This window comes from Mustela nivalis (genome assembly GCF_964662115.1).
Source record: "Mustela nivalis genome assembly, chromosome: 14".
Taxonomy (NCBI): Eukaryota; Metazoa; Chordata; class Mammalia; order Carnivora; family Mustelidae; genus Mustela; species Mustela nivalis.
The window spans coordinates 9,439,277-9,500,224 of NC_139033.1; the positions used below are offsets into that span (position 1 = coordinate 9,439,277).

Here is a 60,948-nt window from a genome sequence, read left to right on the forward strand (position 1 = left end):
TGGGAAAGGCAGATAGAAGTTGATATATATGAACCGACGAATCGGAGGTTTCTAGTCAGCTGGACGGTGAGAGGGCGATGCCCAGTAGAGCAGCCCGCTGTCGGGATCTGGTACCAAAGAGGGTGATTTGGGGCAAGGGAGGGGGACATTTTTTGATTCCACTTACCAGCTACGTGTTTACTGTGTACCCATCTAACTCCTGGTCTCAGGAGAGTACTGCTTCAGTTAAGGTTCCATCTACATTTAAGGAAATGAGTCATTCAAAACCCAATATCAAATAAAGCCTAGTTGTATGTGGTACGTGGTGATGGCAAATAAGAGTCATTATGACGCTCCTATGCAAGGGACGGAGGTTAGAGAATATCCAATTAATGTCACTATAGCCACAGATGATAGAAGTCCCAGTCGAGGCTCGAAATTAATGACCCTAGATGAGAGGAAGCTGAAAGAGAAGTCACCACAAACCTGTGCGAATTTATCACCTCTCCCCCTCCACGACAGATCAGACCTGATAGAGCAAAGTGCTTTCCCGTTTGGGACATGCCATTCTTAAGACAGTTCTGGAGATGGGCAGCGCCTAGAAAAGTGCCTGGTTCACGGCTGGTGTCCCCTAGAGGATTGTGGAGGCTGGGAAGGAGGAGGCGGGAGAGGGGGAAACCAGGAGGGAAGGGAAGGAAAGGTCGAGAACCAGGGTTCACCAATGCTGACATGATGACTCTGTGCCAGCGCAGTTCGAAGCAGTCTGCGTAGATCATCTCATGCAAGGTTGGCGACAGCCCCATGAAGCTGGCCTTCTCATCGGTCCTCGTTCACCCATCAGGACACGGAGCTCAGAGAGGTGGGTCAGCCTGCCTCAGGTCACCCGGGCAGGAGGCAGTGGAGCTAGGCATCTTTACTGCAGTAGCGTTTGATAACCTCAGAGCCTGGAACAGAGAGAGGTTAGGCAGCCAGGCCAAGGTCATGCGGACGTTTAACGACTTGGAATCCAGGCAGTCTGGATCCAGAACTTCAGCGCTTGAACACCAGCCGCACTGCCTTATACAAGAGATGCACAGTGGGAAGATGGAAAAAACAGAGACCCAGCACGTGTCCGTCCTGAGGGGACTAGCCCAGTGCAGGACTGAACTCAGGTAACAGGACCCCCTGCTCCGTATTCTTGTCATCACAGGTGGCTATGTCTATGTGACCCATTAGCACCGGAAAAGGGTCTCTTCATGGACAGAGTCCTGTCAAGCACATAGTAGGTGCTCAGTTCACGGCCTCCCCCAGCAAGACTCTGCTCCTTCCAGGCTCAGCTCCTTAGCCTGCTGGTCTCCCCCAATTGCCCCTTGTGCCTCCCCCTGCTCTGGGGGCCTCAGGAAGCCCCAGCCGGAAGCCCCAAGCTCAGGCTTCCCAGCAGAGTTGCAGAAGCGAGACAATCGCATTAGGTCCCCGGGGCGGATTTGGCAGCCTCGTCACGCCTTTGAAAGACAAGGATTGGCCGTTGGACAGCGGGAGCGGCCGGAGCTGGTTCCTGTTCAAAGCTCCTTCCTCCAGCCGCATTAAAGATGGATTATCATTCAGGGGGTTAGAGAAGGGTGAGTGAAGCCAGCCCTCTTCCCAGATAAGACGGCCACGCAGGTGGGAACTCGCTGGTCAAGGGGCAGCCAGGGTCCTGGACAACCGCGGGGGCCGCAGTAACAGCGGTGAAGACACCTGCCGGCCGGAGCGCTATCAGGTACCAGGTTCTGTGCTAAATGCTTTCCGTCATCATCTCGTTTTATCTCTCCCAGACCCAACAGGAAGCCGAGACACAGAGCCATGAGCTAACGAACCCAGACAATGCAGCTAGTGAATGGGCTGAGCCCAGATTCTGAGTCAGGTCTGACACACCTCTTGCTTCTCCCTTGCCTGTCCCCCAAAGTAATGAGTTAAGTATTTGTACAATTCGTTAAGTCCCTGGCTTCCCTGCTGCTTCACGAGTTCAAGGCCACTGTCCACACCTGTTCATCTCTTTTACTCCCGTTAGGACTCCAGAGTCGAGCAGAGCGCCTGGCATAGAGTGCGGGCACGATGCATATTTGCTGCATCGAGTCTGGAAGGAAAAAAAATGGGGAACAGAGGGAGGGCGGAGGGAGGGAAGAAGAGCAAGGGGAAAGAATAAACTAGAAGGAGGGGAGATACTAAGCAAAGGTCCGGAGGCTTGAAATGCGGGCACAAGCCTCAGGGCTGTGCTTACCCAGTCCTGGGCCCAGAGAGCAGGGACCCCCACTCCAGCCCTCACGCTGTGCCTCCCCAGCCACGGGACCTTAGACACATCAGTTTATTTGTTAAAGGTGGTCCTCAGTTTCCCCATTTCCCTGCCGCTGGGGGCTGCTCTGAGGATCACCTGGGAACAGGGGCTGTTCACACCCTGGCTAATCTGATGAGAGCATTAGGCCCCTCCGTCAAAGCCAATAGAACAAAAGGACAGTTCCCTCCAGCTTGGAGATGAGAAAGCCGATAGGGAGGGTGTTACGAATCTGAGTTCGGGAATTTGCTTGGTCTCTAGGTCTGTCTCCAGTCTTTAGTTTGGGGATCATGGTATGAACATCTACCTTACAGTGTCTAGTAATGATTAAATGAGATACGGTTTGCAGTGAGCTCAGGGCGGTCCCTGGCCGTGGTCAGCCATAACTATACAGTAGCTGCTCTCTGCAATGTTATTACATTCTAGAAAAGTCTGCCTGACAGCCATGTCAGGGACTGTGGAGGGAGCGAGGGGTTTCTGGAGAAGGTGGGGTTTGGAGGAACAATTGAGTGAGTTTGATTTTGAGGGAATGTCTTAAATACAAGCATTGAAGTCAGAAGGGAAAACGAAATTTAAGGGGAGCAGAAGAATGCCTTTTTTAGGGTCTCCTGAGCAGAAACGATGTTACACATTTATACTTCATGTAGTAGTTTTTCTTAATTTTGGAGGAGACTATACACCACCCATGTGTATCAGCTACCAAGGACCACATCATGCCGTGTAACAAACAATCATAAAACCTTAACAGTGGCGGTCAGTGGCCAGGGAGCTCTGCTGACCTTGACTGGGCTCATTCAGGCATGGCCTTCACTCCCCAAGCTGGCTGACTAGTGTGGCTCAGCCCTGCTCCATGTGGCTCTCATCGTCCGACAGGCAAGCTTGGGCAAGTCCTCATAGCGATACAAAAGGGCACCATCAGAGTGAGCCCAGTTGCACATGTGACTTTTCAGGTCTCTACTCATGTCATATTTTCTATCCTCCCATTAGCCAAAGCCATCTGGACGGATGAACCCAGAATCAGAGAGGCTGAGGACTGCAAACTCACACGGCAGAAGGTGCAAATGGGGAAACAGATGAATTTTGTGATCTACAGAGTTGGACATTCAGCAAGTACAAAATGTAGATACTAAAAACCTCCCTCTGCTTCTAACTCATGGCCACCCCAGCTGTGGGGCTCTTCTACAGCTGTCCAGACATGTTCTATGATTTTTCCAACATTGTAATAATTTCTATGTCTCAGTGGCCCCTAACCCATTCCTTCCTATCCTTGTAAATTCAGCACCTGCCAGCAGTGTCGAGGCTGGGATGTCTTGTCCCTTCAGTCCTAATTCCCGCTCTGTCACCTGCTGGCAGTGTGACCGTGGCCCATCATTTCCACTCACTGAGTCTCACTCTCCTCATCCATGAAACGGGCATAATAGTGTGTCCCTTGCAGGGGGTAACACAAAGTTTACACAGCGTCCCCGGACATGGCAGCTTCTAAATAAATGCCTTGTCATTATCATTGTGGCTCTTATTAACTCAGGAAGGCACGGACTGAGACACTGGTTTCAAGGCTTCTTGGATTCCCAGTGGGAAAGGGCTTTCCTTCCCACGGCTGGGCCCTGGGGGCCAGCTGACCATCTGCCAGGAGGGATTGCTGTTTAACAAGCTCTTGTAATCTTTGCTGTGATCACAACTCCCTTTCCAGTCTGGGCTCTCCTCTGGGGGCCTGCAGCCTCTTAGGCTAAGCCTCCTCCGCCGAGCTATGAATATCTGAGCGCCTGACCCCGCATTTCAATGTACCCAGCCTGTCCCTGGGCTCACGCGTGCTTCCCGGAGATCTGCCCCAGGAAGGCTGTTGCACGCTCTCCGCGTCCTTCCCGAAACCCCCACGTCCCCAGCACTAGAAATGCCTAATCATTCAGGTCTTCCGCTCAACAAGCCTTTCCTGAACACCCACCTCTATGGCAGCCCCTGCCCCAGCCCTAAGATGCTTGTCAGTGATGTCTGACTGCTGCTTCTGAATCTGCAAGACCTTGTCAGGACTTCTTAAGAAAAAGGTTCAAATGCTCAGCCAAAAACCAGGGTGCTTAGACTCAGTTTATGGTTAAACCATCAGTTGGTTCCCAGGAGTCCCACAGTCCTATCTCAGGGAAGCTTAGGCAACCTTCTTCCACAAATGACTGATGGAGAAGGCTCTCAGGTCGAGCCTGGAAAGCATGAGGAGGCAAGGATGGGGTAGGAGCTGAGGAGCCCAGCTAAGATGGGGCTGCACAGGAGAAGTCTCGGCCCAGCCTGGGGCTCTGGAACGCAAAGAGCACTGCAGAGTGGATCCGACCCACCTCAAGGCAAAGGAACAGGGCTTTAATACTGGACACAAGTCAGTCATTGACTACAGGCCACCTCGGGGTGCTTGGGGAGGTCATATAACTCCCAAGGTAGCCCCTGGAAGCAGATGCGATCCCCCAAGGGCAGCCCTGCAGGGAAAGTCGCAGGAGTGAATGCCTACTAGTAGCCCCTGCCACCCCAGGGGGAGGTGGGCACTCTGTGTCCCAAAAGAATGCCCATGGAAATGGGCCGGCACCTTCTCTACTCTCAGCATCTCCTCTGGATGCAAGCATTATCGTTGATGGCTGTCCCTGAGCTGGAGGGAGGTGGCTGAAGGTGAAGGTTTGGCATCAGATCAAACCCAGTTTCTAATGCTGCCTCCACTGCTCACGAACTGTGTGACGTTGGGAAAGCCACTCTGCCTCTCTGGGCTTCAATCTCTTTACAAGAAATGGAGGGAATATTCATCTCGGAGAGGTGATGTGAGGACTCACCGTCTGGCCAGTGCCTGATTCCTCTTAAACACTCGATCATGATTTGCCAAGGGCAGAGTGTGGATTTGAACCCACAATTCCTTGGATCCTAGCCCAGTGCTTAGTAATATCCAGAAAACTCAGCAGAAAAACCTCACAACATCTCTGATTCTCTGTTTTCTCAGCCGCAAAGTGAGCTGATAGCGCTCCTGCCCATTTCTCTAGGACTTTTAGAAGGTGTAAATGCCAGTTTACAAAATAATCAGCTTTTCAAAGCTGGAAGAGGCGGCAATGAGCTGACTTTCTGCCTCTTTTATTTGGAGCCATTTTGCAGATGAGTAAACTGAAGCTCCAGGCAGTCAAACAATGTCCCTGGGGTCCTACAGCCTGCTCAGAGCTAAGACGGGAACTTAGCTTCCCTAGCCCCGGGCTCCAGAGTCCTCTTCAGAGCAGGTGCACACCCTCCACCCCCCACCCCCACCATGATCCTGGGCAAGCATAGTCTCTTCTGGCCTCTGCTCCCCACATCTAGAAATCAAAAGGGCACACTAGATACTCCCCACACCCTCCTTGATTTTGAACATGTTTTGTCTCCAGGCGCACTGGGTGGTCCAAAAGCCCAACACACAGTAACCTCCCTTCATCGGCAGCTGACAAGAGTGGGGGGTGGTGGCGGGGAGGGAGCCAGTGCGTCCATTTTATGGGTGAGGAGACTGAGGCCTGTGAGGGCTTGCCTGCAAGTGAAAAGGACCCCCTGGGCCCACACACCTGCAGTGCCACTGGGAGGGCTGAGGAAGACCAGGGAAAGAGAAAGAGGGAATCCAAGAATTGTATTTCCCCACACAATCACATTTACCTTAATCCCTCAGCTCACAGCTTGATCATTGGAAACTTCCCACAGATTCGCCACTCGATTCATTACCAGACGAAAGTAGTCCTACCTCAAAAACTGGTGTCGGCAGGAAGCTGCAGGGTCGGGGGTGACCGCGGGAGGTGAGGCTCCTTCATCACGGCTGTGAGGACAAGGGCTGTGGGACAAGACAAAGGGGCAATTACAGAGAGGCCCATGGGGGTGAGGGACACGGGGGTATCCCCACCCCATCCTATGGGCTAGAAGGCCCGGCTGTCCCAGTGTGTGCCTGTGAGGACACAGGGCCTCGACCCCGCAGATCCTGAGGTGATCTGGGGCCTGGCAGGACGGGGAGGAGGCTGAAAGATGTGGTGGAGCCGGAAGACCTGCATCCCCTGGGGGCTCTGATGTCTTACTGGGCAGAAGGCACAATCCCCTTCCTGAGAACACACTCTTACTTTGAGTGATGGCCCCACCTCGGTGCCCTTGGGTGGGAAGGCCGCCTCCTTCCAGCTCGGTGGTGGGCATGCTATTGGCGCTGCCAGTCCCCAGCTGCCACCAGCACTGTCCCGGCTCAGGGGACTGCCCTCCGCCGACAGGAGCTGACTCCTGGTGGTCATGAGTCCACCCCACTCGGGGCAGCTGATGGCATCTGACACGGGCGTGTGGAAGCCCGGCCACCTTCCTCAGGGACAAACAATGTCAGGGTGCAATTTATGCCCCAGAGGCCCCGTGGGATCAGAACACTGCCTCAGTCCCTGCCCCTCCTTCTCTGCACCCCACTTCCCAGTCGCCCTGGAACACCGGACTGAGGTCAGTGGCTCAGAGGCCAGGCCCGACACAGGTGGCGAAGGAGCTCTGTCTCAGGAGCACAGGGTGGCTTGGCCGGTGTGGCCAGAAACCTATTGCGGCTGAAGCCCTGCCTAGTGGCGGGGGTAGGGGACAGACCTGGGGGAGGTCAGAGCCTCATCTTGGGTCGCAAAGCCCTCCACCAGAACATATTACCTGTCGTCTGGGAAGAAGCAAGGGGGGAGAGGGGGGTGCAGTGGGACAGGGAGACAAGATGGCTGGCGGGGACACAGGGAGAGGAGTGAACTGGAGAAGCCTCCTTTGTCCGCCAGCAGCACCGCCCATGCTGCCGAGGGGCCAGGCAGGGGCTGCGGGGGCCGAGTCATGGGGCCCCAAGCCATACAGGGCCAGCGGCGCGGTCCTCCACGTCAGGGGCGCTTGGTGTTCCGGCATTGACAGAGGACACCGAGACCTGTCCTCCTTCCAGCTCGGGGCAGCTGTAGGACGCCTGTAAGCTCCAAAGTACACCTGGATGCTATCGGGGGCTGCTGGCTTTAAAGGTCAGCTCCGGACAGAGACACTCTTCTGGGTGGCCTCGTCTCCCAAATATAGATGTTCTGGATTGAAGGAAAAAAAATGCCAAAGGCCATCCTGTTTCTGCCTGCTTCTCAAAAGGTCCTTGGCCCCAAACCTGCATTAGAAAACAGGTGTGGTTCACATTGGCCCACCCCCACCCTCCAGACCAAGAAGCCAAGACCCGCGGGCTCTGCAAACCGGGGGATCATGTTCCTTATCACGTCGTTTCCCAGTCCGGAGACAGCAGGTAAATGGGCTCTTCTCCTCCCTTGTGTGGGTTTGTGATAAGGGCGATGTCAACTCGCGCGTTCCTGCATAAGTGAACTGAACACCTACTACGTGCCAGGCTCGGTGGCTCTGGCAGTGCCCAAGACAGGTCCCCGAGTTTGGCTGGGGCTGGAGGAAGACAAACAGGTAAATACACAGCCCATGTGTGTCCGGAAGCCAGTAACAGGATGAACCATGCAGAGGCCGGGCACTTCTTTAACTTTGGGGACAAGACAGAAAATCTGGGTGCTTAAAGGGACAAGCTGAAGAACCCCACCCGTCAGGATTCCACCAAGGAGGAAGAATCCCTCATTCAGAGGCACGAGGCACTGGGCATACAGGCATGAACAGAACAAAGATCCCTATGGACACGGAGCTCTTGTGGACGCCAAGGACAAACGCCACACAGGTACACTGGGGAGTGTGTGTCCTTAGAAACAGCTGTGGATGTGCAGGAAGGCTCTGCCGGGGCCAGGAAGCACATGGGGCAGGCACCCAGTGGGACAGAAGACAGGGAGGGTCCCCGTTATCACCTGGCAACGAAAGGGGCAAGTTCAACGCGTCAGGGAGGGCCTGAACTTCAGTCAACTCCTCTGGAAAGTGGGGAGAACAGCGGATCCTCGTCCACACAGCTAAAATTAACCTGGTATATGCAGAAGGTGCTCAGAACAGCACTAAGCCCCCTTGTAAGAACAAGTCACTCTAAACTTGCATTCTTACTTAAAATCAAGGCAAGTCAGCTACACCCCGTTCTCAGCCTCCATTTCCGCTGTGGGGGGAGGGGGAGAAATACCATATGAGATAGCAATTCCACTCCCACGTAGACCCAAAGGAATTGAAACAGGTACTCATGTACATATACCCCCAGGATCACGGCGGCACAAAAGGCAGAAACAACGCACGTGTCCATCAGTGGATAAAAGGATAAACAAAATGTGGCGGATCTAGACAACAGATTATTTTTCAGCCTTAAAAAGGAATAAAATGCCAACGCATGCCGTGACATGGGTGAACCTCAAAAACACGAAGCTGTGTGACAGAGGCCAGACGCAAAAAGTCACACAGTGAGTCTATGTATATGGAATGTCCAGAACAGGCAAATCTATGGAGACAGAGAGTAGATTGGTAGTGAAATAGCAAATACTTTGCTACAGTCAGCATGGAGTGTGCCTGTTTCCGTCACCTGCTGTCACGCACCAAACATCTCCTGGTTAAAGGCAGTGGCTTGAAACAATGATCACATTTATTCTGCTCATGAACATGCAGTTTGAGTCGGGTTTGATGAGGTCCAGCGGCTGGGGCTAGAATCATCTGAAGAGTGCTGTCAGAGCCCAGCCCGCCTGCTATTATAGAGCACCATAGATTGGGTGGCTCATAGAGAAATGTATCTCTCGTGGTTCTAGAGGCTAAGAAGTCCAAAATCTGCTAAGAACCACTTCCCGGTTCAGTGACAGCCAACTTCTCCCTGGGTCCTCGCATGGCAGAAGGAGCAACAGAGTTTCCTAGGGTTCCTTTTATAAGGGCACCAATCCCATTTGTGAGGGCTCTACCCTCGTGACCTAGTCGTGACCTAGTCGCCTCCTAGTCGCTCTACCCCCACATACCCTGGGAGTTGTTTTCAATGTGTGACCTTCAAGAGGACACAGAGATTCAAATGGTAGCAAGTGGCTCACTCACCTGTCTGTAGGTTCATGCTGGCTCTTGGCTAGGACTTCAGCTGGGAATGTCAGCCAGAACATCTAGACGGGGCCTCTCCGTGGAGCCTGAGCTTCCTTGCAAAATGGCTCCTGGGTTCTCAGGGTGAGTGTCCAAGAGAAAGAGAGAGTCAGGTGGACCTAGTCTTGGACATCGTGCGGCATCATTTCTGCTTCATCCCATTTGATGAGGTTATCACAACGTCACACAAAGTCCTTAAGGGAAGGAAAATGGACTCCGCCTCTTGACTAGGCTGCAGTGAGGTTCTGGAAGAATGCGTAAGATTTGAAATATGGCTGTGACCGTCTTTTGGAAACGACAGTATGGATACCACAGTATCCGTCAGAGAAGATCCTAGCTGGAGGAGAAGGCAGAGTGTTTTGCAGGTCAGGGGACAGGACTGGGTGGTAATAGGGCACCCTTTGCACCAATTCCCCCTCTTGGATTCCGTCCCCCCAAAAGTCTCCTCTTCCACTTCTTCCTTGGCCACTCCTGGACAGGAGCTTCAGACCCTCCTCTCCTATCACAGGAAGAAGCCAGGATTCTCTGACTCAAAATAACAGATCGAGTTCAGCTCAACCCGGTTCTCCTCTTCTGGCCTGTTTCTGTTTCCTGGGAAAAAGAATAGCGGATATTTTCTCTTTGCAGGGCCGGGGGAAGTGCTGAGTTGTCCAAAGACGCCACCCCCTTCCAGGGGTTCCCCATGAGCTGAGACAGGTCCCAGCAACCGCCAGATGTTTCCACGCTGAAATAAAAGACAGTCAGAAGGTCATCGTCTTAGCAGTGGCAGCTGAGATTTCAGACTTGAACCGTCCTCCAAGCCCTACTTGCCAAGACATAAATACCTAAGCTCCTCTTGGACACACATTAGGTATCTCATTCTGAGGCTCTTTTGGTCACTAATGGAAAAAACACAGCTCAAAATTCCTAAATAATAAAACAGGGGGAGCATGTAGGGAAAAAACCAGAGGAAGTCCGGTGACCCAGAGGGCTGCATCCAGGGCTCAGATATTGCCAAGAATTCATCTCTTCCCATGTCGACGAGACTTCATCCTCAGACAGGCTCCCTCGACAGGGCGGCCCGGGTCCTGCAAGGGTTATAAACCCTCGTATCCTTCCAGTCCGGTCATAATCTCCAGGCAATTGCAACCCAGTTCCGGAGCTGCATCTCCTTGGCCTGGCTCCGGTCACGTGGCTGTCCCTGGCCCAATCAAGGGTCTGGGGATGGAGTGCTCTGATTGGGTAAAGCCTGGGCCACCTGACCAATCCCAGCAGGCAGAAGGGCGAGCTGCGCTGAAATCACGCGGCCTGAGCACCCCGGAGGGGAGAGTTTCCGAAAAGAAGGGCGATTTGCTGTTTGTTTAGGAGCCGTTCATGAATAGCACTCATCAGGCAGGGGATGGACGCTGTCCAGCAGTAAGAGGGGAGCCACAGGTGTGACTCTTGAGTTTTCTACTGGCCATATTCAAGAGAGAGAAAGTAAAAAGAAACAGGTGAAATTAATTTTTTAAAATATATTTTACACAGCCCAGTAGATCTAGGGCTGCGTAAATAAATATAATAAATTTTTAAAAGTATTAATGAGATTTTTTTTGGGGGGGGGAACTAAGCCTTTGAAACCTAGTGTACGGTTTTACTCTTATCACCCATCTCCATTTGGACGCCCCAGTGTCGAGCACTCCAAGGCCACATGTGGTTAGTGGCCGCTGTACTGGGCAGGCCAGCTCCAGAACCTCGCCACTCCAGCTGTGGTCCACCGACCCAGGGAATAGAAATGCAGAGTCTGGGGCTCCAGGGCACCCCTCCTGAGCTGGGGTCTGCACTGAACCCTAGGCTTCCCAGATGATTCTTTTTCACGTGGACTTTGAGACAAACCCACAGTGCCCAAAAGAACTTTCTGCGGCGATGAAAATGTTCCGTGTCAGCTCTGTCCAATGCAGAAGCCATGGCCTTGCAGTGGTTCTTGAGCCCCTGAAACGGAGCTGTGCCACAGGCAACTGAATTTTTCATTTCATTTCATTTTAATTTAATAAGCCAATGGCTACCTCTTGGACGGCACAGACTTGAATCGGTAGAAGTGCTCCGAAATCTTTGCTATTGTAATTAGCATTACCCCGTTACTTGTGCAAGAAGGGGAGGTGAGTAAAATGAAAATGTATTCAGCAACACGGACTCATTGTTTATTCTGGAGTAGGTGTGTAATTGTCCTCATTGGACAAATTTGAAAAGTGAGGTCGGGGACTTGTTCAGAATTACATAGTAAATAATAATGGTCATGCTGGGATGCTTGGGTGGCTCAGTCGGTTAAGCATCTGCCTTTGGCTCAGATCGTGATCTCAGGATCCTGGGATCAAGCCCCACATCGGGCTCCCTGCTCAGTGGAGAGTCTGCTTGTCCCTCTGCCCCCCACCCCACTCATTCTCTGTGTGTGTGTGTGTGTGTGTCTCTCTCTCTCAAATAAATAAATAAAATATTTTAGGGGCGCCTGGGTGGTTGTTGTTAAGCCCCTGCCTTCAGCTCCGGTCATGATCCCAGGGTCCTGGGATCAAGCCCCACATCAGGCTGCCTGCTCGGCGGGGAGCCTGCTTCTCCCTCTCCCACTCCCCCTGTTTGTGTTCCCTCTCTTGCTGTGTCTCTCTCTACCAAATAAATACATAAAAATCTTTTCTAAATAAATAAAATCTTTTTAAAACCATTGAAAATATAAAGTTCATGCTAACATACATCACCCGGCAAGCCCATCTGTGTGTCAGGAACTCTATATATTTGGTTGTTACGTATCATAACTCCCCAATGTGTAACAATACTATGTTACACTTGCCATTTTAACAAAGAGGGTTTGGGAGGCTCGGAGAGGTGAGGCGACTTGTCCAGGATCACACAGCAACTGAGTGGCAGAGTTGGGTGTGGCCCTAGATCTGTCTGTCTCCCCAGGTTTCTCCAAGGCTGTACCCATGTTTACCCCGAGGAGCGGCGAGGCCAGACCCATGCTCAAGGGCTGTGCAGCCTAAGGCAAACAGTGGATACCCTTCAGCCTAGAGATGCTGCTCGGTAGTGGGGGCGGGGGGGTGCGCCACAGTGACCTCCGGAGACCCCCTCGCTGCCCTCCAGTGGGGCCGTGGCAGATGCCAGGCACACACTGCCGCCTGCACGACCCTCCACGGGCTGTCTGGAGCGGAGCTAGGTCAGCCCAGGCTGCAGGCGGCAGGCACCAGGGGACGTGAGCAGCGTCTTGAGTAGCTGCTGCCGGCGGCTGCGGCCGGCGTGGTCCAAGCAAGCCCACGGAAGCCGGCCTTCCGCCTCAGTCTCTGCTGCGTGCTTGTATTTAAAGCCTCGCTCCATTTCCAAGCAAATGTGGGTGCTGTGTGTTTGTTTGCCTAGTGACAGAAGGCGGCCTCCCAGGGAAAGGCGCCCCTCCCTTCCTCCCCCTGCATGCTCACACACCCCGCCCGATGCTGCCTGGCGGGACAAGCCAGATGATTAGAAAGCAGACTGAGGTGTAAAGGCAGCCTCTCCTGCCCTCGCCATCCCCTGAGGAGCTCGTCTCCAGTCAGTGGGAGCCAGCCCAAGATCCAAAATGCTAAAAGGACAGAGGCGTACCGTCCCTGCACGGTCATGGTGGCCCCCCTGGGAACTCAAAGATGATGGGGTCTGCTGCCCTGAATGCAGGTCTGCCTGGACATCTGTGATACAGGGGGGCAAGCATGGGTTTGGAAGTTTGGACTCAGTTCTGTGATGTCCGCATTGCGTGACCTTGGGGATACAAGGGGCTTGACCTTCTGAGCCTCGGTGTCCTCATTTGTACAGTGGGGATATGAAGTCAACTTTGCCTGATGTTCAGAAAGGAATCAGTGAGGGAATATGTGTCACCAGTGGACCACAGCGCTGGTATACAATAGGTCCTTAATAAAAGATAGGAGTCCACACCCTGGAAGGTGAAGCCGCTTCCTCTTTAAGCCTCTGGAACTCACCTCCCGGGAGCAACAAGGTCCTGATCCCAGGGAGAACTTAGTGTTGTGCTTATATTATCTCACTTAATCCTAACCACAACCCTTGGAGCATGATTAATCCCATTTTATAGACCTGAAAACTGAAGCTCCAGAAAGTTAGATCGCCCGCTATGGGTCTTGAAGCTGCTAAGCATTTGAGCTGGGAGAGTAGTCAGGCTTCGGTGGACTCACAGTGCCAACCCAATGCCCTGTGGCAGACCAGAGCCCAGACGTCCAGCTGGGCTGCCGCTGAGCGTCGAGGGTGGTGGCTTTGGGTGACTGAGATGTCTGCCCCTCACAGATGGAAAGCCGGAGGGAGCCGGTACAGACTGTCTCTCACACACTCACCCACAGCTGCCTTCGGCTGCTGCTGCAACGTCCTTGCCCAACTGCTGGGGACGGCCATCACCATGGTAACCGCCGAAGGCCAGCTGGCCTCAGGTGCGAGGAGGCACCGTGGCCACCTTGAGCCCTGGCCCTGGTGCCCTTTGGCCACTTGATGATGTGTCCAGCCTGGCAGCGGCTGGAAGTCACCAACCCTGACAGCTGGGTGGAGAGAGAGACCCCGCAAATGCCCCACTGGCCCCGCCCCCAGCTCCTGCATCCAGGGTCCTTCTTCGGCCCCAAGGATGCCGCTGCCCTGAGGTCTGGGGTCCTTGGCCCGAGAAGGGCTAGAGGCCTCAGCTCTGTGGGCGGGAGCGGCTCGGCAGTCACAGCTCGGTGCTGCAAATATTAATTATCTCCTAACGACTCCCCAGGCAGTCATTATATCTCAGCTGCTGGCAGCTGTTCCTAAAAACCTACCCAAGTCATCTCCGGGCGGAAGGAACCTGCCCCGGTGGCCAGAGGGGTAAGCCGGGCCCTGCGAGCACATGGGGGCAGGAGGGTTCGAGGACTGAAGGGGGGTCTGCTGCCCTCCAGAAGGCTGAGCACTAGGGCGCAGAGAAGGGGGGCTGCCGGGTTCTGGAGCAGGCCGGAGAGACAAAAACTTGGGCTGCAGGGATGCCCAGTCTTTGCTGAACACCATTTGTATTTATGGAGCCCTTTCAAAGTGTTCGGCACTTCCACGCTGGCGCTTGCTGTGGTCCACAGACCCTGCTGCCTCAGCATCATCCCCTGCTGTTTAGAAATGCACAGTCTGGGGGCGCCTGGGTGGCTCAGTCATTAAACATCTGCTTTCAGCTCAGGTCATGATCCCAGGGTCCTGGGATCGAGCCCCGCATGGGGCTCCCTGCTCAACAGGAAGCCTGCTTCCATCTCTCCCACTCCCCCTGCTTCTGTTCCCCCTCTCGCTGTCTCTGTCAGTCAAATAAATAAATAAAATCTTAAAAAAAAAAAAAAGGAAAGAAAAGAAATGCACCATCTATTGAATCAGAAGCATTAAAAAAAAAAAAAAGAAAAGAAATCCCCAGGGGATTCGTGGAGAGGCTGAAGCTTGGGAAGTGTAGTTCGAGGACATGATCCCTTTGAAGAGCCCCCCCCCCCCCACCCCGCAAGGCCCAAAGGAGAGGTACTGTGATGCTCTCCACTGGCCAGAAGGACTAGGGCTCCATGATGCGAATGACTGGCTCAAGGTCACACAGCTAGCAAAGGACAGAGCCTCAACTCGTGCCTCTCTCCGGCAAATCCTCTCAGAGCACCAACCCCACAGCAGCTGCTGTACTCGGTCCCGAGGCAGGGCCATCTTTCTTCCGTTCCCAGGGGCTCAGCATCCCGCCAGCTTTCTGCTGGTACCACGGGGTTGCCGTCAGAACTCAGACCCCGCCGGGACCTCCCAGGTAATGTGCCTTGCCTCACACTGAGGCAAGGCACACATATCTGACCATCGCGATCAGTGGAGAAAGCTGCCCCCTTGAATCCCCTTTTCCAGATAAGGAAATTGGGGCTCGGAAAAGGAAAGGGATGTCCACCAGCCAAGGGGCTTGTCTAAATAAGTAAAGATCAGTTTTGCCTCTTCTTGAACCTCAGCCAAGCAGAAGCACAGAGCATACGCCTTAAAATAATTTTTTATTGAGATACAATTCACATACTATACAAGTCACCCTTTTAAAATATACAACTTGATGGCTTTTACTATATTCACATCTTGTAAAACCCTTACCCCGATCGATTTTAGAATATTTTGTCACTTCAACAAGAAACCCCATAGCCTTCAGCCATCACCCCCCCACACACACCCCATTCCCTCCAGCTCCCGGCAACCCCGAATCTGCTTTCTGTCTCTCTGGGTCTGCCTATTCTGAAAATTTTGTATAAATGGAGTCATGCAACAGGTGACCTCTTGTGTCTGGCTTCTTCCACTCAGTAGCGTAATTCCAAAGCATACCCAGTTGTAGCAGGTGTCAGTACTTCGTTTCTTTTTATGGCTGAATCATATTCCGTTTTGCATGTGGATTTACCCATCCGTCAGTGGGTGAATAAGAATGTGCCTTCTTGGGGCACCGGGGTGGCTCAGTGGGTTAAAGCCTCTGTCTTCCGCTCAGGTCATGATCCCAGGGTCCTGGGATCGAGCCCCAGCGTCCTGTTGTGGGACATTTGGAGCTTCCATTTCGGCACCGTTAGGAGGGAAGCTTCCGTGAAGATTCTCGTGCTTGCCTTTTGCTGACCTTCTTTCCGTTTGCTCTGGGCAAGTATGTCACTGCTGGCCACTAGGGCAATGTGTTCAGCATCTTTAAGACTAAAGAGAGAGAGGGGCGCCTGGGTGGCTCAGTGGGTTAAAGCCTCTGCCTTCGGCTCAGGTCATGATCCCAGGGTCCTGGGATTGAGCCCCACATCCAGCTCTCCGCTCGGCAGGGATTCTGCTCCCCACCCACCCCGCCCCGCCTGCCTCTCTGCCTACTTGTAATCTGTCTCTGTCAAATAAATAAATAAAATCTTTAAAAAAAAAAAAAAAGAGTCAAGAGAGAGAACGGGACTCATAGTTGGATTCCAAACGGTATCTTCTTATAATAGCATCACTTTGTTTTCATTCGTTACCTTTTCTTTATGGCAAATGGATAGTCCATGTACAGGACGGTTCCTCAGTTTCCTCTTTAAAGAATGCATTTAGGGTTTGTTTGTTTGTTTGTTTGTCTGTCTGTGTGTTTCTTAGTCCAAAGCAAGTCTTCAGTAATAACAGTACAGGTAGTGTTCAGACAGAGCAAAAGTTGTGAAGGAGACACCAGATCGATGAGGTCTGGGAGCTGGGAGGAGGCGCCGTGGTCAGACAGGCCTCCCAGCAGGGGAGGGACAAAAGCTGTACCTGGAAGGACAGCCAGAGGTCCGAGAGGATGGGGAGGGACAGGTTCCTTGGCGGGAGAGGTAGCAGGCCAATGGGTGGTCTCCATGCCGGCCAAAGGTCACTGGGTCTACATCCAGGTTCCCCCGCTCCAATGCTGTGTGGCCCCAGGGACAGCACACCAGCTCTCCAGCCCTCAGCCATCCTGTCTGTTAAATGCAGCCACGGGGCTGCACGAGATGCTGCAACCCGGTTCCCAGACCAGAAGCCAGACTACAGATGTGTATTCCTTTGCGGTGCCTTCTAACAGGTCAACCTCACAAATAAGAAGAGGCATTTTTTTTAAAAAATGCAACCAAGCATCTTTCAACAACCTAAAGTTCGGGCAGCAGTGGGCCGCCACGTCAGGGTCCAGCAATTGGGCAGGGCGGAGTTGCAGCTCTTCTCATAGGCCCTGCAGGATGCCCCAGTCCCCACCCCTCCCGACTGCCTCTCTGGTTACTGAAGGACAGAGTAAGTGACACCCACCACTGCATTTCCACTCCTGCTTTTCTTCCGTATACGTGAAAGGGACCTCTTTCTCATACCTGGGTCTCTAACGAAAGTGAAAAACAAAAGCAAGCCAGGCCAAGACACCAGCCGATTTTCCTCACACACAGCCGTCTTAGACCTCTCTCACCAGCAGACCCCCTCGAGGCCTCTGAGTTGGAGACCCCTGACTTTTATGATTTATAGAGTCCCACGAGGTCGGAGAGTCTCCACGTGGTGATGAATCTGGCCACAGGACCCTCTAGTAACTTTTGATGACGGTACAACCATTTCGTGGCAGACAACCAGAACCAAAACCCCAGAAGCAATCATGAACATCAGGTCCTGGGCAAAGCCTGGGGTCTGTCCCGTTCACTAGGTGCGTGACTTTGAACGAGTCACTTCTCCTCTCTGTGCCTCAGTTTCCTCGTGGGAACCAGGCAGTTCCTTGTACGGGCACACTTCTAATTCTCGGGATAGAGCCTCCAAGCGCCAGGCACATAGTAGGCCTTCAGCACCGGCAGATGGTGTCTGCGGTCATTATCGCGTCTCCCAGACCAGCCAGGCCTGCACGGAGACTCCCCGAACGGCCACCCAGGCCTCTGTCTCTTCCATCCCAGAGCAGCTGAGAGGACGTGCCAATAAGTAGCTAGTTAACTAAATAAATGAATGAGGCAGGTCTATGCTGATATAAATCTCTGGAAGAGAACATTTAGACACTCCATATTCGAGCTGGATATCATTTAAATTACCAGACTGCCTCCTCGGCCCGTATCCCCTTATTACCGTGTTTTTAAAGCTCAGAGCTTAATTGCACACCGCCACAGCCTTTGCCCATGGCGCCTGTGGAAATTAGAGGCGGTTGCCTGCCTACTCATTTGCAGCCCATCACCCCCTGGCCAGCGCGCAGCCTGGGGTTGGGGCACTGAGGGACACATGTGTGAGAAGTGGGGTCCAACGGGATGGGGCCAGGAGTGGGCTAAGAAGGGGGCTCCTCGATTGCCTCTGCCTCCATCCTTGCCCCCCAATGGACCATCATCCGTATAGCAGCTGGAGTAATCCTTCAGTATAAATCAGATGATGTCCTCCATCCCTGTTTTGACTCCCAGATCCGGGTTCACTCAAGTGAAAAGCCAACCTCCCCATATAGGCCCTCCCTCAGTGCTCTGTGGGAGCTAAACCCCCACGACCTCTCTGACCTCCACTCCTCACCCCTCCTTGCCTACTCGTCCTAGCTAACGGGCCTCCTCCTTATACCTCCAACAAGTCACTGTGCCTCAGGACATTTGCACCTGCTGTTTGCCCCCACCCAGCATGCACTTCCCCAATACTTTCATAGAGGGCTCTTCTACCTGCTTCAAGTCTCTGCTCCTACAGGCCTTAACTAAAATATATCTCCTCTCCCAGAATGTGTCTGCCCATTCTGCTTTATTTTCCGTCATAAAAATTCGTCATGCATTTGTATTATACTGTAGTTATTTGTCTCTTACACTCTCTTCCGCTAGAATGTCACTCTATGAGGGCAAACGCTTTGGAGAAAAAGCAGGGAGCAAAGCACGGCCTTAGTGATGCCTTAAGGGTAGGAAAGTGACCCAGTGGCCATCGAAAGAATACACACACTGTGATTATTGGGTGACATTCCTAGGTCACCTTTACACACTTGGAATCTTTAAGTTCCCATACCCTGTTCTGCAGAAGTAATGGGAGGGAGCAGGTGGCTTTGGACCATTTGATGGGGAAATTGAGGCTCAGGGATGTGATGGGGCTTTGTGGAGGTCGCACGGTAAATCGAGGGACACATGTCTCCTTCACTCTCTGATGAAAATGTACAATGCTCCTCCCTCTGGGCCTTAGCCCGGGTTGCTCCCCCACCTGGATGCCCTTTACCTAAACCACCCTCTGGAAACCCCTCCCCTTCCTCCAGATTTCTCGTCAAAGTCTCCATAAGGGAACCCTCCCACCCCAAGACTAAGCAGATCTACTTTTTAGAAGCCCTCAGCATCCCTTGTATTTCTTCACAGTGCTGGTCGGAGCTGTAAGTGTAAAACTGTAAGAAGATATTTTTTGTTAACGGGTGAACTCAGGAGCGTCAGCAGAATGCAAATGCGAGCTGCTGGCCTAGACCGGTTTCCTGCAAAGCCAAACCCGAGACAAGGACCAAGGACGGGGAGCCAGTCTTTGCATGGGAGGTGAGCCCAAGAAGCTTATGGGAGGAAGGGAGACAGCAAGGCAGAGAAGAAGGAAAGAATGCAGGGATCATTCATGAACAGGGGACTGCCTCCGGCCACAGGGGCTCTCAGTCCCCACTGGGGATGTCTGGGAGACTGGGTAGAACTCGCCACCAGTGCTGCAAGGAAGCAGGGACCTGGGGCCACTCATGCCCATCCCTCACTGATGAAAAGTTGCTCCTGGGGTCACCAACTTCCTGGCACTTCCAACCTACCCTCTGTGGGAACTGAGTCCACACGGGTGGCCCCTAGAAGCCCTCAGGCAGAGAAAGGCAGGTGGCGGAGGGAGGGTGCTAACACCATGTTTGAGAACCGTCCTCTGAACCACCGACAGTAGGCCTACGGACACGCATGCAACCGACCGTGTCTTCGACAGCTTCTTGCTGTAATTACTATTCCCATATTTGTAAGTCAGTCAGGAAACACTCTACTTATTAATCCTGACCATAAGGTCAGCCCTGAGCTCTGAGTGATGCAGAGAAGCCCAAGACCTTGGTCCTGCTCTTCTGGAACAGAAACTCTGGCTAAGGAATCCAGACGCAGACACCCAGAACAGCCCAGTGAGGCAGGTACATTCCACAATGAGGTGCAGAAGCATAGAGAGGTGAAGTGATTTACCCAATGTCACACAGCTAATAAGTAGCAGTGCTGGGTCTTGAACCCAGGGCCACACCCTTAAGCCTCATCTACGAATCCCTGGTCTGTCTGTGTACCATTAGTGGTAGCTGTTAAATTATGCCTGCCAATGACCCTCCCATCATGTGAGTACAGTCTACATCTACCCCAATCATCCCATTTTACAGGTAAGGAAACTGATGCCCAGAGGACACATGATCACAGGGCAAGTGGGAGCCGGGGCTGGGGTTAGAGATTCAAGTCAGCTGCTTTCCCGTGAGTCAGCCTCAGTGACTAGCCCCTCGTTTAGCCCTTTGGAGGTCGGCAAGTGGAAGAAAGATGGGGAAATGGTGATCACTGCCATTTATTGAGCACCTACTGTTTGCCAGGGCCTTTTGCATAAACCGTCTGTAGTCCTCACATCTACCTGCCCTATGAGATGTTAGTACATTTGTCTCACAAACAAGGAGACTAACATAAGCAGGCTTAGGTTTCTTCCCCAAGCAAAAGGCAGAGCCAGGATTCAAACCCACCTTCATGCACCAGGCAGGGATTCCTTTTAGGACAGCTGTGCTTGATTGCCTCCAGTCAGTGGGGGGCTCCTCACCTTGCAAAGCATACTGGTCCCCTACAGGGCAGCCCTCGCTGTGTTCTCCCTGCCCCTGGCTGGAGGAGGGACCCAATCCTGGAGCCTGGGTCCTACCCTGAATTTTCACAGCCCAACACCTGGCCAGCCTTTGTGGAGGGGAGCATTTGGAGCCAGAGTCTACCTTTGAAAATCCCACGCCTTAGTCCTCCTCTGCCTTTGAAGCACAAAAAAACTCAACCTAATCTCTCAGGGCGGGGATAGGGGGTTGGGGTTGGGGTTGGGGCAGGTGGAGAGACAAGGAAGGAAAGAAGCTGAATCACATAAGAGTAAAGTATGGAGCGGGGTCGCGAGTGGTCAGCTCGCGCTCCAAAAGAAGGAAAGCAGGTATTATTATATTATTACTGCTATTATTATTATCCGCAGGAGCACTGGAGCTTTTTGAGAACGCCAGGGCCCCTCGGCACACTCACAATTGGAAGCCCACCCCCCGGCATCTCCAGCACATTAAGAGGCACCCACATCCCACACGAAAACAATTTTCTGTGAAAAATAATTTGGAAGGCAATTTGCAATTTTGCTTCGGATAGTACGATCAATTTTGAATCTGCAAGTTCCTCTTCTTCTAGCAGAGCTAATCATTTGTTTTCCCTTCAGGTGTCAAGGACTCTTGTTGGAGGAATTGGGAAGGGAAACTGAGGCACCAGGAGACAAATTTAGTGGTAGCTGCGGTGTTGGAACCCCACTCGTCCAACTCTAGTTTCGGCAGTAGAGGTGGCTGGCGGCGAGGGAGCAAGTCCGGTGGGGGTGTTGGCGGGACTGCATCTGGCCGGGGCGGTGGCGGTTGGGGGTGGGGGTACGGAGCCTGGGGAACAGAGGTAACCCCTCGCCCTCTTGCCCCTGCCTGCTTAATTGCTCCCGAGAATGGTTCAGGGCCAAAGCTTCGCAGCGGGTCTTATCTTTGTCTTCACCATTTTTCTTTCTGGGCCATGAAGTTAAAAATCCCTTCTCCGAGCCCCAATGGGGTTTTGTAAATGTGGCCTCCATATCACTATTTAACATGCGCCACTAAAAACTCGATAAATAGCAACCGTCATTTGCAGATTAGCTCTTCACATGACGAAATGATTTATTTAGAAGATGCCTCTCTCTCTCTCTCCTTTCCTTGGCTAAGAACATATTAATCAGAAATTAAGGCAGAGGGAGGACTGGAGGTGGGACTGATGGGGGGTGGCGGGGGGTGTGGAGGGAGGTGAGTGGGAGGGAAGAGGGGCGGGGGGGGGGGCAGGGCTGGGGTGCCGGGGAGGCAGAGGGGACATGGGAGAGAGGGAGGCTAGGATAGAGACAGAGGCAGAGAGTGAGAAGGGACGCAGAGATATGGAGAGGGAGAGAATGAGCAAAGTCAGAGGGAATCAAGAAGTGGGGGAGCAGACAGCCAGCAGGGAACCAGGGAAAGCGGAGGGGAGCTCTGTTAACACGGGAAGAACCCTCAGTCCCCACGGAGCCGGGTCCCCACGGAGCAGGGTCCCCAGGGAGATGCGTCTGAGAGGCTGCTGCTCCCTCCACCCCCGCCCCACTGACCAGGACTGTCTTCCGGGCTCCCATCCCCCCAGCTCCAGCCCTGCTGGCCCTCCCCCCAGCCACAGCCACCAGAATCTTCCCTTCTCGGGGTATCCTGGCCAGCTGTGGCAGGGCTGCCTCGCAGGGGAGAGGGAGAAAGAGCTCTGCTTCTTGCCTGGCATCCCCCTTTCATTATTTCATGCATATACATATATTTATATAAATTTCTATGAAACATAAATATATATGTATAAATCTCTCTCTTTCTCTCTTTTGCAAGCCCACAAGATAACCAGGCCTGGAGCAGGGGCTACAATGATAAGAAGATTAGGGAGGATTGGTTCATTTGTTGTAAGATACTCCAGGAGGGATATTTTGCTCTCAGAAGACCCACCGGAAGGTTATCTAAATAGGCTAGGTCTGAACTCACCAGAGCCGCTCCCCACTGGGACATTAATGGTACAAAGAGCGAAAGACAGGAGGGGCGAAGATGAGTTATAATGATTATTTGATTATCTTGGGCTTTAACAAACCCAGCCAGTTCGTCTGGGTGTGAAAAATTAGCTGTTCTCACAGCGGCAAATTTCACAGCGTTTGGCGTTATATATCTTTTTCTCCGGAGAGGAGGCAGGCGCTGCGCTCTGGCTCTGGGGTGACAAGGAAACCCCAATTTCTCTTGAGTGTGGCCCCCATGACCCCATTCTCTGGACAGGGAGATCACCCAAATAATTCAGGGTCTGTTCGAAGAATGCTCTCTGGTTTAACATCTCCATCATATTTTATATATATATATATATATATATATATATATATATATACACATGCATATATATAAAAATTCTCTATATATGTATGTGAGAGATCTATATATGGATTTTTTAAAGAAAGCAATATATATGTGTACATACAGAGAGAGCAAGAGGAAGAGATTGCTACAGAATGAACTAGAGCACTTGCTTTCTTTAAAAAAAAAAAAATTAAAAAAAAAAAAGGTGACTTGGCTGACGGTCTGGTGGGAAGAGCATTTCTGTCCCGGAGCTGAACTGTGCACTGGGGCAGTTCCCCCCGTTCCGTGGGCCAGACACAGCCACTGAGCCCTCCCCACGTGGAGCCCCTGAATTGAGATGTGAGGTAAATGCAAAACACAGACTGCGTTTTGAAGACTTCATGGGGGGAGGGGAACAGAATGTAAAATCTTACATTCCAACTATTTCTATGTCCGCGGCAGGTTGGAAGCACAGAATCTGGGGTATCTTGGGCTAAGGGAAGCCTATTATTACACGAATGTCACCTGTTCCCTTTTACTTTGTAAAACGCGGGTGCTGGGACATTTGCCTTGATACGCATGACCCTGGTTCTATTTCTGCCAGGGATCAGGGGTTGGGGGGCAGGGAGGGGCGCGGCTGATGCTGCGGAAGACCCCCGTGTCCGTCCTGGCAGCAGTAGGCGCTCAGAGAGCCGCTGCATGCACTTGTTTGGTTAAAAGTGCAGCAATTTAGTGGAATTTGTTCCCGCCTTTGAGGGACAGCCTGGCGCAAAGGTTAGCCAAAGGCCAGCGCGCTGAGGCCTGGACCCGGAGGTGACAGTCCGCGGGCGGAGAGTGGCTCCTCCACGCAGTCCCCACATCCGGAACCGGCTTCAGAGCGCCGGGCCGCCTCCGCAGCCCCCACATGCTCAGTGCCCCGGGCTCTCTGTTCTGCTCAGCCCTCACCCGGGATAGAACATTGGGGGGGGGGTAGGAGGGTTTGGGCAGCTGTACAAAAGAGGGGGGATTATGGGTAAGGTCAGAGGGCTCTGCGGATTAGAGACAGGATGTCTTAAGAGGGCAAGGCTGCCAGGAATGCTTTCCGTTTCCAGGCTGTGCTGTGAGCACTTGAATCGGGTGCCCCCCTTCGTGTAGCCACACAGCAGCCCTGGGGGGTGGGGGTTTGGTCCCCATGTTGCTGCCGAGGACCCTGTGCCAGCTCTGCCCTCAGTCCCTGCCCTTCCCCCTGCACCCTCCTTAGATCATAACATCCATTTTCTGGCCCGGCCCTACCCCCAGCCCTGAAGGTTAAGGTCGTGGCCTCACTGAGAGCCTTTGTTGGGGGCTGGGGGAAGAGAAATGCATCAGAAATCTGGACTGTGCTGTGTTCGCGGGAATGGACTTGGAAGTGGGGTGGCTGTGGGGCTGAGAGCTGCCTCTGCTGTGTGGCCTCGAGCAGTTCCTCTCGCTCTCTGAGCCTCGGTTGTCCCCACCTGCAAAATGGATGATTCCACCGCCTCTTTTTGAGCCCACACACCACGGAGGCTGCGGGCTGGGGTATACAACAGGTGCTCAGAAAAGGCTCAGTCTGACGCATGCGTGGTGGAGAGCCAGTGACCTTCTCAGTGACTGTCGCCCCACCCTCCTTGCTAATCACCTGGGGTTTATTAGGGGAGCGCTGGCCCTGCAGAAAGAATGCATTTGTTGGCAGCCAGGCCGGCCAAGGAGATGTCACTCCAAGTCACTGAGTCGGGTAGGGAGGTCCTCAGGGATCTCCTCCGAGGGACCAGTCATGGGCGGCTGCAGCGCCCTCACCTTCTCCATCCTTCCGTCTGCTCGGAGCCTAGACTCGAGGTGGCAGGCTGGAACCCCGCTTCCGGAGGCCCCAGGAGAGCGGCGGCGCCCCAGCTCCTCCCGAGTCAGGACAGGGATGGGAACGATCTCGGCCAGGCCGTCGGGGAGCTTTCCACGGACAGCACCAAGAGCTCGTGGGACATTAGCCTCATTACTATTACCCCATCATTATCGTCATTATTGTTGGACAAAGGCGGCCCTCCGGGTGGCTTGCGGCAGCCTGAGCCCCACCACCCTTCTCTCCCCGAGACATCTTGGCTTCTGTCCCTGTGTTCTCTCCCCTTCGCTCCCTCCGTCTCCCTTTTATGTTGCTGCCCCCCACCGCCCGCTCCTCTCCGCTTTCTCCTTCCTCTTTATTTTATCTCAACTTGCCACAAATCTGTTCCCCTACAAAGCAGCTGCCATCTTTGTTCTGGGCCATTATCTGTGGCAGCGCGGCTCGAGCGGGGCCGCCGGGCAGACAATCACCGGGTAATAGAGTGTCTGCGAGCTATTGTGGAGTGTGTCCGAGCCGATCCATCACCCGCAGCCTGACACCGCGCGGGCGGCAGCCAGAAAGCCCGCTGGGCCACTCTCGGAATGTCCGCCCTGGCCCTCCGCGCGCAGGACCGGGCCCTGCGAAGGGGAAGAGGTGACCCGCCCTCTCGCTGCTGCGGGACAGGTACGGCCTGCCGGGCGTCAGCCGGTCGTGGCTCTGTCTCCAGGCTTCTACAGTTCAGCTCTTTCCAGGAGGGTGGCTTCAACCCCCCACACCCGTTTTGCAAGTGTGAATCCGACTCAGAGAGGGGAGGTCATTTGTCCAAGGTCACACAGCACAGTTAGGGGCATAACTGGGACTCGAACCGAGGTATGTCTGCTCTGGAAGACTGTGGTCTTAAACACCAAGTGATGCTATTTCCCAGAACCTGTTTTTGCAGCTCAGCGAAGTGTGGAGCACGTTTGGGCCACAGAATGGTGTTCTGCTCTGCCGGGCCATGTTCTAGACACTGAGTGTGAAGTAAGAGACATTACCAGCCATCCCCCCTACTCCACCCAGCAGCTGACGGGCTAGTGGGAAATGTGGGGCAGTAAAAAGGAATCCTTACCATGGTAGGCAAGAGAGTAGAGTTTAGCTCCAGCTCTGCCACTGAAGCTTTGTGTCTTTGGTCAGGTAGCTTCACCTCTCTGGGCTGGAGTTCCGGAATCTGCAATTAGGATAGCCCCTCCTTCCTGGAGTTGCAGGAAGGATTCGGTGCCTCACCGAAAGACCTGGCACTTAGGAAGGATCATAGAAGTATTATATATTTCTATCCATTCTTGTCTGGCTTGGGACCTCATGTTTTGTTTACATTATACTGCATACCCCAACACCGAACCCAACCAAAGCAGGTACAATTTTCTTCCCATTTTACTGATGCAGCCACTGAGGCTTGGAACCTTACCCGAGATCATCCAGCTATCAAAATAACGCATCCTTTGGGCATTAACTGAGCATATACTGTATGCTAAGCTTTGTCGTGTAAGTGCTCTAAGAGCTACAAAAGAGCGGCTTTATGCACCAGCTGGCTTTGCAGGGAGGTTTCTATCTGCTAACCAGTTAGCTACAGGAACCCAGTTAATCCTCTGCCAATTCTTAGAGGGGGACACCATCACCCCCATTTTACAGAGGAGAACACTGAGGCGCCGAGATGTTAAGTAACTAGCGGAACGTCCCAGAGTCCATAAAGAGTGCATCCAGGACCATGCGCCGGCAGTGTCCTTCCAGAAATGGAGAAGCACAAAATCATCTTGCTTGAGAGCACCCTTGCCAGTGCTGAAGTCAAAATGGCAGGGGGTTGGGGGAGAGGTCAGCTACAGAAGCTCCTAATTAGGGTATGAAGACGTAGTACCACCACCCAAACGGAAATAGCCACCCCGACAGGATCTGGCAGATCGGAGGTGAATTTAGGCACACACCACTGAGAGTATCAGGGAAGGCATCCTGGATGTGGGGCGGGCGCTGAATGGGGACCCCTGGAGAGGATGCCTAAGTCAGGTAGGGCACTCCGGAGCACGTTATTTAACTGGACCGGACTCAGGCCAAGACATTTAGGCCATTATTCTGAGCTCCCCATGATGGCTTTGCAGGAGGCAGCTCAGGAAGTGTTCCTCAGGGATCAGTTGTGCAGCTAGACTTTTTCTTATTGAGCACCTACTGTGTGCTAGACCCCTGCTGTGTGCTCCCTGGCCACATATTGCTCATAGGCAAGCAGCAGAAAGTGATGACATGGCGTGCAAGTGCTTGGGGGAAAGCAGAAGGAATTGCAGGGGCTCCTGGGAGGGGCTCAGACCCTGTTTGCTTCTGAGGGGCCCCAGAGGATGGGATGGAACAAACCAGAGGGAGAGGAAGGGGCATGGTGTTCCAGGCAGAGGCACCAGCACGTGTAAAGGGTGGGAGGAGGAGAGGGTGGAGCTGAGGGTGCTAGGCAGAGGGTAGGAGACGGGGTCTGTGCAAGGGTCCAGGTTTCCAAACCAGTTCCACAACAGACCTATGGCCAGAAGAGGGAAGGTCCAGCTCTTCATGATGAAGCCAGCACAGCCATCTCAAATGGGATCATTGCCGGGGGCGGGGGTGTGGGTCAGTGTCAAAGTTACGATGCCCACCATTCTTTGCCCGCTTCCTGGTTTCAGATACTGTGCTTCATGCTTTATAAGCCCCATTCCTGTGCCCGCCAATCTCTTTCCACCGACCTCCTAAGACAGACCGCATTATCATCCCCATTTTACAGATGAGGAAACAAGGCTCAGAGAGGTAAAATCACTTGCCAGCTGTCGGACTTTAGAGCAACTCTCAGCAGCTGCAAAGAAGCCTAGGGGGCTTCCTTAGGGAGCTGAGGCGAGGTCTTCCTCCCCAGCTCAAGTGGGAGCTCCTCCCACCTGCCCAGTGGCCTCAGTGTGTCCTTCCTGCCTCCCTTTGCCAGCCAGCTCCTTCTCCTCCTGCAGGCACCACCGGGACGTGCTACCACTGATTAAGCTTCTAACATATTCCTAGTATATTCCAGGCATTGTAATATACCAGAAGTAGTAGTAGTGGTAAGCGGAGTATTAGAGTAGTAATTATAACAGTAACAGCCACAATGGTAACCACGCTCCATTTTTAAGCACCTGCTGGATGCCAGGCGCTGTGGTAACAATGGTTTCAGTGGCCCTGGTTTACTGAGCACCTACTCTATTCCAGATTCTGCCACCTCTACTTTCCCAGTTCATGGAGGGTGCTGACTGTACCAGCCTCTTACCCTGGCTAATTGTTCTCTCCAGCCTCAGAGCAACCCGCACGTTAGGTCCCGGCCTTGGCCCATTGTTCAGAGGAGGTAAGTGGTGCTCAGAGGGATGCAGGGAGCCTGTGGAGCCCGCTGTCAGCTGCACACCAGCCTCGGGATCAAGCCTGAGCCCCCTCAGGATGCCACATGGGGTGACCCGGAGTTTCACCCCCTGTGAGGGGCCAACCTCAATTACCCAACTGCCCAAGCCCTCCTGATCTTCTCTTTGTCTCCAGTTCCCTCTCTGTCTGGGCCTCTCTGTACCTCCTGGAAGTTTTTTCCAGGGGTCTTTGGGGTGATTTATTTCTTTAGCCCTCTTGCCTTTTCTCTACCTCTCTCCCCAGAGACCCCCAGCCACTCTCTCTTCACTCCCCTTCCTGGGCACTTGAACCGTGCGTTTGACCATGGGGCCAGGGTGAGGGGGTCTCTTGCAGCAACCCCGGGGAAGGTGCAGAGTGCAGTGGGAAGGACCACCTCTTCGGTTCCGGTCCCAGGCTCACTGCGTGGCCCGAGGGCTCACTGTGGGGCCAGAGCTTCCCCGAGGTCCAGGAGGGTGCCTGGGAAGCAGGAGGGGCGCGCAGGTGCAGGGAGCCTTGGGGACAGCAGGGGGGGCTACAAGCCCGGAGCCGAGGGAGTGGGGGCCGGCTGATAGCCCACGCCCTTGGGGACCAGCGACCTGGGAAGATTCCAGGGTGGGGAAAGGCGGGGGGGCACGGGGAAGATGAGAGATCTCTTGGTCAAATGACTTTACCTAGATCAGAGTTTCCATTGACTGGGGAGGACTTGAGGGGAGGAGTAGACCATGAGTGTGTGTGTGTGTGTGTGTGTGTGTGTGTGTGTGCACATGCATGTGCTTGTGTGTAGAGATGGGGTGTCTAAGGGGGTTGGATGGGGTGGATCCCTGTGCGGGCGGGGTGGGGGGAGGGGGGTGCAGGGGCAGGGGGAGCTGGTCTATGCGGGTGTAAGGGAGGCAGATAAGAGAAGACCCGGACTGCTCCTGATTACTCAGTTCTAGAAAACACAAATGCACAAGCCTTATAGCCCGATGCTGCTTAAAAGCAGATGCTCTATGTGTGTGCCTCTGTGTGTGTGTAATGTTGGTTTGTTGGTTTTTTTTTTTTTTCCTTTAAAATCAAGAGTCGCGGTGCATGTCAGGGGAAGCGGGCCCCTGCGTGCCAGGGCCCGATGCGGTAATTAACAAAGGAGCCTCGATTTCCCCGTGCCTCTGTATTTACTGATCTATGCACGCACACACAAGGTGAGATAGGATGAATGGCTAATTTCCCAGCGGCTTTTGCTCCTGCTTGCTGCAAAGTTGTGAACAAAATGACTGGCCATGCATTGAACTGGCTTACACAGCTCTCCATATGGAAATTAAGATAATCCAGGGCCCAGCTTTGTGTCTCAGCGACGGCAGGGAAGCAGGGAGGAAAGGGGAGGGGGCTGGGGAGGCTCCAAAGAGACGGGGTGGGGCTCCTGGGCCTTTCAGAAGAACAGTTTACTGCGCGGGCTGGGGAATTTAGCTAGATTTTGTTGGTCAAACACTCGGGAGAATGTATTCTTCCATTTCCCCCCGCCCTCACCCGCTCCCTGCCACCGGCTTTCTTCTGCTCAGAGCTCACCAGGGATGTAACACTTGGTCTGGGGTAGGAAGGTTTTAGGCAGCAGTACAAAAGAGGAGGGATTATGGGTAAGGTCAGAGGGCTCTGCGGATTAGAGATATGATGTATTAAGAGGGCAAGACTGCTAGGAATACTTTCCGTTTCTATGAAGCCTGTGTTAATTGATGGGAAAAATCTCTCCCCCACCATATCCCCTCCCACGATCCGCTCTCCATGCTCCAAATCGGGCCTCTCTCTCTATGTCCTTGCTAATTCTCTCTTGTGCCTTTTCTAGCTTTCTGCTTGGCCCCAATCTCTTCCTAGCCACGGCTTTTCTGATGCGTTAGGGACATACGGTAAAGGTGGAATGTTCTCGGGGAGGCGGTCCTGCATTGGAGTTGCAGTCTGGACACTCACTTCCGACCCCTCCCGGGTCCACACCCCACCACCGCAATGCACACACGCTATATTTGTGTAATTAGGGGGGATCCCTAAACGTGGCTGAACCTCAACTTTCTAATCTGTAAAATGGGAATCAGAAATAGCAATGGGTACTTCATTCTTTTGTTGTTGTTGTTGTTTTAATTATCTGCTACCGGCCAAGCCCCTCTCAAGACTCTCAGGCTAGTGGGGACAAGGGACATCATCCAATAAGTACAATGGTGGCAGATGGTGGGGTTGAGGTAAGGGACATCAAGAGGGCAAAGTGACAGAGGCTAACAAGGGGGAAAAACTAGGGAGGGAGGGCTTGCAATGATGGAACAGTCACGGCAGGCATCCCTGAGGAAGTGTCCCCAGTGTATAGCCCAAAGGCTGAGAAGGAGCCAAGCTCGGGAGGATATGGGGAAGGGTCTCCAGACAGAGGGACCACCAAGTGCAGAGACCCCAGGGAGGAAAGGAGCTGGTGTGTTTGAAGAACAGAGAGGAACTGGATGGGAAGGGGCAGAGGTGCAAAGGGCGAACTCTGGAGGTCAAGCTGGACCATGGGGTGCAGACCTTAGTAAGAGCTTTATGAAATACCAAATGCAGAAGCCTCCACGGGAGGGTTTTCACAGGGAAGTGACAGAAACAGGACGCATTTGCATTTTTACCAGATCACTGGTGCTGGGTGGAGACCGTGTCACATCGGAGGCCCAAAGAACCAGAGTGGTTGACCTGGTGTCCAAAGATCAGATTCCAGGGCCAGAGGACCTGGGTTTGAAGACTTCTCTACTTCCAGGTCTTGGGACCAGAGGCAAGTCACCTGACAACTTGGGGCCTCAGTGTCCTCATCTATAAAATGGATGTGATGACAATTAAACTCACAGGGTAGAGTTTGCTTTGAGGCTTAAAATAATCTGCATATGTAAACAACTAGGTCAGTTCCCCGCTTGTGTTTTAAGGGCTATCTGCTCATTCCCTATTAGCACAGTTGCTAGAGATTCAGGCCAGAGATCACGGTGTTTACCTTAGGGTGACAATGCCGCAGGAGCAGAGTGCACAGACACTCTCAGAGAGTCTGTTGGCCCTTGGCCTCTCTTCGCCCTGGGTTTGCTCAGCTTTGGGGTGGACTAGCTGCTTCACAGACCTGGTCTGTGGGAGAAAAAGACCGAAGGGTTTTCAGTTGATGTCATACTTACCCCAGATCACGGAGCTATGTGACTGATGGTGAAACGATGCCACACCAGGCTGCATTGCTGCTAGCATACAGGAAGGGACTGGGACCCTCGACTCCAGGATCCCCCAACCACGGCACTGTTGGCATTTGAGGTCAGATGATCCTTTGTGGTGGGGGCCTATCCTGGTTACTGTGGGCTCTTCAGCATCATGCTTGGCCTCCATCCACAAGACACCAGCTGCCTGCACTCCCGTATGCATGCACACACCCGTTGTGACACCAGACATTGCCAAATGCCCCCCAGGAGCAAAATTCCCCCAGGTTTAGAGCCACTAACCCCACATCCAGACTATTCTGTTTCCTTCTGGTTGGCAGACTTCAGGAGGAGTAGACAATAGAAAGGAGTCATTCTGTGAAGAGCAGCCATGAGCCAAGACCCTGAAAGTGTATCTTACCAAGAAATGAAAGGCTTTGAGAGAACATATTATGGCCTTGAAAGATTAAAAGGCTCTTACTTTGAAGAAAGCCAATGAGCAAACAACACGGAGTGACACGGAGAACCTTGTGAATCCAAGTCAGAGCTGTCCAAAGATGAGAGGAGTTGTCTTGAAAGGGAGTGATCTCCCCATTACTGGTGGCATGTAAGCAAAAATTGAGGATGACCTTGAAGTGGCAATGAAATACTACATAAAATGGAGATGTCTGTCACGGGAACACCCCTCACCACCAGGGAAAGCCCTGGCAGCATTTTTCTTCTAGCCCAGAATCTACCAACATTCAAGGCACAGCTCACTCCCCCCAACTCCCCCCAAGAGGCTTCCTGACTAGTCTTTCCCATGCAGAGCTCTCCCTGAACTGAAACCAAACAACCCCTGGGGTTCTCTTTAGAGTGTTCATGCTGAATCCACCAGCGTGAGAGATAAGAGGGTAAAAGTCCCATTCTTACAGCCCACAAAACACATGGCTCCCAAAATAGAAAGAAAACCAAACCGTACCAATGGCCCCTGGTCAGAAGGGGACAGGTAAGGGGCCAGATTGCCGCCCACAGGGAATATACAAAGACAAAGGGTTCCCATTTTCAGGCTTGAAAGGGCGATGAACCTGCCCTGTACCATGAGATCGTCAGTGACAATGACGTTCCGAGCAAGGCTGTAGGAATTTCGTACAGGGAAGTAACTGGGTCTGGACTGAGTCCAGCATCTCCTCCCCAGACAGGCCCAGACTCCAGGAGACTGGCTTAGCTAAATGCAGTGCCGTGCCCAGGATAGGACCCTGGAACAGAAAAGTGGAAAAACTGGTAAAATCCAAAAAAAAAATCTGAAGCTTAATTAACAGTGATTTACCAATGTTAATTTCTTGGCTGCAACGAATCTGTTCTGAGGAGCGACTTAGTAACATTGGGGGAAGCTGGGTGAAGGGTCTTTGGGCACTGTCTCTACTACCTTTGCAATTTTTCTGTAAATCCGAGGTTATTACAAAATTAAACAGTTATTTTAAAAAAGGAAAAAAATTGGCTTTGGGAGAAATTTGGCCATTAAAGCAGTCCATCATAATCCTTTCATATCTATCCACTGTGTGTATGCTTCTCCATGGACTTCATATTTTTACTGGAGTACTCATTTTTTATTTTATTTAAAATCTTTGTCTACATATAACCAAGACAAATGCCACAAATGAGAATATAATATATATGCACGTTTTTCTAAAGTCTATGTGTAATGTACCTCCCAGCCAAGTCCCATCAATAAGTTCATATTGAAGATGCCTGGGTGGCTCAGTGGGTTAAGCATCTGCCTTTGGCTCAGGTCATGATCCCGGGGTCCTGGGATCAAGTCCCACATTGGGCTCCTTGCTCAGTAGGGAGACTGCTTCCTCCTCTCTCTCTCTGCCAGCTTCTCTGCCTACTTGTAATCTCTGTCTGTCAAATAAATAAATAAAATCTTTTTAAAAATAAGTTCATATTGAGCATTAACAATTCTGAAGAACTTCTTTATCTTTCTTGTAGCCATAACCCCGGCTTCCTTTCCCATAGACACATCACCACATTTTTTAAAATTTCCCTTCTTTCTCTGTATACTATCACAATGCACATAACCCACGATGCATGTAAAACATGCAATTTTGCTTATTTTCGACCCTTACGTGAAGGAAGTCATTCTGATTGCATTTTATGAACCTTGCCATTTCTTTAGTTCAGAATTCAATTGTTGAGATTCCTTCATGTGGGTGCTTTCATTCTTCATACTGTGGAGAATTTAAATGTATGAACACAATTTGCTTTCCCACTTGACAGTATGTTTCTTTTCTTCTACCAGATTTATTGAGATACCATTGACAGGTAGCATCCGGCAAGGCGAAGCTATGTGATGATCTGATACATGTATATATTGTGAAATGTTCATCACAGTAAGGTCAGTTAACACATCCTTCACCCTAGCTAATTACCATTTTGTGGTTGCTATTATGGTGAGAACGTGTAAGATCTACTCTCATAGCCATTTGCAAGCATGCATTGCAACATTATTAACTCCAGTCGCTGTGCTGTTACACTCATTTTCTTTTTACTTTAAAATTTTTCTTTTAAAATGAAACCATACCTCATGACCATAAATGAAAAGCCAGTTTCCCTCACCACAAACTGATGGCCACCGTAAAGGTAAATATGATAACAAAAGCAATGGAGATGACTGAGTTAAGCCAAATGCTTTTACCTGCTGAAGGTTCCAGACCCCTTTCTATGCTCTTTGTTAAAAGGGCAGGTGTGCAGTCATTAGAAAGGTGTCAAAGATCTATCGGCACTGGGCACCTGGGTGGCTCAGTGGGTTAAGCCGCTGCCTTTGGCTCAGGTCATGATCTCGGGGTCCCGGGATCGAGTCCCACATCGGGCTCTCTGCTCAGCAGGGAGCCTGCTTCCTCCTCTCTCTCTCTGCCTGCCTCTCTGCCTACTTGTGATCTCTCTCTCTCTCTGTCAAATAAATAAATAAAATCTTAAAAAAAAAAAAAAAAAGATCTATCGGCACCAACAGAGACTTTCTCCTTGCTGGAATCCCACAACTAAAGGAAGACAAGAGAAAAGGGATAATATCTCACCATGGGATTCAAGGTTATTTAAAACTGTGTCTGTGAACTACTTAAAGCTGGGACTGGGGTGCCTGGGTGGCTCAGTGGGTTAAAGCCTCTGCCTTTGGCTCAGGTCTTGATCCCAGGGTCCTGGGATAGAGCCCCGCATCGGGCTCTCTGCTCAGCAGGGAGCCTGCTTCCCCTTCTCTCTCTCTCTGCCTGCCTCTCTGCCTCCTTATGATTTCTCTCTCTGTCAAATAAATAAATAAAATCTTAAAAAAAAAAAAAAAAGCTGGGACCTGTTCTTTCGGGGGGTCCTGGATTAGCCAATATGCTCTCCATCGGCACCTGTGCCTGTTTACCCTTCGCTTAACTTAAATTGAATAATATGACAAATTCAGTTCTTGAGTCTCACTAGCTGTGTCCTGCGGGCTCCGGACACTGGCTACCAGATCGGACAGTGTAGAGCGTCTCCATCACTGTGGAAAGTTCCACAGAACAACGCTGCTCAGAAGCATTTCCCTCTGATCCGGAGGCTTGGAGGACTCAGTAACACACGCATGTTTCAAAACTCCTTTCCGTAAGCGCTGGTGAAAGGGGTCAGGTCAGCGGCCTCTGGAGAGCACAGAGAAACAGATGGGGCTGAAGCCGCAATGAGGCAGATGGGGCACCACCTCTGGCCTCGCGCTCGCCAAGGAGCCCCTCCCTCCTCTCCATCCTTGGAGGGAAGCGCCACTTGCTGCTGACTTCCTGTGGCTGGGGCTGTGCCACACCCCTCAAGGCTCCTTCCCCCTCCTCCTGCCACCCCCCAGCACCCAGAACACCCACCCAGACCCTGCTCCGTCTCTTAATGCCTGTCTTACAGACAAATCAGGATATATCTGTGGGTAAAGGAAAAAAGTAAATGGTTCAGAAATAAAGATTGTTCCCACAGTGGTCACTGAGTCTCCCTATCATCAGATCAGAGGTTTTCCAGTTGACTTCGGCATCCACTTTCCCATAATCAGCCGTATCAGTCTTTTCTTTCCAACCTTCTTTTTTTTTTTTTTTTTTCCTCTCCTTAAGAGAAAGGCATAGCCAGAGCTGGAAGTGGGGCTGCTTAATACCTAGGTTCAAATCCTAACTCAGCCACTTGGTGGCTGTGCAACTCGGGGCAAGTCACTTGACCTCTCTGGGCCTCCATTGTGCTGCCTGTAAAATGGGGATTCATGTACTACAGTGCCCAGAGGATCAGGTGAAACAATTTATATAAAGTACCTCATACGTGGTTAATGGTAAAATATACCATCTATTCTTATTATTAAAAAGATTAAGTGAGACACTTGCGGCTACCCTCCATAGAACATGAAGTCCCACAACAAGGACAGTGGTAGAAATGGTGCAACTAGTAAGGGCTGATAAATTTAATATTCTGGGAGAAATCATTCTTGGACACCTAATTTCCCCAACCCCCAAAACATCTGATCCCCCAATGCCAACACTCCAAGCCTCATGGGGCAGACATCATGAATATTCATCAATATCTAGGTCTCTACTTCTAGATGCTCAGGGGGTGATAAGTTCTCTGTCCTTTGAAATTAATTGTGGTCACATGACTGGTTTGGGCTAATTAAATGTGAGAAGAGTAACTGTGTTGCTTCCCGGCCAAAGCATTTAACTCCGTGTACATGCCCTCTCCAATTCTCTTCCTCTGCTGCGTGGATTGTGGGAATGTAGGTTGATGTGACAGTTCTAGATCAGGGTGGCTGGTCCTCCAGTCAAGTCCCTGAGTGACTTCAGTGAGCAGAGGGGGTGCACCAGGTGACATGCACTGGAGAAATGGGATGGGCAGGAAATGAACCTCCATTATTTTAAACTGTGAGATCCTTGGGATGTTTGTTATGACACCATGACCTAGCCTACGCTGACTAATACACCCCGGCCAGTCCTTTGCTAAAGGCTGCACATCAGAAGCAGCATTCAGGTACTCTGCTATGTTGGCACTGCCCCTCACACCAGTGATGAAAGAATGACCAGCTCCAGACCCACCAAAGCCATCAGCTCCCCTGTGCCCCCAGAATTTCTGCCCAAACCCAGTCTGTGATCCAGTGCATCACCCAGACCCACTTGGGAAACTAAGGTTCAGACCTCATCAGCCAATGCCAAGAGCCAAAGAGAATTCCAGCCTTTTCCCAAACTTCCTCCTCCCTGCCTGTACCAAATGCCTGCCAAATAGGACGAGATCTGGCACAAGTCCAGCAACATATTAGAGGTGACGCTTTAAAAAACCCACATCAACAAACAAAACACCACAGAGAATTCATTCCCCTCTTTCTAAATAAGAGGGACATATTGCTCTTGCAAAAAGCTACATTGCTAATTACGCAAACACTCTTCCTAGTTAGTAACAGCAGTAGGATCTTTGAAACACTGTTGGCATTTTTCGGTTTTGAGTAGACGAAGAAAATAATTATGAAATTCTAAATTATCTGCTAAACAAAATGGCTCTTCAGTAAACTGTTACTTTCTTTTCTTCTTTCTTTTTTTTTTTTTTTTCCCTATTGGCTTCAAGTACTTGGAGGCTAAAGCTACATTCTGTACTAATTGTGTAATTTGCATGACATTTATCATTCCCTTATTTGAAAAAAACTGAGCAACAATAACAACAACAAAACTAATAAGAAAATGCTCTGGTCTTTGGATTTCTAAGGATTCTCTTGGGTCTACAGGAAAACTGGGCGCTGACTCCTGGCTCCCCCAAACAGAGATGACATTTGGGATGGGAATCTGGTCACCAGGTGAGACTGACCGTGTACTTGGAAGATTCCAGAAAGGTAAACCTTGACTCCTGCCTTAGGCATCATTGCTGCAGTCTCGACTTTACTGGTCATCCCAGCCTTGACCTCTACTTTACTAATCTCTGTTATTTTACGAATAACATTTCTGTGTGCATTACTTTAAAAACAAATATATAACAAGGTTAAAAAAAAATCATTCATAGTCAGTCCCTCTACCTTGTGCTTGTCACTGTTAACAGTTTGGTAAAGATCTGTTTAACATTTAGAATGAATAGTAAAACATTCACTTATGGCTGTTCGCTGAGCACAGAAACCCTAATTGGAACACTGTGCCCCTGGGTCATTGGTGACTGAGCCAGAGGGTCACTGTGACACCGGCAGCGTCCCTCCTTTCCTTATCTGTAAAATGGGCACAGTAAGAGGACCTGTCCCATTAGGTTTCAGAAGCTAATGCTCCTAAGGGTCTGTGGCAGACACACATAAGATATCCTATAATAATCGTAGCCTTCTGGGATTCACCCTGTATAATCTCTTCTCCTTGAGTGGGGGCAGGACCTGTGACTTGCTTCTAACCAATGGAATACGGCACAGATGGTAGTCGTTGTAAGATTGTAACTCTCATCTTGCCAGCAGACTCTGCCTTGCTAGTTTTGGTGAAACCCGCTGCCGTGTTGTGAGCTGCTCCAGGGAGAGGCCCATGTGGCAGGGAACTGGGAGCAGCAACACTGAGACCCACAGCCCAACAGCCCACAAGGAGTGGGATCCTGCCAACAGCCACGTCCACGAGCTAGGAAGTGAATCTTTCCTCAGTAAAGTCTCCGCATGAGACCTCAGCATCAGCTCCTACCTTGACCACAGCTCTGTAGAAGACTGTGCCCAGCTAAGCCGTGCTCTCACGGACCCCTGGCCCCCAGAACTGTGACCGAATACACATGTGTGGACTGAAGTTACGTGGCCACAAGTAACTGACACCAAGTTCTAAGCCTGGTGCATAATGAATGCTCACAAAGGATGGCTGAGCATATCACCACAGTAGACACCTCCACATCGCCCTCCACCAGAGCGGAACTCTACCCGCCTGCAGGATCTGAGCTCCCTGGGGCATAGGACACATTGGTATGTTTACCCGGTGTTGAGCAGTCATCCAGAACTGCAACGATGGGCCAGGCTGGCGCCTGGAGTGAAGATACTGCAGAAGTCCAACCTGTTTCTAGACATGAAATACACATGATATAGATGATGCTACAGTTACAGATGTCTGTGGGATACAGAGGTTTACACATACATGGACAACACTGTAACAATCATTGCTCCGTGCGGAGCACTTATGGAGGATCACGCACAGCAGTAAAGGCTTGTATGCAGCATCACACTTCATTGCCAGAGGGACACTAGCATCAGTGTGCCCACTTGATGTGAGGGAAACTCAGACCGGGGAGGTTCACAGACCCAGGGTTCAAGTCCAGTCTGTGCCTCCGGAATCTCCCCTCTCTTCACCATGCTTTCTGCCTCACTTCATTTACCTTTATTAATTGCTTCATTCAGACCCTCTCTGTTTTCTTTGCCACCTAATGGACCCATCGAAGAGACTGGGAGCACTGTGTTAGGAGCCTTGGACTCCAGTGGCTTGGGTGATAATGCGGCCTATGGATCTGCCCCTCTGTTGACTAGCACTCAGGAAGGCTGCCTCAGAGTACATATCAGTTCTCACAAACATGACAGCTGGGGCCACTGAAGGCCATGGAAGTATGTAGATCAGTAGTTCTCAGCTGGGGGCGATTTTACCTCCCCAGGGGGCATTTGACAATGTCTAGCCACATTTTTGGTTGTCAAAGATGAAGGAGATGGTGCTACTGGCATCTAGTGGGTAAGGCCAGGGATGCTGCTAAGGATCCTATAACACATGAGGCCACCTCAAGACAAAGAATGACATGACCCAACGTTGAACAGTCCTGTTTTAGATGAAAGACAAACCCCTTGGAGACGGTGTGTGTGTGTGTGTGTGTGTGAGAGAGAGAGAGAGAGAGAGAGAGAACGAGAGAGAGAGAGAGAACTTGGGAATGAAAAGGAATCAGTCTTTTAGGGCTCACCAAAGGCAGTCATGTCCACTCTAGTGAGAATCACTAAGAGTCTTTTCTTCTGAGTTTGGAAGTCTAGCTCTAAGGTTATTAAAAAAAAAGAAATGAAGTTTTCATAAGCAGAGAGTGTAATTAATGGCCACAGGCTGTGAGTGCTTCATTTACACTGAGGTTGCCCAGGTCCCCACTTGCTTTTGTGATACCATTTGTGATAATGCTACCTCCACGGGTTGAAGATCTACCTCTGCTCTAGAAATGAGAACAGCACACTGGTTGAGGCAAGATTTCTGGGAGCGTGTTTCAGCCATTTCTAAAGAGAAATTCTCTAAAGAAGGTAGCATTTCAGTTGCGGAGTAAACAGGTTCGTTGGTGATCACAGAGAAACCAGGCGTATGTTGAGTGCCTCCCACACACCAGATGCTGCCCTAAGCCCTCTGCATCTCTTAAATCCTCGTAACCACTTTATGAGATGGGAATTGCCATTATGCCCATTTGACAGATGCAAATTGAGGCATAGAGGGGTTCTGGAAGCTGCTTGAGGTCCCCCAGGCCAGACGGGTGAGAATCTGGATTCAAACTTAGGCCAGCTGCCTCCAGGACCCACACCCCAAGGCATCTTCGCCCTATGACCTCCGCAATTGTTATCTACCAGCAACTTTTTTCTCCACATTTAGAAATTTGAGACCTTAATGTAGAATTCTATATGAGGAAATGGATTTTTATTGGCTGGGAATGTTTGGTTTTCAGGTCTGCTATTCATTCAAGTGCCTCTTTGCTCCTTTCCTGGTTCCAAATTGGCCACAAGAGATTGTTTCCCTGTAGACTGTATGAGTTGGTATTCACGTGATGATCCCTTTGGCAAAATGCACTCAGAAGGGTTCCTGTTCTCACTCATGCACATTCCCTCCTGATTCTGTTTCTGTTCCTGATAATTTAGTTTCAAGATCATGTACATAGCCAGCTTTCTCTTTATACACCTAGGACCAGGCCGTCAGCCCACGGCAATTTCATTCTCCATATTATTGTTCCTCCAGACAGAAACAAGAGCCCACTCGTCCAGACCCAAAGTCCTGGGCACATCACAAGATGTGCAGAATTCATGGCCCAAGGGCCTGATGACTCCAGAAACCCCAAATCCATATATGGCTTCATCCCAAGGATTAAAGAGTTTTGATCCTTCATCCCGCTCAGCAAAAGAGACTTTGATTGGCAGAGCCAGAGTCGAAAGGAGTTCTTAAATCAGACTCTTCATGCCAGAGTGCGAATACATAATCTCACGCGTTTGCCAGGAAACACAATACATCATCATCCATAATCATAATACGGCGTCATACATCACCTGCTCATAATAAATAGCGTATCATCTGCTCATAATATTTTATCATATAATATCATGACATCTGCTCACAACAGCATATATTATGTGATCAACACTCAGCATTTCCTCCTAGAAGGTGCGTCCCCGGATATATTTGTTTAAAAAAAAAAAATAGGTACCGCTGACTTTTCTTAGACCGTGGGGAGTATGTCACTGGTCCTGGAGGCGGGCTTGAAAGGAGCTGGAAGGACCGTCACACTACATCGCCTCTAGCTCCTCATCCACGACACGGAGTTGAGGCTAGACAGATGGCAAACACCTTCGTGAGCTCCCGTGACAATAAAGCTGGTTAAGCAGCGGGTACCTAGAAGTTACCTTGTATGCGTGTTTGAACACATGGTCCCCAAATTCTTGGATGTCTCTCCACTGAGTGGGGAGTGTCGGTGTCCTTCCTCTTCGATGTGGGTCTGTAACCGAGGAGACCCATCGAATCACGAGGAGGTGATGCTGGGCCACCATGAGAAGTCTGAAGCCATCAAGCTGGGAGGAAGCCCGAGTCACATGGGGAGACCATGTGTAGGACTCCAGCTGACAAGCCTCTCCTTCGAGGCACTCCAGCTCCAGGTTCCAGACACATAAGTGAAGATGCTTCCAGATGATTCCAGGCCCCCAGCTGCTGTGTTATCGCCAGCCTTCCCGTGACCCCAGACAGCCAAGGTCCCAGACGGCAGGGAGCGGGCACGAGCCATCCTCACCGGGCCCTATCGGAAGTGCCAGCTCGCAGATTCTGGGTTGTGTTACATCATTACATTGGGAAGTCACTCAGGCAACAAGAGAAGCTAGGACAGTATGCCTGAGGGCCACGTAGACAGGCAGATAGTAATAGTGACAATGATAATAATAATGTCCACATTTAGGGAGGGCTTCTACTACCCTAGGATATGAATGGGATTGTTATCATTTGTGTTTGACAGCTAAGAAAACTAAGGCACATGGATTCGGTCAACAAACAGGGACTAAGAACCTACACCCAGCAGACACTAGCTTGGGGGCTGCCAATTGGATGAAGTAGATGAAGAGCCTTATCACTGCGGGAATTCCATTCTTACAGGGAGAAGCAAAGCATAAAAAAGAAACAGAAAGGGGCGCCTATGTGGCTCAGTGGTTAAAGCCTCTGCCTTCGGCTCAGGTCATGATCTCAGGGTCTTGGGATCGAGCCCCACGTTGGGCTCTCTGCTCAGCGGGGAGCCTGCTTCCCCCTCTGTCTCTGCCTCCCTCTCTGCCTAGTTGTGATCTCCGTCTGTCAAATAAATAAATAAATTCTTTTTAAAAAGAAAAAAAGAAAGAAAGAAACAGAAAAAATCAGCAATGCCCAAGTCAAGAATGCAATACTTGGAGCCCACGAAACCTGACTCAGGACATAGGGGTCTGCTAGCCATCGAGACCTCCTGGACATGCAGGATGGAGAAATACTTACCCCCACGTATGTTTACTATGCCCTGAGATAGACCAAAAGGTGACTCGAGATGCTAACGCACGTTGACAACAGTGGTGCTGCCCTCACCGTGACGGACGCCATCCTCCAGAAGCCTGGCTGGCCTGGGAGCTGGGTAGAAATGCACAGTCTCGGGCCTCCCCGAGCCAGGCTGAGCCAGGCTGCAGCTGAGGAGGTGGTCGGGGTTTGCTGCTTCTAAGTGGAAGGGAGAGAGCATCCCGGGTCTTTAAGGGGGGCCGGCTCACAATGGCAGACAAGCAAGAGTCACGCAGGACATGCTCAAATGACAGGGGCACCCAGGTGCAGGTCACCGTCCTCACACACACTCGGTGGGGGACCCTCAGAACTTCCAGAGTTGGACCCTGGCAAATCGGGCATTTCTGTTCTGGTGACAATCGCTTGTCTGGGGGCATCCCGGCACCCCTCCCACTGTGAGAATTTCTATCAGGCTAATATTTTTAAAACAGACTTGTCTTTATTTACTGTATTCTTTAAAATTTCATAGGGAATCACCAAGAAGTGCAATTACCGAAGTATATATGTATTTTTATGCTTGTGTTGAGCATCTAATCTTTTTGTTTCTTAATCCTGTCTTTAAAAAATTTATGTACAAGCCCATACATATTTCCTCGCCGTCACTGCTAGAAATTAGAGACACATATTTACAGAGAAACGCTTTAAAAAATAAAATTAAAAATGACTCAGTTCCAGGATTTCTCAGCCTCAGCACGAGTGGGCTGGAGAATTCTTGGTGGCGGGGGGCTGGCCTGTGTACGGCAGGTGCCCAGCCGTGTCCCCGGTCTCTACTCCCGACATCCCAGGAGCATGTCCACTCTGGCACCAAAAAGGTCTCCAGACATTGTCAAACGTTCTCAAAGGGTCAAATGCGTCCCCAGTTGAGAAACACTGTTCTAGCCTAAAAAATCAGGGGCACATCACTCCTGGTCCAGCACCCCCTTCCTGTTCCTTCTTCCCAAGATGCTTTGCTTCGTCAGCAGGCGGGGCAGAGGGGGCAGCTGTGAGTTCACACCTTCTCCTCCCCAGGTCTGCGTGTGCCCCAGTGTGAACTCCTGGGTGAGCGTGTGTGTGTGTGTGTGTGTGTGTGTGTGTGCAGTACGTGTGCATTATTCCAGTAATTCTTTTATCTTCCTCTCACACCCTGGGCATTATGAACATTCATCAAAATAATTGACGCGGATGAAATTAGCACTTCCTGCTATGTCGGGCAGATAAACTTTGCTGAATATTGATTTCACACAAAGAAAATGACATGTGCTTAGGCCTAACCCTTTATCTGGCCGGGCCAGGGAAATACAGCAGGAGGGGGACGGGCTGGCCTCCGCCGCTGGAGAAGCGGCCATAAGAATTACTTTTATCTCTTCTTCCACAAGAAGACAAGGCAAGATAAGAAGCCAGAGGGAGAAAAAGCACAGCCCCGGGCATTGGGGAAATCCACAGAAGGCGTGGGACAGGGCAGGACTCGGGGGACCGCAGGGACCGAGCTGATGAATTCAGAAGGAGGAACAGATGGAAAATGAGGGATGTTGCTGCGGAAGAAGTGGCTGCAGCCGATCTTGGGTTCAAATCCCAGCCTCGTTGCTAGAATCGAGGGTGACCCAGCAGCTGGGTTGCAGGACTGAGCGGTTGCCTGCGATGCGGGAATCTCAGTGCTAAAACCAGACCATCTCAGGCAAGTCAGGATGGCTGGCCATCCTATGTGGGAGCTGCACAACTTTGGACCCCAACCAGTGCTGGAGACATGACCTACCTCACTGGCATGGGGGGCTGGAGGGGAAAGCCCCCTGGAGTCGTGCAGCGCAGACCCTCCCTACTCCCATCATAACAAGGACAATTCCAGATCAAGGCCACCTCCTCCCAGAAGCCCTCCCTGCCCACCCCAGCCCACAGAGACCTCCGTGTGCCATGAAGGCCCCCAGCTCCTAGAAGAAACTGCCTGTTTCTTCTAGAACTGTATGACTCAGAAGAGGCGGTTTAAGAAAAGCTCATGTCCTCCCTTCACCTCTGCTTTGGAATCATGAGCTTCTTGTCCCTGCTACCCGCTGGGGCTGGCCAAGTCTCTGAGATGCCCGCGTTAGAGGGAAATGTTTTTCCTCACGTCACCAAGTTCACGTCACTGAAAGCCTACTATGTGCTGTGCCAGGAGGCACGGGAAGAGGGATAGCTGACAGCCAGCAGCGTCCCCTGCCCCCAAGAACTCCGACTGCGGACTTCCCCCTGGGCCCCCTTGGTCAAATGCCTTGTCGCACCCCCACCCCAAACAGGAAGCAGGCTGGCTATGAGGTCAGACTCCGGGATGGGGTCGCTGCCACTCCCGAGTCACCGCCCAGGGTTCTCGGGACATGTGGGCAGCCAGAATGACATGCTGGTCTGCCTGCTTTGGAAGGAGAGGACCGGGGACGTCGTCGGCCGGGGCTCGAGAACTGGTCACCCGGAGCTGAACCCCAGCAGCACCTCTGGTTGTGTGGCCAGGAAAAAGCGAAGTACATAAGCTTTCCTTAAGGTGACCGGAGGACACTAGCATTTTGTAAGGAAATACTTAGGTACTTAGAAAGTACTTAATTTTCCTCTACTTCGTCTGATGACTGTAAGGAACGAATACGCTGCTGGTCATCAGGCACTTAGAAGGGTGCCTGGCACAGGCGAGCATTTGCCAGTTTTATCAAATTAGAGCCGCCGTGTTGTCTGACATGGAACACAATGGGAAGGGCGCCCCGCGGGGTTGTGCGACGTGGATCCCCCCAACCATAACAGAGACGATTCTGGATCAACGTTGCCTCCTCCCAGAAGCCCTCCCTGACCACCCTGGCTCCCAGAGGCCTCTGTGTGCCATGAAGGTTCACTGCTCCTCCTGCCTGACTCAGTCCAAAAGCATTAGGGAGCCTTCCTATGAGGCCAGAACTGTCTCTCGAGGGGCAGGTAGGGGGCAGAGTGTGCTGGGGGGAGGGGGTACTTGTTTGCAGGCAGGCAGTCCCCCACCCCAGCCTGGGACCCACAGGACCTCTCCCTACTTTCTTCTCTCCTCTCCAGTTAAGCTTGATGGAAATTCAACAATACCGACGACATCAAAACAGCAACAACAATAATAATAATGTCTGTCATTGGAGTCCTTTCTGCTGACATAATCCTTAATATTCTGATTGAATCCTAGAGACCCTACCATGACCTGGGCAGTAGTAATCTCATTTCTTGGAGGAGGAAACGGAGTCTCAACAGAAGTGTCCCAGCAGAGGCCACACAGCCAGAGAGTGGTAGAGCAGACCCACACCACGTGGTGTGCCTGACTCCAGAGCCCGGCTCCCCCTCTGAGGTCAGCACGGGAGGCAGCGACAAGGGTCCAATGGGCCAGGGTTGGACTCCTCCTCCTGCCACATCCTGGTGACCTTGCAAGAAGCCTTTAACCTCTCCGCGTGCCCATTTCCTTACCTGCCTCCATTAAGGAGGATTTATGATGAGAGGGGAAGCAGCCAGCACAGTGCCAAGGACACCGAGGGGCAAGGCAATGGCAAAGAGATGCTCTAGTCGCCATCCTCCCGGAGACAGGGCGTGTGATGGTCGGAGAGCGGGGACGGGGACCGTGCAGCAGCCCCTCTGCCAGGGAGAAGGTAGGGATCAGATCATCCCTGATGCCCCTCTGGCCTGGCTATGTCCTGGCCCCTGCCTCAGCCCCAGTCGTGCCCCACCAGGCTCAGAGACAGGTCGGGTCCCAGATGCTCAAATTCAGTCACCCCTGCAAGCATTTCCACGGGCACTGGGCGGCGGCCCCGCCCCCTGGCCATTCCGCACTTGGTGCCCAAGCCTGGCATCCCGACGGGGGGCCATGGGGCTGCGGCTAATTGCAAATCATTTCTCAGGGCTCCCCGCTGTTCAGCTAAATTCACTGGAACTAATGTGTCCCGAAACAAATTTCACAGAAGAGCCCGGGCAATTACATGATGCTTAGTTCCCCTCCCCTCCTCCCCCACCGGAGTCTCCGGGCTGGGGCAGAGAGGACTGACGGCTCCGCACATGGATGCAGGATGTCTTCTCAGGCGACCAGCCCCTCCCCCATCATGCCTCCTCAACATACCTTCTGTTCCTAAATCATGTGGGTCAGCACACCGCCCAGGGTCTTCCTCCGTCCCTCCTCCCAACAGCTCCATTATTTCTATCTCTGAGCTGAGTTCACACCTTGATATAAAGACAAGCGCAAGCACTGGCTCTGAAATCAGACGGGTGGGTTCAAATCCCAGTTTCAATTTCTCCTAGCTGTGTGTCCTTAGAAAATTCAATCAACCTCTCTGAGCCTTTGTCTCCTAGTCCTTGAAATGAAGATACCATGATTTAGGGGCACCTGGGTGGCTCCGTGGGTTAAAGCCTCTGCCTTCGGCTCAGGTCATGATCTCAGGGTCCTGAGATCGAAACCTGCAACGGGCTCTCTGTTCAGCGGGGAGCCTGTTTCCCCCTCTCTCTTTGCCTGCTTCTCTGCCTACTTGTGATCTTCCTCTCTTTGTCAAACAAATAAATACTTTTTTAAAAAAAAAGATACCATGATTTCGCTGGCATTGGCTGTTGGGAAAACTACTTCATTGGACAAAAGTAGGTAGGATATTCTGTGTGAGTCTGGGCATAGTAGGTCCTCAATAAATATTGATCTGTCTGGCACCTACTTCAATATAATCATTTCAAGGTGATTAGGTGAACATCTGAGAGTCTCAGAATCAATTCAAAACAAGAGGAATCAGAAAGGAAGAAAGAAATCAAGAAAGACCTAGTCTAACCTCCCCAAACAAGGCACCGACACACCCGATCTCTGCCTCCCACTTCCCCATCTCATCCTAGCCTCATCTTTCCAGATTTTTCCCATCAGAATCTCCTCCACCTCCTCCAGGGCCCTGCAGCACTGCCCAGGAGCCCCCCTGAGAGTCTGATTTCATTCTGCACCTCCACTTGCGTGGCCAACCCAAGTCACTCATGGAACTTGGTGGCCACGATGGCTTATGGAAATGGTTCAGACCAGTTGCTGGAGTCTATTTTCCAGAGTGGCTCTCGTGGTGGGTAGGCTCAGATCCTGCGAAGGGAAACGAGAACTTGTGACCAAGTTCTCCAGCAACAGGACCTCCGTGAATGTTTCCTGGAGCTGTGGCAGTGTGGGCTGTCACCCCAGGGCTGCTTGGGAGGCTTTGTCCAAGATGGCACACAGCTGGCCAGCAGGTGCTCAATGAGACTATTACGTGTCTGGATTCACATTTTATTTTTCAAAAGTTAGGAAACCCCCAGTCACCTGTGAATAAACTCAAAGTCACACAGAATGAGTGTGTCACGACATTAGGTCCAGTGAGTAAACTGATGCATATTTACTGAGCCCCTACCACGCACCGGGCCTGGGATGGGGTGCGGAGATGCCAGCTGAACAAGACAGACCCAGTCCTGTTCTTGGCTGACAATGTGGTGGAACGGACACACTAAACAAGCAGAGGCGTGAATTCGTATCAGGTCGTGTGGAGTAGATGTAAGATAATAAAGATAAGACAAAGAGGATACAGTGAGTATTCGAGGGCTAGTAGATTGGTGGTCCTGAGATGGGGACCAGAAAGATCCATAGTGGCCTGGGGTCACGCATTCTGGTCAGGACCAGCAAGTGCAAAGGCCCTGTGGGTAGAAGCAAGCTGGCGTGGATGGAGCTGAGTGAACAAGGCAGGGAGTGGGAGGGGATGAGATGAGCTGGGCCAGGTCATACAGAGCCGCAAAGGACCAGAGAAGGACCTGGGGCAACCATGCAGAACCTCACCTCAGGTGGACGTGGGGCGCTGAAGGATGTGACCCAGTCCTGTCCTACAGGGGCTAGCGTCCATGGCAGAGAGGAAGCCTCCTGCTCCAGGCCGCCCAGCCAATCACCAGGGAGGTGCTCAGGCCAGGCTCTCTGTCATGGTGCAACCACAGAGAGAGCTTGTGGGCAGAGAGCTCCGGCCAAAAAGGGTTTCCGCTTTCAGGGTTCCAGGACTCCCCACTTAAAGAGCGCTTCTAGCTTCTATGCTTCTAGCATATCCTTTCACAATGAGAAAAATCACCTCTAATTTATCTGCTCCGTAAGTTCCATATCACTTTGAAGCCCAGTGAGCACATCTGTATCCCCCTCTAGAAATAAAACACTATTTTAAAAACCTAACCTGGGGTTGTTGATGAGGACCCATGTTTCATGTCAGTGAGCGCCTTTGGGGTCAGAGGCTGTGTGAGCCATCTCTGGGTCCCACCCGCGCACGGGAAGCACAAGGTAAATTATATGAGCAACAACTCTTTATTTTTAAGGACAGCAAGGATTCCACCTCCTACCTCGTGCAGAGCAAGGTGCTAAGCACTTCCATTATTTTTTATTTAATCCTCATAATACGGAAGGTAATGGGCTTTGTCCCATTTTACAGCTGGGGAAACTGAGGCTCAGAGAGGCGAAGTCACTTACCTAGTGTCACACAGCCCACGGAAGCCAGGACTCAAACTAGGGGGCACTTAAACCCACGTCCTGACATTCAAGGTCTATTTTGAAAGAAAAGAAAAAAGGAATATTTAGAGACAGGAGTCACTTCTTTGGCCATTTGATGCCTCCGTAGACCTTAGATGATTTTCCTGATCCAGGGGCAGGGAGAAGGGGAGCCGATCAGCCATGGCTGCTGGAGAACTGGCTTCTGCCACTGTGGAGTTTCTGACCCTCTTGTCTGCCCTGGACTGGTTGTCACTTGTGTCCCCAACCCCTCCCGTATCTGGCTTCCTTTTTTCTCTTCCCGAGGTTCCCCCGAGACCCCCGCCAGGGAGTGGGGGTGGGAGGCCACCGAGAATATATACACATAGGAGTAAGTTGTCTCCTGCGACCCCACCTGCCCTTGGCTAAATGAATGCAGTGTCAGCCCAGATAATTCCAAAGCCATAAAGATGATATTAAAAAAAAAAAAAAAAGTGGGGGAGTCGGTGCTGGGGAGGGACGGTGGCGGAGGAGATTACAAAAAAGAGGATGAGCTTAGCTGTGTGGCTTTGGCTCCTTATCTAACCCGCAGCAGGCCTGGCTGGGGGCTGCCTCTCTCTGGGGGAAAGAAGCTGGGCAGCTCTCTCCTGGCCAGCGCCCGCCTCAGCCCCGTCCCACCCCCACCCCCAGTGCAGTGTGGGGGTGCATCACAGCAGGAGGGCAGGGCCAGTCAGTTACGATGGGAGCTGGGGTCCCTGAAGAACTGACCCCAAGACTAGAGGCGGGGCTTGCTGGGGGCCCTGCCTGTCCTGGAGGCCCAGGGCAGTGGCCTAGCCAGTGCCAAGGATGCCCCCAGGATGCTAGAGGTCACACTTGGACAGCTGAGTTATTTTCATGAATATTAACTCCAGGAATAGGGCAGGGCAGAGCCTCTAATCACTGTATTCCACCTCCCCATAAGCCTCAGTTTCCCCATCTATACAGTGGGCTCCACAAATATCCCGCCCATGGCATTCTTTCTCAAAGTGTCAGCAGAATGGTTTGTGGGAGGAGGTGGGACAGCACAGGTGCACAGGCTGTGAGCCCCACTAAGGGTATTGTTCTTTGCCCTGGAGAAAGCCGGACAGACGGTCACACGCACACATACACAGACAGAATTAAAGAGGCAAAGAGAGACAGAGGAAGACAGAGTACGAGAAACAGAGAGAAAGAGACAGGGAGATAAGCTGACAACGAGACAGAGGGAGACAGAGACAGATAATCAGAGAGGCAGAGATCGAGTTGGTGAGAAAGAGAGAGATAGACACAGAGATAGAGAAAGAGACAGAGTCGAATAATCAGAGAAGCAGAGAGAAAGAGGGATAACAGAGACACAGAGACAGACAGAAAAAGGGAGACAAGAGACAGGACAATCACAGAGAAAGAGACAGAGCAGAAAAGAGGCTAAGAGAGGGAGACAGAGCAGAAAGAAGGCTCATCAGAGACCCGTACGGGAGGGGGGGGTAGGAAACCAGGAACTCCGTCGCATTCAGCCAGCCAGCTCCCCTGCCCCCAGGACCCCTGTAAGCCTCTGCCCTCTTCCTTCCTTCCCACTCCCCTTCCTTCCTGCCGGTGCTCCTCTCACCGCTCAGAGCCTCTCATCCAGCCTGCGCCCCTACTCCACATCCAGGTCCCCATCCCGCCTGCGCCCCCGCCCCCTCCCTTCTTCCCATCCCCATCGCCTCCCCCCACAACACGGCAGGGTTTTCTGGCGCCTTTGTGGCCGCCCCGAAGTGCGCGGCGACAATGGCGGGGTGACGGGGTTAATTCGCGCGCGGAGGTGGGACGCGCGGGCGCCGGGCCGAACAATGCCCGCGGCGCGCCTTTGAGCGCGGCCATTGTGCGCTGTGTGAACGGGAAATCTGGTCCCCGCGCCCCAGATGCGGGCCGCTCCGGTTTAACCCCCTGTCGCCCTCTCCGCATCCTTGAACTCAGAGCTGCCTGGGGCCGCGGGCGGGGAGGTCACGGCGCGTCCCCCGGTCCGGACGCGCGGTGCCACCCGGGGCGCGCCCCGGTCCCTCTCTGAGCCCGCCTCCCCGCCCGCAGACTGCGAGGGCGGCTCTGGCCATCCGACCCGCTCCAGGAGTCCTGAAGGGGGCGCCCGCGAGGTGGGAGGGCAGGCTCGAACCCGCGGGGGTGCTTAGCAGCCAGCAGGTGAACACGGGTCCCAGTCCCTTGCGACCCGGGGAGATGGGCTCTGACCCACCACCCCCGCCTCCACCCAGGGCAAAAAAGTCCAGCTCCGCCAGAATCAGCTGTGTCACCCTGGGGGAGTCACCCACCCTCTCTGTGCCTCCATTTCCTCTCCTACGCATTATCCTACCTCCCTCACTTTTTCTTACCAGAGCCCGGTGAACACTACCCAAGGTGACATGTGTCCGGCCCTAGTGACTCCGCTCTCTGTATGCAAAGCCGGGACCAATGCTGCTAACGTTTCCTGAGTCCTCGCTATGTGCCGGCGGCAATTCTAATTTCACGATAAGTAGTTTATGGTATTTTACAAACACACTACAGAGATCCTATACAGATGCCTATTTATAAACATACAGAAAACGTTTACTGAGCTTCATTATTTGCTGGCATTGTCCTAATGCCTGTTTGCTCATCTATGAAATGGGGACAATGGTCTCTACCACACAGTGTACCATGAGGTCCCTGCCTCCTCTTCCAGAAGCTTCTATCCTGGGTTCCAACAGGCCATGAGCCCCTTTCCTCTTTTTCCATGCTCCACGTCCCTAGCAGGGTGATTTCCACCCCCTTAGAGAAAGAGCCTCCCTGACATGACTCAGCCGAGGCTTCCCTCCTCCTCGCTCTCCAGAACGAGACTCTGGACTAAGAAGCGGGGTCCCTGATTGAGTGTGGGGGTGTTGGTGAGGGGGATAGGTGGAGGGCAGATGGAAGGAACCCTTTGGCAGAGGAGGGTCTCAAGCCTTGCCCTGAAGAACGTTTATCCCTCTGCTGGTGTTTTGCTCACACTTGCTCATGGTGTGAAGACTGAGGTGATTCTTCTGGAATCATGGATAAGGAAATAGAGGTTCAGAGAAGCTAATCTAGAAACTCTTAACCTCTTCTAGGGGTCACGAACCACTTTAAGATTCTATGGATGCTCCCCAGACCCTCTTTCTAGAAAAAGGTCCTTCTGTCCGCATGCAGAACTTTTGCCTTACCTCCTCAGGGGGCCGCCATGTCCTCCTCTGCCTGCTTTAGAATGTACGTGGTAGCCAAAAAAGGAATCCCAAGTGGGAATCCGAGCCTTGGCTTTGCCCATGCTCACAGTGGCGACTGAACTTGTGGTTCTCCTTTCATGGATTTGTAAGTCAGGCTCAAGATTCTGTGGTATTCAGAATTAGGGAGTGAAAAGTGCGTACACCCAGACCCCGCACTGAGGTTTGAGGTAGGGCTCTGTGTGGGTCAAGTCTTTGCATTTAAATGTAGCATCGCATGTGAGTCTGATGCAGGTGTCCTGGCGGCTGCGTGTGGAGAAAATGGTCCATAATGTCCCTCCAGGTGTCGTCCCCCCTCCTTGCTTCTGGCTTCTTCTCCCTTCTCCCCATCTTTGGCACACTGCCTTTTGTCCCTCACTGACCTTAAGTCCTCTGAAAACCCCCTTCGCAAGAGAGAGTCAAAGCCAAGTCTCTGGGCTCCCTCTTCTCCACGCATAGGGTGGGTGGGCTCTGAAAAGCTCTGGACTGTCTGGAGACCAGGAGCAGTCTTCCCAGCAGGTGCCTACAGGGCCCCGCGTGCCGGGACGGGCACAGATGGAGTGGCTCTGGGCTGGGGGCAAGGGGCAGACGCAGCCACCCCTGGAGCCTCAGCTGCCTTGTTATCTCTTCATTGTCTCCCTGTCGCCCCGGCCCACCCCCTCCCCGGCTGCCCTTCTGTCATCTCTCCGTGGCCCCTCTCGGCCAGCAGCCCAACCCCAAACTCCAGAGGGAGCGCCAGAGAGGGTCCCCCCAGGTTTTCCTGCTCTGGGGGCAAACAGAACGGTGGGGGCCGTGGGGTGGCAGGGAGGGAGGGAACTTGGCTGGAGAGGCCGGAGATGGGGGTGTTAGAGTCTATCAATCATGCCCCACTGCGTTCCTGTTTAACACACACGTCTCCGACGAGTTGTCAGTGAAACCGTTAATTAATTAGCTAATCCCGCAATGAAGTGGATTCTAAATGGTTCTCCCCCTCCCAGCCTCCCATTTAGATAATTGCTGTTGAGGGATCTTTTGTGAGAGTCATTTTTTTTCCAACGGGGATGGCCCTGCAACACTGAGGGAGATGAATTTAAAGAAGGGGTCAGCGTGCTGTCCCCCAAGATCCTCGTAAGGGAGGGACCCTTCTCTTGGGTCAATGCAGAATTCAGGAAGGGAGTTGGTTATTGGGGTCAGCAGGAAGGGTAGGGAGGGGAAACTGAGTTTTAACATTGGGGGTTTGCTTTTAATCATTATGATGCTTTGTGGCTCTGCAGGACTCTTCCTGGGGCAGGGTCCCAAGGCAGGTAATAATATTAATAAGGAGAATGATGACCATTGCCACCACATGTCAAAGGCTAACTATGGGCCAGGCATCCAGTGACACGCTTTACATGCGTGATCTCATTCATCCCCCCTTCACATTTGCTCTATGGGATTATATAATCGTGGGATTATAGAGACTTGAGAAACCGAGGTTCTAAATGGGCAAGTGACCTGCCCAAGGTGACATCTGAGCTCAGCGCCCACACTCTTGAAGATTATGAAATTTTCTTTCTTTCTTTCTTTCTTTCTTTCTTTCTTTCTTTCTTTCTTTCTTTCTTTCTTTCTTTTAAGATCTTATTTATTTATTTGACAGACAGAGATCACAAGTAGGCAGAGAGAGAGTGGGAAGCAGTCTCCTGCTGAGCAGAGAGCCCGATGTGGGGCTCCATCCCAGGACCCTGGAATCATGACCTGGGCGGAAGACAGAGGCTTTAACCCACTGAGCCACCCAGGCGCCCCAGATTATGGGATTTTCTTGAGGTCTGTCCCTTTCCCAGAAGGGAGACCGAGGCCTTTAAAAAAGCAACGTGATTAGCTTTATTTATTTATTTAATTTTTTGAGAGAGAGTGTGTGTACATACGCGAGCAATGGGGGGTGGGGTTGTGGCCGAGGGGCAGAGGGAGAGAGAGAATCTTAAGCAGGCCCCACACCCAGTGCAGAGCCCCATGTGGGACTCACTGGACTCTGAGATCATGACCTGAGCTGAGAATCAAGGGTCAGGCTCTCAATGGACTGAGACACTCAGGTGCCCCTAATATGATTTAAATCACACAGGAATAGTTAAAAAAAAAAAAAAATCAGATGAATGATTAAAACCCCAATCTTGTGACTTGTGACTCAAGATTCAATAACCACCTGGTCTTCTGTTGACACTGGATGAAAATAATAGAGAAAGCACATGCCCATCCTAGAGTGTAAGTAGGTGGCTTTACCAGCAGCCCTCTCCACTTGTGCCTGCCATCACCCCTCTGCCCCGCCCACAGCCTCCATTCCTGTGGTTTCACTGGGGCTGACCCCACCCTACAGCTCCAGGGCAGGGGCACTGCCCCAACCTGGTAATGAGAGTGTATTTTCCACCAGAAGCCCCGGCATCAGCCATATTGGAGTAGCCAGAGATAGCTACACCACCCTCTCGCTGTTAGAATCATCCGGAAATACCTGTCACCCTTCCTGGGATTGCTAACTTGATAAAAATGGCAGTTCTCAGTTGCTGGAAGCCATTTTGCCATGGGGAGTGGAGCCACACAGAGTAACCACAATATCTGACAACCTTCTTTGAGCCCCTTGATCCAGCTATGCCTGAAGCCTGCTACACCTGGATTTATTTTTATTTCTTCATTTATTTCTTAGTTACCTAAGTTTCAGTTGGCATGGCAGATGCTGCTGGTCCCCTATGGGTATCCATTTTTCCTGTCTTCCTTATCAATAGAATCCTGACTTTTTTTTTTTTTGAGGCAGTCATAGAACTAACTGAAATACTTATCTAGAGTTTTTGCAGCTTTAAGTGGCCCAGTGACCCACTTTTAGGCAACAAGATGATTGACAGTGCTTGAGGGATGTCAAGAGAGAAATATCTTTTCCCTCTCACCCTTTTCCTGTCTGGATGGCAGATGCCAAGCATTTCACTGGATTCCTTGTCCCCTGTGAAAAATAAACCCCTTGCTTGCTTAAGCCTCAGTACTTGCACTTCTGTTCTGTGCAGCCAAACGCAATCCTAATTGGCAGACTGTACTGCAACTGAAAACCCTCTGCCTAATACGGTTCCCCGGAGCTGTAAGGGATGCGAGAAGAAACTGGACGGATTGGTGGGGGTGGGTAGCTTTGCCTTCTCTCCTTGCTCCAAGAGATGATCAGCCGTTTTTGTTCTCTCCTCTCTATTCCCTTGCAAAGATAGCCATCTGGAAGGACCATAAATTGTAAGTAGATGGGGATAAAAATTGGCCTTTAACAAGAACCGGCTCTGGGCAAAATTTCAAAATAGGAAAAGGTGGAAAAGGCAGGGAAGAACCAGCTCTCCATTCTCCAGGCCAGGAGCCTGTCTGCTCAGCAACCTTCAGCCCAGCCCATGGGTCCCGTCTCCTAGTCTCCCAAGGACCTGTCATCTACCAGATGTTTGCCACTGTGCTTAATTAGTCACTGCCTCCATGCCCAAGGGGGTTCATGGTCCAGCAGTGCCAGGCCTCTGTGCCTAGGAGGAGCTACTGATGTCCTGGCATGAGGATGGTGGGGAAGCTGGCCATCTAGAGCCGGTGACCTTCAAATTCTATTTCAGGGTTGGCTGCCAGAGCCTGGCTTGAATGCAGCACGGGACTGGTCGGCCCCAGGAGGCTCTGGGATGGAGCTGGCCGCACTGGGAGCCAAAGTGCTGGGAAGGTGGTTATTTGTTTTCAGAGATGTCTTTCCAGCTGCAGCTTCTGCAGAAAGACCTGAGCTCAAGTCTTAGAATCTCAGAGGGAGAGAATCTTAGCATATTCGCTCAAGAGAACCCTAGAACCGTGTTATTTTAGAATTTTAGGAGAATCCACAATAGCACCTTAGAATGATAGAATTTTGTCATGTTAGAACAAGAGAATCTAAGATTCTAGCTTTATAGAAGCTTAGAACGGTAGAATTTTAGAATTAGAGAAATCTTTGAAAATTGAGCGGGCTAAAGTCTTATGGCCCTCCATTTATAAAAATCCCAGGACCGTGGGGCGTCTGGGTGGCTCATTGGGTTAAAGCCTCTGCCTTCGGCTCAGGTCATGGTCCCAGCATCCTGGGATTGAGCCCCATATTGGGCTCTCTGCTCAGCGGGGAGCCTGCTCCCCCCCACCCCCCTCTTGCCTCTCTGCCTACTTGTGAGTCTGTCAGGTAAATAAATAAAATCTTGAAAAAAAAAAAAGGCTCAGGACCATGAAGTTCTAGAAAATGTAATGAGTAAAATCCTAGAACCACAGACTTTTAGAACATCAAGCTAATTAACTTTAAAAATACTAGCTTCAGGGCACCTGGGTGGCTCAGTGGGTTAAGCCGCTGCCTTCGGCTCAGGTCATGATCTCAGGGTCCTGGGATCGAGGCCCGCATCAGGCTCTCTGCTCAGCAGGGAGCCTGCTTCCCTATCTCTCTCTCTCTGCCTGCCTCGCCATCTACTTGTGATTTCTCTCTGTCAAATTAATAAATAAAAAATCTTTAAAAAAAAATACTAGCTTCATGATGCCTTATGTTTTGGAAGTCTTAGAATTGTGTTAGATCAGAGAAACATGGAATTTTAGAATACAAAATGGACTTTCAGAAGGAAATGTATTACATGTGAGAATTCTTGAATTCTTAAATCTCAGAATGATGGGCTTTTAGAGCCCAAGTTGTTAGATTCACAAGGAAGGTAGCACTCATCCTAGGTTGCTTTCTACCCAAGGCATCAGTCACTTCTCCAGTAACCACAACGGGAATCCCCAACCCCCTGCATTGTAGCAGTGGGGCCTGGCACAGATTGGGTGTTCAATAGATGTGAGAAAGTGAAATTTTTTTTTTTTAGTGAAATCTTTCAAAGGAGGTATGGGGGGAAATACAGTGTATCAAGAGAATGCAGAGACCAACCCCAGACTGCGAGAAAATGCTTGCGAAAGACACATCCAGTAAAGGACTGTTGTCCAAAATATACAGAGAGCTCAAGACTCAACAATAAGAAAACAGGCAACCAAATTTTTAAAAAATGGGCCAAAGAGACACTCACAAAAGCAGATACACAGATGGCAAATAAGCACATGAAAAGATGCGCCCCATCCCATGTCATCGGGGAAATGCAAATTCGGACAAGATACTACGACGCACCTATTAGAATGGCTAAAATCCAGAACGCTGATGAGGCCAATTGCCGGAGAGGAAAGAGAGCCGCAGAGATTGTTATCCGTCGCCGGCGGGGACGCAAAATGGGAAGGTCGGTGTAGTGGCTCCTACAAAGCCAAACGTGGTCTTACGCCTGCACGACACTTGCGCGTGAATACGGCAGCTTTATTCATCATTGCTAAAACTCGGAAACCACCAAGACGTCCTTCAGTAGGGGACTAGACAGACAGCAGCACATCTATGCAGTGGAACGGTACTCAGCGACAAACAGAAGTGATCTATCAATCCACAGAAAGACACGAAGAAACCTTAAACGTGTATTCCTGAGTGAGAGAGAAGCCAGTCTGAAAAGGCTACTAGAGGCTATAGGATTCCATTTATATGAGACTCCGGAAAAGGCAAAACCAGTGAGACAGCCAGGGGCTCCCGGGCCGAGGCGGGGCATGTAACACAGGAAACTTTTTAGGGCAATGAAACTATTGTGCTTGAAGCTATAATGGTGCATACATGGCATTGTGCATTCGCCCAAACCTTTAGAACTTTACACCACACGCAGAATGAACCTTAAGGTATACAATGTATAAAAAATTCATTTAAGGGATGCCTGGGAGGTTCAGTGGGTTAAGCATCTGCCTTCAGCTCAGATCATGATCCTGGGGTCCTGGGATCAAGTCCTACATCAGACTCCTTGCTCAGGAGGGAGCCTGGTTCTCCCTCTGCCTCTGCCTGCTGCTCCCTCTGCTCTCTCCCTCTCTCTCTCTCTGTTTAAAAAAAAAAAAAAAAAACTCATTTAGGAGATTGGGGGCCCTAAGATAGATGCAGAATATGACGAAATAGCCTGGGTTATACATGTATGGAACAATTATGGATGGAATGTACAGAAATGTATGGAACGACCTCAACCGTGGGAGTTTGCGGGTGGGGTCAGATAACTTTGGAATTTTGGAAATGAATAGCATCGGTAAGGCTGAGGGCAGCCAGGACGGGACGTAGGCACGGTGTCTAGCTGTTCGAGTCGTTCCCATGGGGGGGATGGGCTGGCAATTCTGAGCCCACTGCCCGTGCCTCCGGAGGCTTAACAATGAAGCCAACGGATGGCAGAGGGTGGGGGCCAGCGTTCTCACTGTGGGAGCGAGAGGTCTCAGAGAAGCAGGAGGAGGAGGCAAGAGTGATCCGTGCAGTGATCTCAGGAAATCTAAAGAGAGGGTAGACTTCATTTAGTAATAATGGATCAATCTTGGTTCATTAATTGTGACAAGTATATCACACTAATGTATGATGTAAATACAAGGAGAAGAAACAGTGAGGCATCTTTGGGAATCCTCTGTACTGTCTTGGCCCCTTTTCCTGTAAATCTAAAACTCTTCTAAAATGTCAAGTTTATGTTCTGAAAACAAAACAGAGAGAATGACTGACGCATGTTCATCAGCAGAGGAAGCAATAAACAAACTGTGGTCTATCCGTACAACGGAATAGCAGTCCTCAATAAAGAGGAACAGGGGCGCCTGGGGGGCTCAGTTGGTTAGGCGCCTGGCTCTTGATTCTGGCTCAGGTCATGATCTCAGGGTCGTGGGATCCAGCCCCACGTTGGACTCTGTGCTGTGGGGGGTCTGCTTGAGGATTCTCGCTCCCTCTCCCTCTGCCCCCTCCCCCTGCATGTGCTCTCTCTCTCTCTCTAAGAATAAATAAGTAAATCCTTAAAAAAAAAAAAAAAAAAACAAATAAAGAGGAACGAACTATCGATACAACTACATTGATGAACCTGCCAAGCATTAGGCCAAGGGCAAAAAGACAGACCAAAACAGAGTAGCGACCGGATGATTCCATTCACGCCCATCAATTTCAGGAAGTGTGGACTCATCTGGAGTGAGAGCAAGCCGGTCTGTGGGTGCCCGCCTGGGGATGGGAGGGTAGAGAGAGACAAGGGGGAAGAACCACAAGGAGGGAACCTTGGCAGGTGATGGGTATGTTTGTTACCCTGATTGTAGCCATGGCTTTACAGGTGTGTGGTGTATCAAACGTGACTAGGCTGTGCGTTTTAAATATATGTAATTGCTTGTCAATTACACCTTGATAAAGCTGTTTTCAAAAGTGACTATTTCTAGGGGCACCTGGGTGGCTCAGTGGGTTAAAGCCTCTGCCTTCGGCTCAGGTCGTGATCCCAGGGTCCTGGGATCGAGCCCCGCATCGGGCTCTCTGCTCAGTGGGGAGCCTGCTTCCCCCCTCTCTCTTTCTGTCTGCCTTTCTGCCTACTTGTGATCTCTGTCTGTCAAATAAATAAAATCTTTAAAAAAAAAGAAAAGTGACTGTGTCTAAAAAGATATACTAAGGGAATAATGGTATTTATGGCCTAAGTGTGAGGGGGAACATTCAGGGCCCCCCACCGCCGGACAGTGAGGCTGGGAGCCCGAGCCTCCTCCTTCCTTGAGGGAATCAGCCCCCTGCTCACGGGACCTCTGATGGTTAATTCCTCTTTTCCCCCGGGGGAGTCCTGGGAAACCAGGCCTCATTAGCTGAGGGCCCGGCTCACGGAACTTCATGTTTGTTAAAGATTAATGGGGTGTCTCCAGTGTGAGAGCTGAGGGGTCTTCTGGCCTCGCTTCTTCCAAATCAGCCCCCTGCCATGACTCGTCATCAGTCACGGGGGAGACGGCCACCGCCTGGGAGCCGGGGACAGAGGGTGGTGAGAGCTAATGGACCTTCTCTGCCGGCCTCATGATTCCCTGTAAAGGCCGCTGGCTTGGAGTCCTGGTTCTTTTTTAACACAGCCGAGAACTCAACCGCCCCCAAAGGGGGTGTTTCCCTTCAAAGCAGTCATGTGGGAGGCTCCAAGCGTCCTGCCACCTTGCAGGGCGGTGAGACGACTTCTCTGTTGAGGGCATCCCCAGAGAGCCTTGGCTTTGGCCCGTCTCCCGCTTACGAAGCAGGCCTTCCTCTGACCGTCAGATTTCGTTTCTGGAAACAGACACGAGTCAGCTGCCGTCAGAACACGTGCATCTTTTCCTTCACATCTGGTCACGTCTGTAATTTCTCATTGCAGGTTTCTGAGCTCCATGAAGGTCTGGACCTTGCCTGGCTTCGGTGCCTACTGTCCCGGCATCGAGCACTGACTGCCTGGCATACAGTCGGCACTCAATAATTCTTTGCCAAATGAATACGTGAACAGGTCATCTCTCTCTACAGTAGGAGAACTTCCAAGGACAATTCTCTCCATGTCCGTCGCTGCCACCACTGTGGTTCACGCCTCCCTGTGTCTCCCCTAGACACCAGAGACAGCCCTCCCCCAGAACCCCCTGCTTCCTGCTTTGCTTCCAACCCCAACACACAGCAGCTTTTTTCTTTTTTTTTTTTCTAAAGATTTTACTTATTTATTAGACAGAGGGAGAGAGATCACAAGTAGGCAGAGAGCCAGGTGGAGAGAGAGGAGGAATTAGGCTCCCCACTGAGCAGAGAGCCCGATTCGGGGCTTGATCCCAGGACCCTGAGATCATGACCTGAGCCTATGGCAGAGGCTTTAACCTACTAAGCCACCCAGGTGCCCCACACAGCAGCTTTTTAAAACTGAAACCAGACTGTGCAAATTTGCTAGCTCGAAACCAACCAATGGCTTCCCTCAAGAATTTATTAGATTATTATTAAATTATAAAGAATTTATTCCCTCAGAATAAAACCTACACTCCTGTCCCTGGCCCCCAGCCACCTCCCCCATCAGTCCCTCCACCCCTGCTAGCTCCCTGCCCTCCAGGTGATCTGAGCTCCCTACAGGCCCCCAAATGCATCCAACATATTCCTGCCTCAGTTTCTCCAGCCTTACTGACCCCTCTGTCCAGAGCTTTCCCCCACGCCCTACACCCATGTCCCACTGTCAGCTCATTCCCAACTCAGGGCCCTCACACCCTCTGCCTTCTCTCTAAAACCCTCCCCCCATGCACAGATCTGAGACCATGGCGGGTACCTCAGGTGCAAACTTAGGGGGCAGCTGCCAAAAGCCTCAGGGCCCCAAGATAAATAAAAGTTTGAAGAATCAAAATTAATACCAAAATCCGTGATGATCCACGTGTCCATCAACAGACGCTGGGTAGACGGTATGTGGTGTATCCCTCCCATGGTCAATGACTTGGCCAGAAGAAGGAATGCGGTGTCGACCCATGCGGCTGCATGGAAGAACCTAGAAAACATTTTGGTAAGTGAGAGAAGCCGGACCCAGAAGGACCACATGTTGGATTCGTGCGTTCCTAGAACAGGCAAGTCCACAGAGACAGAAAGCAAATTCCTAGCTGCTGGGGGGTTAGGGGGTGGTGACTGCTTAGTGGGTATGGGGTTTCTTTGGGGGGCGAAGAAAATGTTCTGTAATTAGTGGTGATGGTTG

General features: G+C 51.5%; 2 long non-coding RNA genes across 2 annotated transcripts in view; one reads left to right on the forward strand and one right to left on the reverse strand.

Moving 5' to 3' along the window:
- LOC309847920 overlaps positions 1-10,348 on the reverse strand; it is a 10,362-nt gene extending 14 nt beyond the window's left edge. Inside the window, exons 1-3 of the long non-coding RNA XR_014302721.1 lie at positions 9,212-10,348; positions 5,994-6,080; positions 1-923 (exon numbers count right to left, since the gene is read on the reverse strand). The exon at positions 1-923 is cut by the window's left edge and continues 14 nt beyond it. This is a non-coding gene — a long non-coding RNA (uncharacterized lncRNA). The remainder of the gene's footprint in view (positions 924-5,993; positions 6,081-9,211) is intronic.
- A 26,384-nt stretch (positions 10,349-36,732) lies between these two features.
- LOC309847676 lies at positions 36,733-42,468 on the forward strand. The gene is made up of 2 exons (XR_014302556.1): positions 36,733-36,900; positions 39,977-42,468. It is a non-coding gene; the product is annotated as an uncharacterized lncRNA (long non-coding RNA).
- Positions 42,469-60,948: the final 18,480 nt, after the last annotated feature.